The 72089-nt window shown below is 39.4% G+C and overlaps 3 protein-coding genes, 1 long non-coding RNA gene and 2 pseudogenes across 6 annotated transcripts; 3 read left to right on the top strand and 3 right to left on the bottom strand.

The window, feature by feature from the left end:
• Positions 1 to 19663: 19663 nt before the first annotated feature.
• On the bottom strand, positions 19664 to 21592 carry LOC126611835 (succinate dehydrogenase [ubiquinone] iron-sulfur subunit 2, mitochondrial-like; annotated as a pseudogene).
• A 1219-nt stretch (positions 21593 to 22811) lies between these two features.
• LOC126612166 (uncharacterized) lies at positions 22812 to 23589 on the bottom strand. Its single transcript, XR_007618977.1, has 2 exons — positions 23335 to 23589; positions 22812 to 23042 (listed from the first exon to the last, which is right to left on the bottom strand). It is a non-coding gene; the product is annotated as an uncharacterized LOC126612166 (long non-coding RNA).
• Positions 23590 to 25089: 1500 nt separating this feature from the next.
• Positions 25090 to 28351, top strand: LOC126612165 (uncharacterized). Of its 3 annotated transcripts, XM_050280501.1 has the most exons (3): positions 25090 to 25147; positions 25253 to 25410; positions 27739 to 28182. In XM_050280501.1, the coding sequence occupies exons 1-3, from the start codon at positions 25105 to 25107 to the stop codon at positions 27928 to 27930; spliced, it is 393 nt and encodes a 130-aa protein (XP_050136458.1). In that variant the 5' UTR covers positions 25090 to 25104; the 3' UTR covers positions 27931 to 28182. The 3 variants fall into 3 exon arrangements, 1 of the variants encoding a protein (XP_050136458.1); XR_007618975.1 differs by lacking the exons at positions 25090 to 25147; positions 25253 to 25410 and adding an exon at positions 26344 to 26730 and having other exon boundaries at positions 27739 to 28351; XR_007618976.1 differs by lacking the exons at positions 25090 to 25147; positions 25253 to 25410 and adding an exon at positions 26737 to 26976 and having other exon boundaries at positions 27739 to 27754.
• Positions 28352 to 29796: 1445 nt separating this feature from the next.
• LOC126611834 (probable envelope ADP,ATP carrier protein, chloroplastic) lies at positions 29797 to 30267 on the top strand. The gene is made up of 2 exons (XM_050280175.1): positions 29797 to 29967; positions 30016 to 30267. Exons 1-2 carry the CDS (start codon positions 29797 to 29799, stop codon positions 30265 to 30267), a joined length of 423 nt encoding a protein of 140 aa, XP_050136132.1.
• Positions 30268 to 42329: 12062 nt separating this feature from the next.
• Positions 42330 to 45499, bottom strand: LOC126611833 (uncharacterized). Its single transcript, XM_050280174.1, has 4 exons — positions 45390 to 45499; positions 42600 to 45162; positions 42439 to 42472; positions 42330 to 42341 (listed from the first exon to the last, which is right to left on the bottom strand). The coding sequence occupies exons 2-4, from the start codon at positions 45131 to 45133 to the stop codon at positions 42330 to 42332; spliced, it is 2580 nt and encodes an 859-aa protein (XP_050136131.1). The 5' UTR covers positions 45134 to 45162; positions 45390 to 45499.
• A 367-nt stretch (positions 45500 to 45866) lies between these two features.
• Positions 45867 to 64739, top strand: LOC126609774 (cycloartenol synthase-like; annotated as a pseudogene).
• The last annotated feature ends 7350 nt before the right edge of the window (positions 64740 to 72089 follow it).

Below are 72089 nucleotides of genomic sequence, written 5' to 3'. Positions count from 1 at the left end.
TCCAAATCCATATCTGATTACCCTAGGGTTTTAAGTGCCTATATATACTCATATTAACCCCTAAATCAGATGACCACTCACCACAATTCATAAATCACGCCAGAAATCTGCCCTAGCCTTTGCCGCACCCTTCCACCACCATTCTCCCAAATTTTTGCCTAAAAACAACCCTAGCCGCACCACCCATCAACCCTAAAGCCTTCCATACCATTCCCCATCCATTCTACACCACAAATAACCCCAAAAACCTGTCTAAAGTTCTCTGCCGCAGCAAGGAGGAAGGAGGATTCTTGGATGCACTTGCTGCCACGTTGGAGCATTCTAGGTGTTTTCTTTCCTTTGATTTTAATTTCTAAACTTATGTATCGTTGCTTTGCGAGTATGAGGAACTAAACCCCCCTTGGCTAGGGGGGATTCGAAATACATGTTTATGCTTGCGATATGATTTGATTACTTCTAATTGCGTTTCATAAGTTGTGAATTCAATTTACTTATCTATGTGAATTACATTGATTTGTGTGTGCTGGTTGAGAGTGCACGCTTAATTATCATGCATAAATTGAATGCTAGGATATAAGGAAATTTCACCTAATCGTTATGGACTTATATTCACAAGTAGTAAAGGTTGATGATCTCAATCGTGTTAAGTAAATTCTTGGCATAAGTTTCATGCAATCATAGTAACAAGTGCTTCGTCAATGCTTATGGTTTTCATAGAACTTAATGATTCTTGCTTGTATCTCTATTATGCAATCATGTAGGGGACTTGTGGTGAATGCTTTGGGTTGTCGTATGCAATCTTTACCTAGCCCAGTTTTAGGACCATCCATACCCTTATTCTTGAAGCATAGTAAAACATGAATTAAAATGAACTCTTTTTTATCAATGTATTGCAGAAAGCAAGTATGGGGGAAGTGATTCTTGTGTGTGTGTGTGTGTGTGCCAAAGTCCTTAATAAGGCACGGGTAGAAAAGAAAAAAAAAGAATTGAAAAAGTATGAAAAAGAGCTCTAAAGTGTTGTTTGTTAAAGAAAGGGTTCAAAACATTGAATTCGGCCCTAAGTATTGCATGAATCTTCCCTTTGCATTTAAAATTTGATTCTGCATTCTAAAGTGATTTCCAAGTTTTTATTTCATTGCTTTACTTGCTATCGCTTTAAGAACGTTTGTTATCCTTATCCTTTCTTTGTTAACCATTACCCCCAAGCCCTGTTACAACTCTTGACTTCAATCTTGAGTATTGTGTGTTTCAATTTGTGGAGTTCGAAATTGGTATGAGCATATGGTGTCACTGGTTCTCGCATCTAAGTAGTAGCATTCCATTCATGAGATCATATCTAAACATGCTTAATAACTCCAGAAAATTGCTTTCTTTGTTATAACATATGTGAGTCCTAGTCTTTCGTGTTTACATCAATCTTCTCACATATACTAGTGTAGGGTGTGTAGTCAGAAAATGTATGTGAAAATAGAGAGTATCTTGTACGGAATTGAGGAAATTCTCTAAGCCATGTTACTACATTCAAAACATTGTTTTAATTGGTTAATTGTGAACTAGTAAGTGGTGACTGTGATTAAGTATGTGCTCAAGTGTAAATATGACCAAAATATGTGGGAATGATGATTTTTAACATGTCATGTTTCATTAAAAATTCCTGAGGCAAATGTTGGAAGGTTTAGGTTGTGTTTTGTTTGTTTCGTTTGTTTTGTTTTGCTCGAGGACTAGCAAAAGCTAAGTGTGGGGGAATTTGATAGGAGCATATTTATGCGACTGAATTAGCTTGTTCTCATGCATTTATGTTGTTATTTCTTAGTTAATTATGTATTTTAAGCTATTTTCATGTGTTTGTAGGTCCATAGGCCTTATAAAGCAATAAGATGCATTTTGGTGCATTTTGGAGCAGTTTTGGGCTTCAAATGGATAGCATATGCATGGAGCAAGGTGGATGGACGAAATTGAAGACTAAAGAGGCTAGGAATGTGTTAAAGAGAAAGACTAATTAATGTAAAAAGGATAAAGAGCTCAGCCACAAAGGGGTGTCACTCCACCATTCACCTTTCCATCATTGTTGTGCACCACCATTGCACTCCCTTTGGATTCCTATGCCATGCATCATCATCCATGTTCCCTCCATTGACTCATTTGTTGCATCATTCTATTTCCTTTCCTTTGTCTACCATGTGCACAATATCCTTTCACCTCCTTGCACTCCTTGATTTACCACTTACTCACCTTCTCACCCATGCCATGCATAATCACCCTTGTCCCCTTCATGCACCATTACACTCATTATCCACCCATGTTGTGCATCATGAGTCTTGCTGTACCTTTGACTAATTTCTGCACCATTCCACCTCCCTTTCCTTTCTCTACCATGTGCACAATCATTCATGTTCCCTAGTTGCAACACCGCTCCATTTTACCCCCTATGCTTTACATTATTACTTCACTTTCACCTTTGAATCATTTCAAACACCACTCAATGCAATTATTGCTGTAACACCACTCCATTTTACCCCATGCTTTGCATTATTACTTCATTTTCACCCTTGAATCATTGCACACACCACCAATTTCCCTCCATTGCCGTGCACTTCCTCTATAAAAGGAAGTGTGTGTGGCAACCATATAGTTGAGTTTTTGCTTGATCATTCATCCCTATTTCAATACAACCTTCACCCAAACACATCCATTCATCTTTACATCCATTCCTCTATATAAACAAACCTTCAAACACTCACCAACACCTTGTGCCCTAGCAAAGGAAGGGAAAGAAAGTGCTCGGACGTGCTTGCTGTCCAACTTGGATTGTTAGAGCATTTAGGTGTTTTCTTTCTTTTGTTTCTAATGTTTAAATTCATTTCCTTTCGTTTTGTTGTAAATATGTGTGGCTAAACCCCTTTTGGCTAGGGGTGATTTCAAAGCCATGATTATGTGTGCATTATAATTTGATAAATTCCAGTTATGAACTCTTAAATCGTGAATGCAATTGGCTTAACTATTTGATTGATAACTTATTTGTATTTGTTAATTAAGGGTCGACACTTAATTGGCATGCATAAATCCGTTGCTAGAATATAAGGAAGTTTTACATAATCGTTACAAACTTATATTCACATGTAGTGAAGGTCGCTTATAAACGATCGCGTTAAGTTCAATTCCTAACATAAGCGACATGATGTCATTGTTGCAAGTGCTTTGTCAATGCTTATGATTTTCATTAAACGTAATGATCTTTGATTGTATCTCTATTATGATGTCATGTAGGGAACTTTTGAAGAATGTTTTGGGTTGTCGAATGATGTCATCCAATCCAATAAAACAAGGAAAATTTGAGAGTTAATTAGTGATGTCACGGTTAATTTGGAGCATTGTCGTTCATAATTCAATGAAGTAGTAACTAGAAATCAAGTTATTTGCATACATGTCATGTGTGGAGAAAAAGCCTCTAGCTATCCCATCCATCATCTTATTTCTCAAATTTGTTTTACAATCTGTCTAGTTTTTCATACTTGTTTGTTTGTTTCATCTTAATCCCAATCAAAACCCCCATTTTAGTTTCTTGTTTCAAAGTGTTTCAAATCTGTTTTAGTTTGTGTTTTTAAGTGTTTTGATTCAAGTAAAAGTCAATTTTAGTTCAAAGTCATTCCTAGTGTCTAGTTTAAGTTCATTTGGTGGTTTTAAGCTATTTTGAGTATTTTAAGTTTGCTTTGAGTCTTGTGAGTCTTGTTAAGTGTTTTTAAGTTTAGTTTTATGTTTTTGAGTCAATTTAGAGGTTATTAGCAAGCCATCCTAATCCTCGGTCTAGAATGATCCCTACTTATACTTGTACTACAATTGTCAAAATAAGGTTAAATTTGTGTGTTAAGTTAATTTTCGCATCATCCTCCACCACAAACCTAGAACCCCCCTTTATTAATCTCCCATCTCTCTTCTCTGGTGAGACCAACCCAATCCCTCACTTCCCCAGCGAGTCCACTCCCAACCCTTCTCTTCTTCGACAAGATCACCACCAATATCTTCTTTTTCCAGTGACTCCACTCCACCCATCTCCTCTCTGACAACCTCGACAACCCCAACGCCTCTATTCACAGGCGAGCCCACCTTGAATCCTCTCTTTTATGGTGACCCTACTCCAGGACACTTCGACATCAATCGCACTCTATTCCTCGTTGATAGCAATGAGTTGGCTACTAAAAAACCCCACTTCATTCCTCGTTGACGGCGACGAGTTGGTTATTCAGAAAGCCCACTCCATTCCTCTTAGCCGGTCAAATTCATCGGTTTAATATGGGTGTTACGAAGAAAGGTCAACAGAGGCGAGAAATAGGGGTGGGTTGGTTGGGTCGACGAGGAAATCATCAGATTAGAAGGGTGATGGCGTTGGATCGGTGTGTTCGACGTCAGTTTGGGTAAGTTAGTCATTTAATCTTTTGGTTCCATTCGCCATGCACGTCCGAACGCAAAATGAAATAACCATTCCGTTCCATCATGCGTGTACCAAACATAACATAGAATCTCTGTTCCATCCTATTTCATTCAATTCCATTTCATCTCGTTCTGTCCCGTTTATGTACCAAACGACACTGTAAGGAACCAACCCTTGTGAATTGAGATTGTGAAGAAAGTCATTAAGAACTTGGGCCTAGCCCAAATTCTCCACTTGAAACCAAGCAATCTTGCGTCTATAATGCCTTGGTGCCGTTTGATTAAAATCAAACTGGTGATAATTAAGCAAAGGAAACTATACAAGAAAGTTGAAAATGTTGCAGTCCTATTAGATTAGGAATGTGATTGTGTAAATCCTAGTATATCTTGGAATATCTCTTGTATTCCTATTAGGAGTATATTACCTATTAAATGTTGTAATTCTAAAGGGTAAGGAATTAACCTTCCCTACTACTATAAATAAAGGCACAATGGGGTGGAATAGAATACGCCCACAATTACACATCTCTCTCTTTCTCTATCTATGCCGCACCCCTTTCTCTCTTTGGCCTCCATAATTGTTCATTAAATTATGCCTACAACATGTTATCAGCATGCTCTTAACGCTATGCTAAAGAGAGTTTATTCTTCAATCAGGGGAGTATTACGTTTTAATCATTCTTTTTATGATTAATTTATTGGATTGATATACATGTTATTGATTCAATTTAATTTTTCTATGTTGAACGTGATACAACGCATTGGAGATGCAATTCCGGCTTTCTGAGAAGAATCTTCTACAAATTTAAAGGCTTTTGTTGTTTTCTGCCAATCAGGTACGCTTAAAATAAAATAAGATATTTGAAACGACCTTGAAGCATGAAAACGTTCCCCATGATGCATGAACCCCCCTATGTTTATATTTTCCTTCCAATATATATATATATATTGTATATGTTTTATATATTGTCAATATATATATATATATATATTTGTTTCATGCATTACACAATTATAAAATTGCTATGTGGAATTTATGAGTCAAAGAATCGAAATAAAATAAAAGCATGATTTTTTTTGGGTTCTAAAACCCTAGAAATCAAAAAGAAAGAAAGAAAAGAAAAAAAAACCCAAAATCGCAACCAGGCCACGACTGGAAGTCTTGACTCGGCCAAACCAGTTGAGACTACAACTCTTGAAACTTGGGCTCTCGGCTAACTTTTTTTTGGCCCACAAAATAGGCCTAAGTCCTTGGTATTGGGCTTCACACCCACAACCTTTGACCAAAAAGGTAGCGCATGCTGGGCTTTTCATAACACACAGCCCGCGTCACAATTGCAAGCCAACAGCTTGCTTCACACGTTGGGCTGCAATCAACTTTCCCAAACCACTAGCAGCCATCTGGGCTGCCGTGCAGCCCTGGCTTACCCTTTATAGCATGTTGTAGGCTGTGCATCTCACAACCATCCAATAAGTGTTGGGTTGTGGTTTTCTTGGCCCAAAAATCATTTTCGGCTTGTTTTTTCTTTTTAGCCTATATTTTTGGTGCCCTACTCACGGCACCTAAGCCTAATGTTATTGGGCTATGGATTTTTGAATCCAATGCTAATTTTTGGCATTTTAAATAATTTTAACCCGAATGTTATAATTATTTTTGCTTCTACGATCGACCCTGTTTGGTCCTGATCTATTGAATTAATTAAAAGTGACATGCAGTCCATTAATCTGATAATGAATCCAAAATTATTGACCTGAAGATCACTTTTGGACATTAACGATTCAATATTTTATTTCTTTTCTTTGAACCGTACCGAAATCCACTACATTTAGTTGTATATTGCATTCTGTGTTCTTACAAGAACCTCTCTTTTATGAACTAAATGTTCATAAACTAAATTGAACTTGTAGTTTCAAATTTAGTGCCTTTGAAACCCGAAGTTTTCATAAAACAATACACCCATGAAAACCATGTCTTAGAACTTGAATATTCTAACTTTGATGCTTATGGATGATTCATTTCCATAGCAACAATCACAATCTTGTTCCCTCCAATTTAATGGATTATCGAACCGTCACAAGTTTGGTTTTCCTAATTTGGACGTTTTCTAAGAGAAACCACTTTATGTGGGGTACAAGACGTGAATCTCCACTTGACTATTAAGAAGCTGAGAAACCATTGAAGCCAACAATGGCATGGAAGAGCTGAATAAGCCTTCGCCATGATCTTCATTCAAAGACTTATGCTCAAAGCATTACAAATGGAAATACCTCCCGATCGAGGATTCCATGGCTCTTTGGCTTGCTCATATGGACTGTCTAATCATGAAAGACATTGCTTGAAACACACCATGATTACGTCCATGAATGAGTACAATTCTGAAGTTTATAAATTCGATCGAATTTTGACTAGAGAATACTTTTCTCGTCGTTCCTTGTTTCTAACTCAACCCTGAAACAGCAGTGTAGAAAGCTAAAGTTTACCAAATTCTTGGATCTGATTACTACCACAAACGTGAAAGAAAAGTATGGACCTAGTCCGGCTGGAGTCTACCTAATAGCTTGACCCAGTTCAGTCAAAGCCTACCGAATGGTGATGCACTGCTTCGGTAGGGATACATCGAATGACATATTCTCTCATAATCCAATTTCGAGTTTATTTTTACAACATATGGTAGAATCAGGGCCTGCCAAAGTGTGGCATCATGCCCGAAGCATGATCCTTGGTACCTAAGACCTAAAACTTTATGAATAAGGGAAAATATTCCCAAACCTCAACCCTGCATAATCTATTTTCGTCTCGATAGAATAGATCATTGATTATGCACCTGTTCATGCCCCTACCAATGTTGTTGATGAGTACCATTCTAGTAGTCAATGTGAGACTAATTTTGCTTCACCAAACATTGTTGGAAGAGCAGAATTTTGACATGGATTGGCCGAATGCCCTTAGTAAACCATGTACTTTGTGAACATTTTTTTCATGTTCTTGGATTCACATTTGGTGATTGTTTTACTTATGGATAAACTTATTGATATTGTCCTTGAATATGAGTTATTTGAATCATTTTTCTTAATACATGTGACCGATTCAATTAAACATGTGATTAGGTAGAAATGTGGGAAAGTTAGTTGTTTAGATAAATGCATACTACGCAGACTAACTTTACACCTAAATCACATCTCTAACAACGACTTCAGGTCTATCCAACCTGATTAAGAGCATTGGCACGCTCCTCGTTGTATGAATGGTACTGCATCACCATTTAAGGGACTTTAAATTCTCCCTGACGTTGAGTTTTTAAGGATATTCGAGATGACAATGATCATAAATGAAACCATTGAAGAAAACAGAGTGAAATATCTTTGCACCACCTCCAAAAATAAGCTTGAAGCTTTGATTTGGGGCCAATGGATTGTCTCCCAACTGGAAACATGCCATATGTGGCTGGCCTGGAGCTTGGTGATTGAGCAGTTTACTTATTTTGGCATGACCTTTTGGGACATTTAGGTCGCACAATAATGCTACGACGCATCTCCTTACCTGAAATAAGGATCTTATGCCTACAAGCACACTTTGCCAAAACCCACTTATTTTGGGAAATTTGATTTCTAAATCATCCCTAGCAAAGATACGAAATCACCCTTTTTTCATAGTGGATTCAAGGGAATATATGTGGACTAATCCAACCAAAATGCGAAACATATAAATTCTTATGGTTTTGGTTGATGAATCGACAAACTGGTCACATGTTTGTCCACAAACATTACTGCTAAACTGATAGGAGCATATTTATATGACTTAGTTAGCTTGTTTCTTGGCATTTATGTTGTTAGTTCGTAGTTATTTTAGTATTTTAAGCTATTTTCGTGTGTTTGTAGGTCCAAAGGGTTAATGTGGCAAAGAAGTGCATTTTGGAGCATTTTTGGGCATGGAATGGATGGCATATGCTTGGAGCAAAAGGAATGGAAGAAATTTGAAGTTTGTGCATCATCCTCTCCCTATAAATAACCATTTTAGCACACTCATTTCACCCAACACATCCATTCACCTACCACTACATCCACTCATTTCACCCAACACATCCATTCTCCAAACATCCATCCACTACACCCATTACATCCACTCATTACCAAATACTTATCCACTACACCCATTACATCCACTCATTACCATAACCCACTACACCCATTACATCCACTCATTACCAAACATCCACCTACTACACCCATTACATCCACTCATTACCACAACACTCACCCACTACACCCATTACATCCACTCATTACAACTCCATACACTCCTCTCCCTAGCCTATAAATACATCCACCCTTCACCATAATTTGGGGGCCATCATCCAAAGACACCACATCATCTACACAACTCTCCACCCTTCACCATAACTCACCTATATCCATCCACCACCACAAGAGACCATCCATTCACCACTCACACCTTGGTGCCGCATATTTGCAAGGAAGGAGGATTGCTTGGAGTTGTGCTAGTCATTCAATTTGGATTGCTGGAGCATTATAGGTGTATTCTACTTTGGTTTTCAATGTTTAATTTCAATTGTTTCTGTTTAATTGCAAGTATGAGGAACTAAACCTCTTTTGGCTAGAGGAGAATTCGAAACCATGAATACATTTGCAATATGAATTGATTTCTTCCAATTGTGATTTGATAAGTTGTGATTGCAATTCAATTATCTATTTTATTCATAACTGATTTGTGTATGGTTATTAAGGATGCATACTTAGTTTTCATTCATGAATTTGATGCTAGGATATAAATAAGTTTCACCTAATCGTTACAAGTTTATATTCATGAGTAGTGAAGGTTGCTTGTCACAATCGCGTTAATTGAATTCTTGGCAAACGTATCATGCATTCATAGTTACAATTGCCTCGTCAACGCTTATGATTTTCATGGAACGTAATGATCTTTAATTGTATCTCTATTATGCATTCATATAGGGGACTTTTAGAGAATGATTTGGGTTGTCGCATGCATTCATCCAATTCAATGAGTAAAGGAAAATTTGAGGGTTAATTTGTGTATCACGGTTAATCTGGGGTGTTGAGCATCATAGTTTATTGAAAAGCAATTGGAGATTGATTTGTATGCAAGTGTGTCATGTGTGGAGAAAGACCTTCTAGCTAGCCCATCATCCATCCAAAACAACCAATTTCGTGCAAATCTATTTAGTTCTAGTTTCTGTTTTGTTTTACTTTATTTTCGTCCAAAACCCAATCCCCCTTTACTTTAGTGTGTCTAATTAGTTAGAATCTGTTTTAGTTTGTGTTTTTAAGTGTTTTGAGTCTATAGAGTCTAGTTAAGTGTTTTTAAGTTTCTTTTTGTAAGTCAGTTTAGTTTAGATTAGCAATCCCTCCTAATCTCCGATCCAGAACGATCCCTACTTATACATATACTACAATTGTCAAAAGAGGGTTTAATTTGAGTGCTTAACTTTCACAGCATCATAAACCTCATGACCCATTAAGGGTTCACCACCCTACTTATCCCTTAAGGTCCGGGAGACTGGATAATGCCGAAGAGTTTAAATCGACAGTTTTCGATAAAGTATTGCATGTATTTTGGGTTTATAATTGAACATTGAATTCCCATGTTCACCCCAAAGAGCCTCGCCTAGTGATCGTAAAGCGCAATTTAAACGATCGCCCAAATTTTGGTAAACGTACCAAGTTTTCGATTTTCACCTAGGGTTATGCAATCCTTGCACACAGTTATGTTGGTCTGCCTTAAGGCCCATTGCCACCAAACCTATATGACGTTACAGTTGGTTACTGGGTACGAACCTAACAATTTTCGTATTTACGCATTTGGGTGTGCATTCCATGTGCCAAGTTGCTCGCCGCAATGTACCACCATGAGTCCTCAAAGAAAGATTTCTATCTTTTATCGATCATGATTCTCCTTCACCTTCGCTCTCTTAGAGCCCTTGCATGCAATCTCTTTACTGCTCATTTACGAGTTGTCACTTTAATGAGACAGTTTTCCCAACGTTAGGGGAAGATAAGAATGTCAACGTTCCTGTAGAACGACGCGAATTTACGTGGATGTTGCCCACTATGTCTCAACTAGATCCCCATACCGCACAAGTGTGATAAGCAAGTGTGATGAATTCTAGATTTCAGAATGTTGCTCCAGACACATTCCTTTGATCTAGCTAAAGTGATGAGATCATATACCAGTTGCAGACATGCCTGCAAAGATAGACGTACTTAACGAACGTCGAGTCAACATCCTTTGAGGGTGTGCCGCCCCTGTTGGATGGTTTGGATGCCCTTGTTAGACGGTCTGGTACACTGACGGATAGCCAATCAATCTATCTTGGCCCGGAGCATGATAGATCATTCGGTTCGTAGGATTCACTTCCTTAGAAGAGCAAGATACGGCATAATAATAAATCTAAACTCAATCGTTGTCTCAAATCATTTTCATCTCATGAGATTTATCCGGATTTCTCCCGAGACTTAAAGTTCTTAGTCCAGTAAACTAGTTTGGATGAGCTAAATGGAATTGAAATGAGATTATCATCAATGATGTTTTCACTTATATGGTAGCTACCGACATAAATGAAAAGTGACGATATCGAACTGTGTTCCGTTGATTAAGTGACAACGTAGAACTGATTGGACAACTAAAGTTACAATCCAGGTCAAATTCATTACCAAAGTGTGTATTGGACCTGTCGTTCCTACCCTGTCCAAGGTAACCCTGTTGTGTTACAAGTGGGAAAGGAAGTGTTATGAGATGAATGAAATAGTGCAATATGATGCACGCCATACGGCGTAAGGTTTCTCTCAAACGTCATGTGATTAATAACAGCATTATGAAATGTGGTTAGTGTTTTCTCCATAGGGATATAGATACGGAGATTTACATGTAAGTTCTCGAAGAATTACATGGACTGTTTCAAATAGTTCCAAAACCACGAAACACCCTTTGAACTTGTTTTGAGGCGTTCACTTAGGTACCATTTGGTACGTGGGACGGGACGGGACGGGACGAGCCGTTCCGTCCCACGTTTGGTGCGCCTAAAAACTGTGGAACGGGTTGTCCCATGGGACGAAATTTGGTTGATTTTTCGTTCCACCTCTTCCCCCTGGAACGACCCGTTCCACCTCTTCCCCATGGAACGACCCGTTCCACATTCGTGGAACATAAATTTATAACATTTTATGACAAAATTTCTCCTTATCTTTTTCAATATTTACATCATCCGTTCCGTCCCGTCCCGTCTGTGTACCAAACGATACCTTATGGATTGAAAAATCCGACGGATGTGGTATACCCATCTAAGTGATTATTTGATCAGTCATGGATGAATTATGGCATGTTAAACTATGAAGTCTTATTCCAAATTGCTAGAGTTATAGTTTATGTCGTTGACACGAATCTCACTAAGACTCTGGAAAAGCTTGATAAAACTACCTCGCACCGGAAGATTGAATTTAAGATGAAGGATCTTAAGAAAACTTGTTTATTCCTTGACCTAAAGTTGAAGCATTGTTCTGACGATATTTTGGTCTACCAGTCAAACTACACCCTGAATGTGTTACCCTTGAGTATACCTATGATCGTCCACATGTTATATGCAAATGAGACCCTTGAAGAGTTATGGAATCTGAAATTCCATATCTAAGTTCAACTTTGTGCTTCGTTGTACTTAGCTTATTGTATTTAGATAGGACATCTCCTTCACTATTGATCTTGGTAAAGATGAAGCACCACACCTACACACAACCACTGAATTGGTATTAAAGATGTACCCTGAAGGTACTACATGGGCAAATCCCAAAGCATCTTAGCGGATCCAACCCTTCTGATCCTCGAAATGATGTTTGCCTTATTTGTTATGCTGACGCATGCTACTTATCAAACTCATACAAGGCAAAATCTCCAAATGGTTATGTCTTTACCGTTAAGGATATCGCAATATCTTGGAAGTCCATGATATGACCTTAGTTGTAAAATCTTCGAATCTTTCCAAGACTCACTATACTTCACTATGCCACAAGTGAGACATGGTTAGGAGTTCTTGTTGAGAATATTCGAAGTAATTGCTGTTTTTCATCCATCGTTGAGTCCCAATGACGATCTATGAAGATTATGCCGTATGTATAAACTCGATCAAGCCATGTTACATCAACGAAGTCAACACTAACACATATTGCGTCCACATCTACATCAGCAAAGCATCACGAGATTGAAGTCATGCAAGCCGATCCCAGACAACCTTGCCGACCTCTGCACGACGTCACTGCTGAAGTCAACCTTCCAGAAGCTTGTTCGAGGAATTGGTATGCCTAACTATTCATATGCAATGCTTGTAGTTCTCATTTGGAAGTTATGTCAAACTCAAGGGGAGTATCCAGAAGTATACTCACTTGATCTTAATATACTATTTTTCCCTACGATTAGGAGCATTTTTCCCACTAGGTTTTTGCTACCTAACTAGGTTTTAATGAGGCACCCATCCTGGGCTGATCATACCCTTGTGAGCTATTCTACTTGCATCCAAAAGGCGTATAATTTTGACTTAATGCAACTTCTCACTTTTCTCCTTAGTCTATGGGTTTTTCTCTTACCTTGGGTTTTACTATAACGAGGTTTTGTGAGTTTTACTTTTTATTCATTTTTCTGTTGATTTGAGACCCGCATTCACTCATTGTGCTAACGACTTCATCAACTGTACTTACTTCATCATTGAAGACCTGATGCGCTATTTACTTTAGTATTTACACACTTAAAGGGAAGTGTTGCAGTCCTATTAGATTAGGAATGTGATTGTGTAAATCCTAGTATATCTTGGAATATCTCTTATATTTCTATTAGGAGTCTACCTATTAAATGTTGTAATCCTAAGGGGTAAGGAATTAACCTTCCCTACTACTATAAATAGGGTGGAATAGAACACACCCACAATTACACATCTCTCTCTTTCTCTCTATATATGCCGCACTCCTCTCTCTTCGGCCTCCATAATTGTTCAGTAAATTATGCCTACAACAGAAAATACGGTACACAGAGCCTTAAAAACGATATTGGTGTATATATATACACACACACACACACACATTTCAACGCCATATTAACAAGTTATATTTACATATTGATACCAAATATTGATTTCTTATTAACATTTATCAAATATTGATGATATGAACGATATCCACTGAATTTGAGCACTTCCAGCGCCACCGATGTTGACGAACAAGATCGGAAGTAAATTTTTATTGCATCTCCTTCTACTTTCTAGCAGAAAAAGCATCAATCTTTGTTGAAACTTGTATCTCTCACGGTAGAACTTTTCTAGAGTAATGAATTTGTGACTTTATGAAGGTAGACGTATGGATGAGTCGGTCGTAGGAGATGCAGTACACAATTTCAGGTCGTGCAAAGGTAATTTTTTGGGTTATTAAATTTATTTGTAGAACCCCAAACAAAAAAAAATCTCAGTGTTTGATTTTGGTTTTAAACTTTTGAATAGTTTTCACTGAGTATTATAGTCTAAACGTATTCCTTTACTTATAAGTGAGAGCTCTGAGGTTCGAATCTTGTGAATAACCAGTTTAATACCAATTTATTCTCTCACTCGGTCTATCCTTTTAATGTAAATATAACGTTATGTCAAAGATTTTTTTGGATTCTCTCCTCTATGAGAGCTATTCCCTCCGTCTGTGGGGGTTTCTCTCTCCTTTTGTGAGAGAATTTTAACAACTTCAATTTCTCACTCCCCCTCCTGTTTCTTCCTTCCCTCTCTTCAACTTCTCCATCCGATTGCCATTTTGAGAGTCGGCAGCTTGGAATTTTCTTTTTACTTTATGCATTCTTTTCACACCTTAGTTCCTATCTTACAATCCTATCCCTCAACCCCACCCCCTGCATTTTTCCATCACCAACCTACGGATCAGTCAATTTCAACCACTTTCTTCCACACCATCTTCCTTCTTCCTCACCCAAAAAGTAGATATTAAGGTTTTGGACTCGATCTGGAATTTCGATTGTTATACTTTAAGATTTGATTCTTGCTGAGGGTGTGCTTGCCATTTTTGGGTTGATTTTGTTGTGCCTTGGTCTTTGTCGATCCACTATGGATTTGGTTTCTCCAAGGCAGCTATTCTGATGGGTGTTGGCCAGAGACATGCAGCGTCATGATGTTTCTACTTTATGGGGACTAAGGTTTTTTCAGATGTTTTTACTTTTGGGCTTACTCCTTTTGATGTCTTATTGTTTTCGTTTGCTACTAGTGCCCCTCTTAGTCCTTCTCATATTTGTGGATTTCACGTCTACAGTGGTGGGTTGGATTGTTCGAAAGTCATGTTTGACTCATCCTTTGATCACTTGAAGATGAAGCATATTGCTAGTTCCGGTTGGATGCTGCAATACCATCTTCTACAAATCTCCTGTCGAGGATTTAGTCTCCTATTTGGTTCATCGGTTTTCGGCGACGGCTGTTGCCGGAAGATTAAAGAAGTTGTTAGGATTTCTTTGTCTTTTTTTTTCTTCCTGTTATGGGCTTCATTTTCTTTTGTTAGACCTCATTTTCTATAAACTTACTTTGTCAAAAAAAACAAAAAACAAAAAGAATTTTTTGAATAGTTATGGTCAATTTGATATGTGAAATCGAATGGGTCCTTTGATTTATGCAGGATTAAAGGTTCCGCCCCGACTGTATAATAAAAGAAAGAGTTCAGTATAAGAATATGAGCATAAGTCTGAATCTATTAACTTAGTTATTTGTCTTGAGATTGAATGAGAAGCCTTATTGGGAATGGATTTTGTAATCCATATTACACTGGACTACTATTTAAGGGATTAGTTTCCTACAAGGATTCTAATAGGGGAATCCTTATGGGATTTGGCAAAGATTATGTTGTGTATATATAGTGGCCTCTGCTCTCACAGTTGATATGCTCGATTATGGACTAAGACCTATTATTAGTTAAGAGCAAAACCGATTACTGGAGAGAGGAGAAGGTGCACTAAAACCTTACAGCATAACTTGGACATGGTTGCTTCTTCAAGTTCATCTGCAAGTATGATCTTCTCCATATATTAGTTTAATGAACATCAGTTTGTGTTTTGATCACAGTAATTCATATTACTTGTTCTTGGTTTGTGTTTCATCTAACATTCAGCCCCTATAATGTGTGTATTCTTCCCCCTCGCACCCAACCCTCTCTAGTAAATGTAGGAAGTATCTCTCGTGCAATACGGATTCAGAATTTTGTTCATGTGAAGATAAAACAATAGAATCAACTTATATATAGTTTATGAAATGTTAATGTATGGTCACTTATCATTGAATTTAATATTAAATATGAAGATTAGATACATGTGCTTCAATTGTTTAAATCTCATCATTTAATATCAAATGTAAATGTGAGTGACAATTAATTCTCCATATCACCGATGATCACGAATAACATTTCTAATGGGTAGATTTGCAGTTATGGTCTCTTGGCTTTCAAGGGCCCCTTTGTTAGTATGCTCTTCGGATTTCGTCTCATTATTTTTACCAACAAATTGTTCTAACATTACCTTTTTTTTCAAATATTTTTCCTTACCATTTGGAAAACGAATTTATATAGTATGTTAATACCACTACAAGAAAATTGGGTTATACTACGAGTGGACTGGGGACATTTAATGTGCTTTTTCTTTTTCTTAGTACAACAATATATTTTACATTAAAGGAATGAGAAGTACGGTTAAATAACATAATGGGCAACCTAATTTAGTATCGAATTCGCCATTTACGAAATTCAAACCTAAGATTTCTTCTTTATAAGTGAAGAAGAAGATCATCAAATCGAGTACTGAGTGGTGGGACTTTTTTAAGTTAATAAGTCAATCAATTGATTAATTGGTGAGTTAAATGTGGGTCATCCTCTGCTCTTTGGATCCAATTCTTGCTACATTCAACTCGGTATTACAGTGCAACACGTTGTAATCTCGTTAATTAGTTCACATCCTCCTCTGCAAAGCAAAACAAAAAATTACCCAAGATATCCAGTTTGGTACTTCAACTTACACAAACGTGGCATGTGGGCCTTTGCTGATCCTTAGTTTCTAGAACCAAATAGTAAAACACTAGTCGTTCAAAAAAAAAAAAATAGTAAAACACTAATACTGTTAATGAAAACCGAACACATAATAAAACAAAAATCCCACCACTACCAGAAAATAGGACTTGTCCTACAAAAACTTGCTCGACCGAGAAGAATTTTGTCGGGTAAAAGCTCTTTACCGGATATATTTTTCTGTTGGTAGGGCAAAGTTAATCAACATTTCGAGTTTATGGAAATCTTTACGAGGCAAAACAAGTTCAAGGACAAGGTTACATCCGTCGAGCAAGTTCTTAGCGCTAAGAGAAATAAAATGGCGCGTAATACTTGAAGGTTTGTACGACGACAAATTGGAATGTCGACTAGGTCAGCTTTAATCGACTGATAGTTTTGTCAATTCATTGTTTCCCTCCGTTGTGCAAAGGCTTAATTAGGTCTAAGGTTTAGGGCGACCAACCTTTCCCAACGAACTTCCACCAAACTAGCCCTACTATTTGCTTCAATTATGAGAACTAGGGAGCAATATTCGTGATAGAAATCAGAGGAGTGGGTGCAAGAAGAGGGATGAGCATGGTAGCCAATTGTGGGGGTTCGCATTGGGCATCTCTAAGATTTCTAATGGAAATAGTAAAACTAGTAGTTGGAAGGGATATAAGCATGTTTGCATATACTTCGAGATCTCCTAGGCTAGGAATCATCCAAAAAAACATTCGGGGTTAGATAATGGGATGAAATCATTTGACCGTTAGAAAAGAAAAATCACAATTTGAAGGTCACTTTAACTCTGATTTTTTTACACAATCCTTAACCCCGATGAACGAACCCGTATCATCAAATTAAAATATTTAAACTAGTGGATACAAAAACAACCTACATTCTACTTAATGGAAGTATAGAATAAACTCTAAGTGTATTGGAATCCATTCTTTTGACGAGACACACATTCTACAAAACTACTTTCCACGATCCAATGGTCAAACATGTTTCCATATACTTCGTGATCTCCTACACCAAGAATCACCTAAAAAAAAGTTTGGAGATGAGGTAATGGGACAAAATCATTCAACAGTTTGAAAAGAAAAATCACGATTTAACGATCGTTTTAACTTCAATTTTGTTGATTTTTTACAAATGCAATCCTCTACCCTAGAAAAATACGATGAACGAACCTGATTATCAATTTAAAATCTTTAAACTAGTGGATATAAATCCAACCGTGAATCACACAAACATACAAGACACAAAGATATATCGTGGTTCACCTCAAGTTAAGGTTACGTCCACACTAGTGTTGATTCCGTTTCACTATGTAAATGAATGCTGAATATACATGGAGGCCATAGAGGTAGTGTTTGCTCTCTTTGCTATTCTGTTTGCTCTCCCATTTCCCCTATGTGTGTTTCCCCTCTGTATGTTTTCATCTCCCTTTAAGTGAGTGTGAGGGAGCCCTTTTATAGGATAAGGGTTTCCTCCCCTCTTACATAAATCATGGGCTAAGTAATGAAGACCAAATACTGAGGCCAAATATATAGTATAACAGGAGTCCCCAAGTCTTCAATCAAGAGAGTCTTTTGGCTGGAGACTTCAAATCTAATCCATGTACGGGCCGAAGTGACTAGATGTCGTCCAGAACTAGTACTCGACATGAGACAGTGCTTAATGTCAAGCAATACTCAACTAGAGGTAGCACACGTTGCGAGGTTGCTCAGCTAGAGGCAATGCTCTCGAAGAGGCGGTTGCTCGGCTGGAGGATGGTGCTCGTTGCGAGGCGGCTCGGCTTGTGGTGTTCTTCATCACGAGTATGCACTCAACATCAGCGTGAGCTCATTATGAGTTAATTCTCGACATGACTCGGATTCGCTTGTTGGGTTTGTATATGGGTCTATGCGTTGGTTAGAGACTTCAAATCCAATCCATGTACGGGCTGAAGTGACTAGATGTCTTCCAAAACTAGTACTCGACATGAGACGGTGCTTAACTTCAAGCAATACTCAGCTAGAGGTAGCATACATTGCGAGGCTGCTAGGCTAGAGGCAGTGCTCTCGGCGAGGCGGTTGCTCGACTGGAAGCAGTACTGTTGTAAGGTGGCTCGGCTTGTGGCTTTCTTCATTATGAGTATGCATTCGACGTCAGTGTGCGCTCATTATGAGTTAACTCTTGACATGACTCGGGTCTGTTTGTCGGGTCTTTGAATCGGGGCCATCCGTAAGGTCCGTGAGTTGGGTCCGTGAGTCGGGGTTCTAGCTCAATGGTGTCCAAGCACATAGATGTCCAAATGAGCGAGTGTCTGAGCAAGTGAGTGTCCGGTCAGATAAGAGATCACCGTTCGGACTAAATCTTTGTCACTATAAGCATGTGGCTCATTGATCTATAAGTTGATAAATAACAATGTTGATCAACGAAGTCATGTCAATAAATAATAGTATAAGCATGAATGCATAATTAATAAATCAATCACAAAGTTTGGCAAAAGTATAATGTCATACTATGCAAATTGTGTGGTAAATGACTTGTTTCATATGTGACACAGTTAAAGGCATCACAATATCACTAGGCAATGAATAAATATTGCATAAGTAATTGCCTAAATATGTAGGTCACTAGTGAAATATGATAGAAAGCGTTATGAGCATACATGACTATTGTATCATGTAATCTTAATATAATGACAATAGGGAGACACACAATGTATTATATAAATATATTTTCATTCAAATAATGAGGATACCTAATTTGGTCAGACCATGCCACGAGCTATGGGAAATAGTCATGTGATAAACCATTAATAATAATGTAAAACATATTATTCTAACATGTCATCCCGTTCATTTAGGCAATAATACTGGTGTTTCCACTGTTTTTGTCAAAAAACAACTCCTGCTTTTCCATTTGGTACTTTTCAAAAAGCAGTTTCCCTTTTCAAAATGATAATACTGATAAGGGTCTCGGGTTGCAAACATAATAGTAATAAAATAATGATAGTATTTGATGTGACTGGCATAATAAACACACAGCAGTAGTGGAAAAGCAGAAGTTGGTACTTTTCCAATGGGGACGCACTATATATGTATATATATATATATATATATATATATATATTGCTAACTGTAAAGGAAATGTTGTAAAGCAAACGCAGATGTAAAGCAAATGCATGATGTGGTTTCCTGTTAAAGAATATACATACAGATGTAAAGCAAACGCTACAGTAACAAGACCAACACAAAATAATAATAAATTATTAAATAATAAACTAGTTAATGAATTAGAATGAGACTCATCTTCTTTGTTGGTTTTCCACTGGTGGTCGTGGCGAGTTTACAGCGTCTTCGTCTGGGTTTCGTAGGCCGATCCACGGTGGTGCGGCACTTTCATAAAATACAGCCAATTCACTGCTGCACTCCAGACCACCAATCAACCAAATAACAACATGATCTTTCTTGTTGGTGTGAGATTCGAAGAAGAGGTAAAACATCTTAGCAGCATGAGAATGCTCGATCTTATATTAATCGGCATGTGGCCGAGGTATTCGATGGAGACACCGGAGTCTATGAGGTTGGGGAACCTATCAGCCTCGATGCATCTGCGATTGGCGTGGAGCAAGGCAGCGGGGCCTAAGTATGACTCAGGGTTCCACCAGTAGCTAAGGCAGGATATGCTACAGCAGGCGCACATAATGCACTTGTACATCCCATCTAGCTTCGCCCTATCCTTCTTGCTCTGCTTTATCTCCTTCCCATCCAACTCCGTCGCCGGGCTCTTCTGTTTCAGCCACGGCTCGATGCTCTTGTACTAGTTGTAGAAGTTCATCATATCCACCAGCAGGTCCTTGATCACAAACATGTGTGGCAACGACATGATCATTGAGGTGCCCGCCTCCGAGGACACTATCTTCGTCAGGCAGGCCAAGCCATTGCAACCGTCGATGTTCATGGCGCATAAGCCGTAAATCCTTTCCCGGCAAGATCGCCGGAAGGTGAAGGTGGGGTCCATCTCGTTCTTAATCTTGATAAGGGATTCGAGCACCATAGGCCCATACTCCTTGAGGTCAATCTTGTACTCCTTGAGCTTCAGCTTTTTCATGTTGTCCGGGTTCCACCGGTAGATTGAGAAGGTTTTAATGTCAGTTTTGCCTCAGGCTTTGAGGTCCACCTTTTGGGCCTGCGCCTCTGACGTTATAGCCCGGACTCAGACGTAATGAAACGACGCCGCCGTCATCGATCCCGACGACGCTGCAGAAGCTATGGCCTTCCGTATCAACCCCGTCGCAATTGTTGCGTCTCCGAGCTTGAACAACTGTAGGCAAAGAGAAAGAGAGAGGCGGAAGACATGGGTTTTGCAATGACTGTACAGGTGTTTGGTTCTTGGGTTTTTGCAAATTCACGGTGGAGGTTATGAGGTTTGATGAAAAAATGAAAGAGAATTGACATAACTTTTCGTGACAATTCCCACAGACGGGCCAAATGTTGATGCACAAAATCGATGAGGACTTTGGTACAACAGAAAGTGTCAAGTTTGTGACCTTCGTTAGATTGCTCCGGTCACTAGTGTGGATAAGTATGTAAATGGATAGAGACAGGGAAGCAAACACAAGATGTACGTGGTTCACCCAAATTAGCTACGTCCACGGAGTAAAGGAGTTCTCATTAATTATGAAGGGTTTACACAAGTACATAGGTTCAAGCTCTCCTTTAGTGAGTACTAGTGAATGATTTAGTACAAATGACATTAGGAAATATTGTGGGAGAATGATCTCCTTTTATAGAAGAGAGTTTCTAGCTTTGTTTTGACATTGACACATGTCGTGTTGGGATTGGCTTCTGATGTTGACACGTGTCATGCTATGATTGGCTTCTGATGTCAACATGTGTCACTCTTTGATTGGCTTTCTGGTTGGAGGGAAACTCTTTTGTGCCCTTGACGGTATAACGTTAACCGGTACTCGGTAGTTTCGGGATTAGTCAAGTATTGTACAAACAGAAGTATAAAATAAATTCCAAGTGCTTTGTAACCATTCTTTTGATGGGATGCATTCTACGATACTAGTTTCTACAATCCAACCGTCAAACATGTTTGCATATACTTCGAGATCTCCTACCATAAGAATCACCCAAAAAAAGTTTGAAGATTAGGTAATGGGACAAAATCATTCGACGGTTAGAAATGAAAAATCATGATTTAATGATTGTTTTAACTCCGATTTTGTTGCTTTTTAACAAATACAATCCTCAACCTAGATAATACGATAATGAACCCAATCATTAGTTTAAAATATTTAAACTAGTGGATATAACAAAAGCTTACATTCTACTTAAGAGAAGTATAGAATAAACTCGAAGTGTTTTTGCAATCCATTCTTTTGACGGGACATGTATTCTACGAAACTAGTTTCCACTATCCAATAGTCAAACATGTTTACATATACTTTGGGATCTCCTATGCCAAAAATACCAAAAAAAGCGTTCGAAGATAGGTAACGGGACGAAATCATTTGATGATTAGAAACAAAAAAATTACGATTTAACAGTCGTTTTAACTCTGAACTTGGCTAATTTTTACAAGGCCCTAAATTGAGAGTAAAAACACACACAAAATTGGCATGGCCATCAAATTCGATGATTTTTTTGACCCGTTTGAACTTAATGTTCAAAAGACGAAATACTTGTCTTTGTTGGGTCAACTTTCTAAATTCTATCGGCTAGCAGTAAACATTCGTCGGGCAAAGCGAAAGAAAACCCACACAAAAATTTTCCAAAAATTCAAATTCGCCTTACAACAAAGGTAAATCGACAAAACCAAAATTTTATCAGCCAAACTCTATGTCGCACCAACTTTTTGACTAAACTAAAGATTTTAGGTGACCTTGCTTGACAAACTCTTAGGTCATCTTCAACCGAATGAGGGTCAGAGGGCTCGTTTTAGCTCTATAACCCTCAAAGAAATTAATATTTTAATGAACAGTGCCAGGCCATATTTCTTACCGTGTCCAACTGAGGGGCCGAAGGGCCATAGGCCAAAAATAGCCCCATGACAAAAAAATTCTCCAACCAAGAGGGCCAAGGGACGGTAAGACCAAATATAATTTATTATTTTAATTTATGAAGATCCTCCCTGTTAACGGTGGGTCCGAAGTCCTAAAATGAGAGTCTATTGGTATCAAAGTTTACTGTCCGTATCGCCAAACGCGTCCCTCCAATAATCCCGTTTCTACCCTGTCAACCCTCGAATTTACAAATTCCAAATAAACACAAAAATAAAACAACAACAAACTAATCCCACACACAGAGACAAACAGAAAATTACAATATTTTTATATACCAATAATCTAAACAAAAATGCTTACATACAAAATACACAAAAAATTACAAAATTTTTATATACCAATAATCTACAACCTCAATTTTATTTTCCTTTTTCTTTTTCTTTTTTCTACTAAAAATCTAAAAATTAGAGATTAAGAAAATTAATGAGAAACAGAAAGAAAAAAAAATGAAATTTCAAAAGGGCACTCGCTCCAACACCTAAACAAAATTTCACAAGAAAAAAATCAGATCAAACGCATAAAAGTTCGAGATATACAATGCCAATAAACATGAAAATCTTAACCAATCAAACTCCAGGGAATCAAAACCCACCAATAACGAACAAATGTTGAATTTCAAAAACTAATAACACATTACTAAACCGATTTGTATCCAGAAATCGGATTAAACCCAGAAAATTATACTCATAATTAGATCGACCCAAATTCTAAAAACATGAAATTGCAGAATCAAAATCAAACCCAAAACTAAAAACAAAAAACAAACTAACCTCAGCGGCGAGGTATTCTAGCACAGCGATAGCGGCTCTCCCGCCGCGTACTCCGTCGCCCGATCCGCCAGGTAAAGATTTAAAATGTATAACCCTCAGACTCGTCTTCTTTCTTCCTCCTCGTGCCGTGCAACACTCAAAGCCTCTCTGCTATCACTCCCTCTCTGTCCTCTCTCTTTCTGAACTCCTCTGTCTGTCTGTCTCTCTCTCTCTCTCAAATCCTCCCCTCTCTGTCTCCCATTTCTCAACTATAAGTCTGTTTCTCTCTTCCTATTTTTATTTTATTTAGAGAGATTATATTCAAACACTCTAAATTACTTTTCCCACACTTTAAATTACTTTTCCCACACTTTTTTAAATTTTTAATATTTTTTTATCAAGTGTTAGTAGGGTTTAAAATATCAAAAAATATAAAAATAAAAAATAAGAAGGTGTGGGAAGTAATTTGGGATGTGAATATAATGTCTCTTCTATATTATTTTTAATTTGAAATTGTTAGGATTTGATTATTCTATGATTTGTGGATTGATTATATTAGGATTTGATTTCAAATTGTGATTGATTATGGTGTGATTTGACTTGGAAATACGTTGTGATATGTGGGTGGGGTGAGTACAGTGGTGGTAGCGGTGGTGGGGTGGGTATGGTGGTGATGGGGTGGGAGTAGGAGGTAGTGAGGTGTATGGTGGTGGTGGGGTGGGTGTGGTGGTGGTGGTAGGGTGGATACAATGGTGGTGGGAAATTGATTAAATTTGAGAAATTTGTAAGAGATTTATGAAAATTTGTGAAATTTGTGGGAAATGTTTACATTTTAGAAACATTTGAAATATTATAGGAAATTTTTGGAAATTTGTGAAATTTGTAGGAAATGTTTTAAGTTTAGTAAAATTTTAGAAATATGAGAAATAGTAGGAAATTTTAGAAATCATGATTTTTTTTCATATATGTCTTCATGCCTAATCATTATTGGCAGCTCTGCCTTCGCCTCTGCTTAGAGTGAGGGGTTGACCCCAAAGGCCACTTAGGAGACCAACAAGATCCAAACAGCCACTGCCAAGTCGGCCCCCGGTGCGAGTAGTTATGTGCCATTAACCTAGATGGCATGATTTGCCAAGCGGCCTCATAGTCGCAAACACCACAAGCATGTGGCAACCCCTGGCATAGCCTCATCCTACCCTTCTCAAGGCAGTCCTAGTGCACAGAACGATTCAGCGGCCGTGGAAGAGGTGGGAGATAGAGAGCTCCCCATCGGCCCGAGGACCAAAAAAATCGGGGGATTTGTAGGTTGTTGGCGATCAACTTGATCACTAAAGTTACACATAAGCGAATTCGAGTTGCATACCTCCCTAGTCACCATTGAACAAGTGACAAAGTCAAAAGTTTGTTGACTCACAACATGGGTGCCATCTTCCGTAACAAATGCCACATGGCTGTTGATTGCTGGAAGATGCATAGCCCTCAAGTTCGTGAAAGGTGAACCAACAGCTTTTGGTCAGTATACAATAACTTTTTTTTTAAAAAAAATCCTTTACTTATTTGATGTGGTAGAAAACTAAACTATTTGGTTATTTTTTATTTTTTATTTTATGGAATTCATGCCAACTCCGAGTGGGATGAGCATAACAAGGCTTGTCTCAAGTACATAAATCGGGTGTAGATGGAGCAGTGTAAGGAACGGAAGTATGAGTTACACAAGTACTACTAGATTTGTGTGTCACATGAGGCAGCTCCTACAAGTCCACCCTAGGAATTTGTGGAGAAGGTGGGCGAATGGCAGTGGTTGTGCACTCATTTTCAGAGTACAAAATTTCAGGTAATTAAATTTTATTTATATTTCAATATTAGTTCAATTTTATATTTTTTTAGTTAAGTTTAATTAATATTTTTAATTGACATAAAAAATCGGCGACAAATAAAGGTAACCTGGAGAAGAAGTCATACCTTCATCACTTTGATTCTCGACCCCTATCTTACTGGGTCGAGAACCAGTGGGCGACTGGTTCACATTTCCCAAAGGTCGAGGTTTGGGGGGAGACGCATGCCAATTATGGCAACGAGGTTGCAGACAACATTTTTGTAAGTATTTCTTTCTATATTTTAATTGTAAGTTTCATGACAATAAATAATGTTTAAATTATGATCAATAATCTTAATTGGTTTCCCTTGCTCAGAAATTGAAATTCAATATATACTAAAACCCAAAATCAACTAAATTATTGTTCATAAGCACAGTCTTCTCCTGATTTTACCCTTGCATTTTTGCTCTAATTCTGATTATGTCTTCAGCCTTATCATATACATACTGTATTTCTTTCTAATTTTTTTTCCTTCTCCTTTTTCTCTTCCTTCTTGCTTTTCTCCTCGTGACTCAACTAGCGACGACTGACCACAAAAAAACCAGAAACAAACTATCCTCACACTCAATTTAACCTTCAAATCGATTTCTAGAAATTCTTAGCTGTTTTCGATTAAGCAGTTAGGGTTCTGGTGCCCTAAGACCGACGAGCTGTTTTTGGCCAAATACTGGCGAATCGAACTTCCACGTTACCACCAATCATCTCTTATTCACTTTAGGGACTAAAAACACCCATTGCATGCCTCGATTTGTGACGGTTCCAGCGTGATATTTTAGAACCATCGAGCTTCATGGTTACAACATATGATAGCCCAATCAATTGCCTAGAACGGGGATTTAATGGTTACAGTCTCACTAATTCAAATCTTACAGGTATGCCTAACCATGTTATGTCTTGTTTTAAATGTCGGATAAAATTTTGAATAAGCTAAATAAGGAGTGCTGGGGTTTCTTTTGAGATACAGATAGGAGGATTTTTCCCATTGCTTGGGATAGTGTGTGCACTCCCAAGAAATTTAGTGGCCTTGGAGTTAGGTATCTAGATCAATTTAATAATGCTTGTCCAGTTAAGTTGGGTTGGAATAGGGGTGGGCAAACGGGTATAGGAACCGCGGGTCGGGGTGGGTAATCACGGTTTGGGGCGGGTACGGGCCGGTTCCTAATATTTTAGAGAGCAAACGGGGCGGGGCGGGGCGGGCCCTTTTCATTTACGGGGCGGGCCGAGTCTAGATGCTTAGAAAAACGGGTACCCGAACCGGCCCGTTTCTAATTATAATGAACGGCCGAGATTGAATGATAACCTATCATCCAATCTCAACCGTTGGTTTCTGCCCTAGTTTCTACCAAGTCCAACTTTCCAGAATTCACTTTGTCTCAGCCGCTCTATCTCCCACAATCTCTCTCTCTCCCCGAACTTTCTTCTTCTTCTGCTTCTTTTGCTTCTTTAAGTTCTTAATCCCAGCTGGGTTTTGCTAATTTTCTTTGCATTTTCGCTCTGAGAACTGGACATGTGAAAGCGTCATCTTCTCAACACCGAGGAGGTAAGGCTTTCATCGAGGATCAATTGAGAGAGCTCCTAAGAGATTGATTGAGTTTGCTTGATGGGATTTAATTTTTCAGTTTTTTTTGTTAATCACCCGAAGTTAGAGAGATTGGTTTTTGGGAATTTGGCTGTTTTTTTGTGAGTTATTTCCTGTGTGTGTTAATATTTGTGGAAAAGGGATAGTGAAATCTGGGAAAGGTGGCAAATTTGGAGATGATGAGATTGGAATCTGATTGTGGTGAAGGTAGAGAAAAATGGGGTTTTTATAATTTGAAAAGAACAATACAATTAATGTCTAGAAAACTATGAATTTGGTTATTTCTAATTTAGTGTTGGCCTCGCGATTCAATAGATAATTTGCTAATGAATGATTGAGATGTAGCTAAAAAGCTTCTAATTTGGTTCTAGATATTCTTCTAATTAATGACATTTTCATGAGAGTTATTTTGACAAAGCTAGAAAGCCATACACAGAGACCACAGAAAGTCCGCAATTTCGGGTAATGAGGTTATCTAATTTTGATTGAATTTGTGGAGCTTATCCACAGAAGAATGCATTAGTTTGAGTTTGTTTAAGTCATTCACAAACTTGTGCTACTGAACTTATGCAAATTATGTTGCCGCTATAAGTTATCGTGAATGCTGCACAAGAGGGTAGCAATCTTACTTTGTGGGAAAACACCTGTAAACTAGTGATGGAAAGCTGCTAACTTTTTTTTATGGCTCTTCACATTTTCAGTAACAGAAAGAGCAGAACAAGAAAGAGGAACAAACTATGGCTGCAACCGTGTTGTTTGCATGCCATTCCAATGTAATTGTAAGCCACTGCTGTAGAAATGATTATCCGTCGTTACCCAAATTGTTCTTGGGTGTTGGACACAGAATCGTGGATCAAACCATTGCCAACAGAAATCAAAACCATCAAAGCTTTGAAAATCTGTTTGCCATTTGAAAAATTGGGTATTGAATATTAAAATGGTGTGTTTTGTTTTGTTCTCTTCCATTAGGTAGTCCGAGAGCAGAGAGGGATGCAATCCGAGACGGAGCAGGTGCCACCAGAGTCGGAAAGCATGGAGGTGTTGCTTGTGAGGATGTTGGCCATGGTGAGAAACGTGGCGGTGCCGGCGCGGGGCTCGGTGGAGAAGCTGTGGTGCGACGACGAAGGCAGCATGGCGGTGGTTCTGGAGTCCTTTCCGTAGCGGTTTCGCAAAAAAAAAAATAAAATAAAATAACCAAGGACCGGTGGACCCGGCCCGGACCGGCCCGTTTGAAACGGGCCGGGTTCGGTCCGATTCCTGTAATTAAATATGATGTACCCGACTCGGCCCGGCCCGTTTCTTTTAACCTCCGGTTCCTTGAAAATTAGGTTCGGCCCGGCTCGGCCCGGCCCGTGCCCAGCCCTAGGTTGGAAGGTTCTAACGGATGAGAATAATTTGTGGGTGAGGTTGGTTAAAAGTAAGTACCTTCGAGAGAAGGGTTTTTTGGGAAATAAAGTTAGACAAAATTATTCTTTGGCTTGGAAGAGCATTTTGAAGAGCAGTGATGTCATTTTTAAAGGGATTAGGTGGAGAGTGGGTAATGGCCATGACATATTGTTCTAGACCCACAATTGGGTTTTTCTTTATCCTCTCTTCCATATCTTACCTGATATTGATTCTCAAAATATTGATTGGAACTTGAGAGTGAGTGATTTCATTATTAATAATTGTTGGGACATGGAGAAACTGGTCCAAATAGTATGTAATGACGTGATGAAAAAAATAGGCAATATTCTAATTCTTATTCTTGACACCAAATATAAGATCATTTGAGGTCCTACCACTAACGGTAAATTTTCCATTAAATTGGAAACTTGGATCCAAAATGGCTCTCTGGTGCAGTCAATTAGACATAAGGTGATCAATAAAATGTGGAAGCTCAATATTCCTCCTAAAGTTAAAATGTTTGCTTGGTTGTTTATTAGAAAAAGATTACAAACGAAGAAAAAACTAAGTCTTTTTTTGTCTAATAATGATAGTCTGTGCCCTTTTTGCAATATGGATGAAAAGAACCAAATGCATTTATTTTGTTTAGTGCAGTGTTTCTCGTCTCTTTGGAACTTGGTTTCTAACGCTCCTGATGTTGTTTATACTAATAACTTTGTTTCTGTTGTTGAGTGTATGAGTTCTCTAAATCATGTGGATAAGGAAGGTCTGAGTGAGCTCAGTTTGTTTTTATTATTATGTTGGCAAATTAGGCATGATAGAAATAATAAGGTTATAAGAGGAGTTATGCCTACTCCATAGAGATCTAAATTCTTGGCTCTGCCTTTGGGTGAAAGATATTATAAGTACAACAATAAGTGTTGTTTGTACCATACTTAGGGCTTCCGTATTTAGACCTCATATAAATACTTGGGGGACTCAAGTGTAATTATGTAATAAATGAAGGGGTAATTATGTAATAAGTGAGGAGCCCTTAGTCTATAAAAGGGACTCCTCACCCTCACAATGAGAAGGCCTGAGATCCTCAAACAGAGGCTCTCATATTCAGAACTTTCATCCTCACACAGAAGCTCTCTCAAACCCTCTCTTTCTCTGGGGGACTCCCCCTTTACCCTTGTAAACCCTTCACAATTAATGAGAACTCTTCTACTCCGTGGACATAGCCAATTGAACCACGTACATCTTGTGTTTGCTTCCCTGTCTCTATCATTTACATACTAGTGACCGGAGCAATCTAGCGAAGGTCACAAACTTAACACTTTCTGTTGTACCAAAGTCCTCACTGATTTTGTGCATCAACATTTGGCGCTGACTGTGGGAAACACTCCGAAAATCTATGTCAGTCCTCTTTCAATTTTTCACCTCCGCCGTGAATCTGCAGAAACCAAGAACCAAATCGACCAACCCATCTTTCCAAGAAACCAGAAATTCCCTCTTTACCAAATCACAACATGGAAAGGAGCTGAAAGGAGCTTACTTTTTCTTATCTGCAACTACATATTCAGGAGAACTCTCTCTATAACCACCTCCCTCGCCTTTTCCCTTCACTCTTCCACCTCCCTTCTTCAAAATTCCCCAGCCATGGCCGAAGATCCCAGAGCCATTGTATCATGGCGGAGCATCCTGAGCCTCAATGCCTCCTGCTGCGCCCTCATCGACGCCACGGACGACCACGAATCATTGTGGACGACTGCGCAGCTCAACTTCAGCAGCAGCCATGGAATTCGGTGCAATTTCGCCTACGTTCCGATGGTAGAAAGGGGAGAAAAAAGGAACTAGTTTTTGTTAACCTCGGCTCAGCTGTTGAAGCATCATTTGGCTATTCTCGCATGTGTGCCCAAAGACGTTGCGTTATTTGCTGCCAGAGCCATTGCTGGAGCCGCCGCTGAGAGCGTCACGGCTTCGCTTGACCGCATCAAGATTCTTATGCAGACTCATAGGGTGCGAGTTGGGCAACAAAGCGCTAACCAGGCGATCAGTTTTCTCGAGGCCATAACAATGATAGGGAAGGAAGAACGGATTAAAGGGTACTGGAAAGGCAACCTTCCTTAGGTTTTTTGCTAGTTAAATTTCTCATTTAGTTACAAATTAATTTTGAAAATTCGCCAGAGAAGTCGAGAAAATCTTTCATAATAGGAAGCAGATTGGGAAGGAGGGTAGTCCACTTCGCAAACCTATCCATCAAGCTTCTGATGCCCAACAACTTCACCAGCATCATAGAAATTGCTTTCAAAACTATCTCATCGGAATCGTCCAGCAGGACCACAATCTTTCATATAACTGGTACACCAACTTGGGCCAGCTCTTTAGGTTCCCGAACCTTACATTTCTCGACCTTTCCTACAACGATTTCAGCACTCTGCATCCGTTTGCTTTCTCTAACCTCAGCAATTTGTAGCACCTCGATATCTCCAGCTGCAGAATTTCTAGAAGTCTAAAGCCCATCTCTTTTTTACACCGAGACCGAGTCACCTTCTTTCAAGACCGAGTCACCTTCTTTCGAGACCGAGTCGGGCACGTCGTGGGTCACCGACATCAAGATGCAAGGGCCCGTCTACACCGTCGTGCTACCCGGCGACCTCCACGTGGCTATAAAGGTGTTGGAGAACGCCAGGGACGTTGATTACGATGACGCGGTGCAAGTGTTTGAAAATCTTTCGAGATTGAAACATCCCAACCTATTGCCTCTCTTCGGTTACTGCATCGCAAGAGTAGAGAAAAGAAAAAAAAAAGATGTGAGAATAATGGAGAAAAGCCGAGACAGGAAATAAAAAGCAAGCATGGCTGCCCAACCATTCCATTGTCTAAAAAGAGGGTGCGCTGTCGACCACCCACATGCAAAAGCAAAGAATAAAGGGAAGCTTTGCTCTGCGAGAGCACATGGGAAAGCAAAAGCAAAGCAGAAAAACTAAAGCAAAAGCAGAAAGCAAAAGAATATAAAAAAGCAGACATAATTGCGGTGGTGATGGCATGCAGAAAAGAGAATTATGGGCGTGACCCATTGAGCAGAGGGTCAGATTTATTTTTGAATGATGTGATTTATTTTTCTTATCTTTCGGAGACATCTGTATAACCCCATTAGAGGGTAATCGAAAAAAAAAAAAAAACAAAAAAAACAAAAACGACAAGCCCAAAATAATGGGCTGGAATGTTATGTGGAGGGTGAAGGTCCATATGCCCAAAAGAGCCAGGCCCTCTATTATCACCAACCAGGCGATCAAAAGTACGTCCAGTACTACAAAAAAATTATTCGGCAGCCTGACGCTATTATCACCAACCAGGTGATCAAAAGTACATCCAATACTCTAAAATTATTCAGCAGTCTGTCACTATTATCACCAACCAGGTGATCAAAAGTACGTCCAGTACTACAAAAAATTATTCGGCAGCCTGCCGTTATTATCACCAACCAGGTGATCAAAAGTACGTCCAGTACTCTAAAATTATACATGAGCATTACTCATGTCAACCATAAATAAACATTCATGAGCATCACTCATGTCAATCATACATAAACATTCATAAGCATCACTCATGTCAACATTCATAAGCATCACTCATGTCAACACCCATGAGCATTACTCATGTCAAATCTACATAAACATTCATGAGCATCACTCATGTCAATCAGCTTCGAAAGCTTCATTTACAAAGCTCCGACTTCAAAAGCTTCATTTACAAAAGCTCCAAAGCTTCACCTACAAAGCTTCAGTGCATGGTATACAAAGACCGTCTCCGAACAACCGCCACTTCGGCCCATACATGGATTGAATTTGAAGTCTCCAACCAACAGGCTCTATTAACTGCAAACTTGGGGGACTACACTATGTACCATATATTGGGCCTCATAAAAAATATTTGGGGGACTTAGCCCATTATTTATGTACTGAGGAGCGTACCCTTATTCTATAAAAGAGACTCCCTCACTTTCATTAGAGAGCACTCATTATTCATGTATTGAGGAGCGAGCCCTTATTCTATAAAAGGGACTCCCTCACCATCATTAGAAAACATCGCTGCCAGCTGTACAACCGCCTCACCGTGAGCATCACTCTTAACCCATCATTTATATATTGAGGAGCAAGCCCTTATTCTATAAAAGGGACTCATTAGAGAGCATCGCCACCTGCTGAGCAACCGCCTCGCTGCGAGTATCAATTCTAGCCCATCACTTATGTATTAAAGAGCGTGCCTTTATTCTATAAAAGGGACTCCCTCACCATCACTAGAGAGCATCCCCGCCTGCTAAGCAACCGCCTCGCCGCGAGCATCAACTCTAGTCTATCACTTATGTATTGAGGAGCGATCCCTTATTATATAAAAGGGACTCCCTCACCATCATTAGAAAGCATTGCCGTCTGCTGAGTAACCGCATCGCCGCGAGCATAAACTTTAGCCCATCATTTATGTATTAAGGAGCAAACTCTTATTCTATAAAAGGGACTCCCTCACTTTCAACACCACAAAGCCGAGCCAACCAAGGCAACATAAGTCACAAGCAGAGCAGCCTCGTAACATGTGCTACTTCTAGTTGAGCATCATTTCAGATTGGGCACCGCCTCATATCGAGTATCAATTCTAGACGACATTTAGTTACTTCGGCCCACACATGGACTGAATTTCAAATCTCCAGCCAAAAGACTTTCTTGACTGAAGACTTAGGGGACTACTGTTTGTACCATACTTAGGGCCTCCGTATTTAGACCTCGTATAAATACTTAGGGGACTCAAGTGTAATTATGTAATAAATGAAAGGGCAAATATTTAATAAGTGAGGAGCCCTTAGTCTATAAAAGGGACTCCTCACCCTCACAATGAGAAGGCCTGAGATCCCCAAACAGAGGCTCTCATATTCATAGCTCTCATCTTCACAGAGAAGCTCTCTCAAACCCTTTCTTTCTTTGGGGGACTCCCCCTCACCCGTGTAATCCATACATACAGTTAGACAGAAATACAATCAACATCAGTGTGGACGTAGCCCAAACATTAGGGTGAACCACGATACATCTTGTGTTCTTTACTTTCATGCAGATTCACGGTCGGATTTACGTTGTTCCAAGACCCCTTCGGTTTTGTGCATCAACAAGTGTACTAAGAAGATTTCAAATGATGAATTGACAATTATTAAATGGCATCCACCGGATAAGGATTTTGTTAAATTAAATTTTGATGGTTCTGTAGTCGGGGTCAAGGTAGCGGATAGCTTCGCCATTAGGGAACATAATGAAATTCTTACTGCTGATGGGGCTTTAAATCTTAACTGAGCCATTATTTTCGAAGTTGAAGCTAAAGGTCTAAGAGAGGGTCTAATGTTTGCCCTTAGAAAAGGTGTGTCAAAGATCATGGTGGAAGGCGATTCTAAGCTGGTCATCCAGGCTGTGCAGGGAGTGTGCTCGATGCTGTGGAATCTGGAGCATACCATTGAAGATATTAAATGGACATCGACCAAATTTAGTATTATCTATTGGAACCATATCTTTAGAGAGGCAAACTTTGTTGCGAATACCTTTGCTCATTAGGGTCTTCTAATAACTGGTTGTCATTTGTGGGAGCATTATGTTCCTCATTTTGCTTTAAATGCTCTTCGTTTTGATTATGGTAGGAATGGTTGTATCAAAGGGTTTTCTATGTATGGTTCTTTTGGCTAAAAAAAATAATAGCATTCTGTCATTTGGCTAGCTAAAATAGAAAAAAAATTTAGCTATTATTATTGAAGATCTTCTAATGATTCTTACCATTCTATTTGAAAGATTTTAATATTTTGAAGTAATTTGTCGTACTAATTAGTATTTGGAATAGATTTAAATTAAGATAAAATATTTCACAGCAAAGTACAATGGCGGAGCTAGGAATTTTTCACCGGGTGGGCTAGCTTAAAGATTTTAAATCTTTATAAACAAAGAAACTTGATACTGTATTTTTCACAATATCAGCTAGCTTAAGAAAATTTTCAAAAGGTGAGCCAAGAATTTTTGTTATTAAATAAATACGTGTTAAAATTCAAACAAATTCAAACATATACATTTACAAGAAGTGATGAGAAAAAGGATGTAAGAAGAAGAGATGATTTGTAAACTGTATTATATAATTTTATATAATTAAACTGTGAGAATTCGGATTAATGACTAAATATATGGTGGGCTACATTCAAAAATCAATTAAATTTACATGTAAAATTTTATTTCTCACCAGCTACCTGGGGCTATAGCCCAGGGTAGCCCTTACCGTGGCTCTGCTAGTGGCAAAGTATATTTAAAAATTGATCTTTGTTTGTCAAACATTTAATATAATAGCACATATAGTATTATGCTCTTTTTGGTTATTTTACACAATTACAGTTGTTTTATAAAAAGATTTACCAAACACTGTAATACTTCTTTTTTTGCCAAAAGTACCTTTACAACTATAGTTTACCAAACACATTACTGCTTTATTTCACATCTGTTTATTTTCACAACACAACAAAAGCATTTTTTTTAAAGCACAACATTACTAAACTAGTCCTAAGCTCAATAAGTTATTGAAAAAATATATAAAAAGTTTAGTCTCATCAAATATGGCAAAGTCACAAATAGATCTGTAGAAAAGTTTTCTTCTTTGAATACAATCAAGCTCAACAACATCTTCTTTCTCTTTTGAATATTGTATAGTTGTTTTTCGAGACCTTTTGTTTTGTCACAAATTACAATAATATATTTACATCATGAGAGTAAAGAAATGCATGGTTGCGAACTCTTCTTTCCTAAGAGCAAGTCCACCCATGGTGGTTGCTCGGGGGACAGGCTCCAGGAAAGGGCCCGAGGGCCGGTCGGTAGGCCTCCAGCCTTGGAGAGCCCAAGTGAGGGTGGGAGCCCGAGGGCCGAGGGGGGGTGGGGAATCGACAGGCCTGTGGCCCGAAGCTCGTGAAGTCAGGCCTGGGTCCGGCCCTTTTTTTTTTTTTGTGTGTCAAGCGCGTGCCCCTCACTCACGAGTGGGGTCGTGTCGCCCGACAGGAATTCAGGGCACGGGCCCGTGGGCCCAGAAAACCCAGTTACCGTTGGGAAGCCACGTGGCTTCCCACGGTCCGTTCGATCCCAACGGCTCTTTAATACAAGTCGTCCGATTTGCAACGATAATAAAAAAAAACCTGATTTTATATCAACCGTTCGATCTGATATCAACGGTTGATATTAATCTGTTTATAAATTTAAAAAAAATAGTTTTAAAATTAAGAAAAGTTTCCATTGTGACACATGGCACAATTTGGAGTGTTGGAATTCAAATTTTTTAAAATCCAACGGCAGAGATTAATTATTTAAATAAAAATTTTAAAAAAATGTAAAAATCCGAAAAAAGTGTAAAAAATTTGTAAAATTGTTTTTACTTTTCTATAAATACCACTTCTTCTCCATCTACCTTACACCACAATTTCATATTTTCTCAACTACTTTCAATCAAATTCCTATCTTTCTCTCAAAGTTTCAATCCAATTTTTTTCCACAAAATGACTACTGATGCAGGTACGAATTGGTCGCTTCTTGAAGATGTTGCGTTGTGCACTAGCTGGGTTGAAGTTAGTCATAATTCCCTTACGGGTAATGAGATGCAGTTGCGAGAAATGTGGAGTTTAATTCAGACCAAATTTCTTGAGCAAATGAGTGGGAAAAGAACCAAAGAATCGATGTCCAGTCATTGGAAAATACTTAGCCATTCCTTTAGTACGTGGAGAGATGCCTTGACACAAGCTAGTAGTAATGTTTGAAGTGGGGCAAATTATGCGGATGAGGTAAGAATATATTATAATTATTTGTTTGTATTATTATTTTGTTACCTAATTTGATTATAATTATTTGTTTGTATTATTTATTTGTTACCTAATTTCATTATTATTATTTGTTTGCATTATTTATTTGTGACCTAATTTCATTATTATTATTTGTTTGTATTATTTATTTGTTACCTAATAATTTCATTATTATTATTTGTTTGTATTATTTATTTGTGACCTAATTTCATTATTATTATTTGTTTGTATTATTTATTTGTTACCTAATAATTTCATTATTATTCATTTGTAGCAACTTCAAGCACAAGCATGGTATGCTGCCAAAATCAAATCAAGAAACAAATCATTCCACCAGTGGGAATGTTGGAATATTGTTAAAGATTGTCCTAAATTCAAAGTTGTGCCTATTGGTCCAGAAGTATGCATGAACAACACCCCTTTACACAACACCTTTGTACACAGCACCCCTCCACACTCTACACCCGATCATGGCTCCCATGTTGATGAAAAAGATGGAGAAGAAGTGCCGAAACGCCCATTCCTGAACAAGCATCGGGGTCGACCCGTTATCCAATTAGGCCTCAAGGTAAGAAGGCTTCAAAGAGGAAAGGGAGTGCTTCCAAGAATGATTATGGAAAGTACATGCAAGAACTTGCTCGTCAAGGTGAATTGACGATGGCGCAGGAATTGGCGAAATATGAGGCTGAAAAGGCTAGAGATGAGGCAAAAGTTGCAGCTATTTAACAAGCATTTCAAGCTGAACAGAGGGAAAAAGAGCTACTTAGGCAAGAAAGGGAGTTGCTTAGAGAAGAAAGAATAGCACAACGAGATCGTGACATTATGAACACGCGTTTAGAAGGGATGTCTTCAAATTCTAAATATTTTTGGCAGTCAGAAAGCGGATGTGGTGCAAAGGAGGCGTGCAAGAGAAGCGAGATCAAGACAAGATGATCCTAGCACAACAAGACAAGATGATCCTAGCACCACAGATTGGTTAAGTGATGATGAATAAGGTACTTTTTGTAATCGGAGCCCATAGTTTTCCAATCACTTTGGGTTGTAATTTATTATTTATGTTGTTTCCAATTTATTGAAGTTAGTACTTTATTTAAAGTGAGAGTACATTTATTTAATTTCGTAATATATTTATCCTAATAATAGAATCTTTATTCATCAAATTGTTCACATATAATGAAATTATAAAACACACCAAATAAAACTAAAAAACTCACCAATTGGAATTACATTAACACACCAAATAAAATTACATAAACATACCAAATAATAAAAAACTCACTACAAAAAACACACCAAATAAAATTACATAAACACACCAAATACAAACAAAACATACTAAATAAACTTAAGTATCTTTAGCTTGTTTCAATGCCCACCAGTGCTCTATCAAGTCAATTTGCCGATCATGGTGCATAGATGACCTTTGAAGTGCAGTATATCGTTGAATGACCATTTTCATTGTAACGTCCATCCCTTTCTAATGGCTCGTGTTGCACGGGTTCTTTGGTGGCATCATGCGCACAATATATCCGTGTTCTTGAATTATTCATCGTGTCTGGCTCTAGCTCATATTCATCAACCGCATCATAATCGAACTCATTTTCCATAATCATGTTATGAAGAATGACGCACGTCATCATGATGGATCGAAGTGACTCTACATCGAACATTCTGGCAACACCCGTGACGATCGCCCAACGAGCTTGAAGGATACCAAAACAACGCTCCACATCCTTCCTGCACCTCTCTTGACAGCTTGCAAAGTATTTTTCTTTTGCACTTTGCGGACGTGACACTGTTTTGACAAATGTTTCCCATCGTGGGTAAATACCGTCAGCTAGGTAGTATGGCCCGTCGTACCTACGTTTGTTGACGACGTACGTGACTTTTGGTGCCTTTCCTTGCAGGACGTCTTTGAACACTGGGATTGGGCAAGGACGTTGAGATCATTTTAAGCCCCCGGAACCACGATAAAGGCGTGCCATATCTATGTATCAAAAGATGTCATTGCCTCCAAAATGATAGATTTTGCTCCTTTTTTGTCCCTATATGCGCCTTACCATGCACTTGGACAGTTTTTCCACATCCAGTGCATACAATCAATGCTTCCTATCATCCCAGGAAAACCTCACATCTCGCCCTTCTTCAGAAGCCTTTGCAAGTCCATGTGAGTAGGTTTTCGGAGGTACTCTGCGGTGTACAAAGATTCGACCGCTCCGCAACATCTCATCAAGGCCTCAAGAATGGTTGATTTCCCCATCCTCGTTATCTCATCCACTTGGTCTGCAGATGCTCTATACGTAAGCATCCGCAAAGCAACAGTGATTTTTTGTTGAGGCAGGAGACCCATAACACCACAAGCATTCTTCTTTTGCACAAAGTAAGAATCATGGTTGCAAACATCAGTCATAATTTTGTTGAACAAATGTCGTTCCATTCTAAAACGGCATCTAAATTACGTATCAGGAAATGCACTGTTATGGACAAAGTAATCGTCCAACAGCTCTTCACCCCGTCGTTGCCTACTTCTATCAAGGTTTCTTGAACTGCTGGGCCTGCATATCTGAGCAACAGTCTGGATGACTTGACGGGAATGTGAGGCTCTGGCCATTCTTGTTTCGTCATCTCTCCTTCTACGCTCCTCATCCTCTTCCATCTCATTTTCGGTTATCTGAAGGTTGAACATTCCTTCAGATTGGTTAAACAATTTTTCCTCTTGCTGATCGATTTCCCACATCATCCTTGATGAAGAAGAAGACATTGTAAGGATGGATGGTGAAGAAAAAGCAGAAACTATGAATAATCAGATAGAGATGTTGAGAAAATTGGTGTGAGATTGGTGAGGATGGATGGTGGATTATATGGACGATTTAGAAATGATTAGATTGTAGATAAGGCCACATGGCATGCCGTCATTCGTTAAAAATCTGATCGAAATCTATCCTCAAAGATTCTGAAAAGATAATGACACGTGGCATGATCGTATTGGATAAAAATCTTATCGAAATCGATCTCCAATAATTATATTTTCGGATAATGACACGTGGCGCAATTTTGAACGAGTTAAAATCTGATCGAAATCTTTAGACAAGATTCTCAAAAGATAACGACATGTGGCATGATGACATTGGATAAAAATCTTATCGAAATCCATCGCTAAATAATTGTTTTTTTTTTATAAAATGACACGTGGTGCAACGAGAACGATTTAAAAAATCTTATCCGAAATTACAAATAATTTTATTTTGTATTATTTAAACAAACAAAAAAAAACTAATATTTTATTGCCTATTGCCAGGGGGAGGGCTCCACGGGTGGAGATGCAAATAACAATTACTGTTCATTAAGGGCATTTACTATTCATTAAAGGCAGTTACTGTTCAATAGGGTGGATTCAATAATGGATTGATAGAGGAGAGGGCTCCATGGGTAGAGTTGCTCTAATACTTGGTCTTCCTACAAAGTTTAACATAACATGCCGCTTCCTACAAAGGCTAAGCAAAAGTCGCCCAACTACTTTGATTAGAAAAAGTTTGACGGCTGTCTAACTTTCCAGCATGGATTTAAATATCGAAAATATCGGCGAAATATCGCCGATATTTTCGTTTTTTTGACTTACCGATATTTTAAGGAGTATCCAATGAGTTTTCGTCAAAATATCGCGATATTATCGATACTTTCGATAATATCGCGATATTTATCGATATTTCTTATAATATCGCGATATTAGCTAAAATATCGCGATATTAGTCCAAAAATTCCTTAAAATTTGGAAAAGACTCGGTTTTGAGCATAAAGGGGTTCGAACCCCTCCCACTTAACTTCTTAATGCCTTAACCACTGTACCACTTATGTTGTTATGATAATAAGCTACAATATTTATATATATGGTTTATTTTTACAAGAAACAAATTTGCACATATTCCAAATTTTTTGTGGTATTATATTTTAAATTGTGTCAATTAATTACTTAGTCAATGGCAAGTGGTTTTTAATTTTTCTATTTTTTATTTGGTCAAGGGCTGGAAAAAATTCCGGAAAATCCCAAACCAAACCGAAAAAGTCCCAAACCCAAACCGAAAAATCCCAAACCAAAACCATCCTGAAGTTCGGGAATCCCATCCCGAAAAATACCGAAATTTTCGATATGGGATTGGTTTCCAAATCCCATTTGTTTGGTAATCCCGAAAAATACCGAAGTATTCGGTTTCCTATTGACTTTTGGGTTTTGGTTCTTGAAAACCATTGCCATAGTTGGTAACTACTCTTCAAAATACACTCACTCTACACATAGAGATGATGAAGATAGTGCAAATTTTGAACCTCATAGGAACTCTATGTGGTACTAAGCCACTCATGTATCTTACCATGCAATGTATAAAGTGTAAAATATTGTACTAATTCATTATATATAAATGATTATGGTGTGTTTAGACTTCTTTCATTAATTTCTACATATTTTCTACAGTCACAATGTTTGTCAGCTCGCTATATAATCAACTTGATAATGTTAAATCCATCATGCAATGCATTTCCTTTCAATTTTTTGTGATAAACTAATAGATAATTGACTAAATAAACATCCTGCAAAGTTTCAATAAAAATTTCCAAGTTTTTCTTACAATTTCCGTGGTTTCCATGTAATTTTTATCGATATCGATATTATCCCGATATTTCCATCGATATTTCCGTGTTTTCGGACTACCGATATTTCCGATATTACCGATATTTTCTTCCTTGCTTTCCAGGGGGCTCTCTGACCATGACTACTTTCCTACATGATTATTGCCATTATTTTACTTGTTGGTCCGATTAACACTCTTTGTTTTGGTTGACAACGGGTATACAACGTGATAGAAAACAAAAATTATATAATAATATCACGAGGTCGAGCGACTTAACTATACTAGCAGTCAGTAACAGACAATAAAGAGAAGCTTTCTCAAAAAGGATGAAATCCAAATTGCAGTATAAACACAATGGGCAAAGAGCTCATCTACAAAACTCGTTTTGCGACGAATATAGATGCCAAACTTCACAAGACTAACTTCAATAAATAAGATCACGACAAATAATACTCCAATAACTTATTAAAACATACATTAATTACGTGCAATGGTCCATGGTAAAATGAACAATACGTTACTAATTTTGTAAAATATTAATTTACGACGGTCCATGTCTTTTATGGTTGACAAAATCTCTTGGTGCACATGAATGGATGGAGATCAAGCTGTCCATTATTTTCCCTTCATGCATGCTCCTAAGATCCCATTGCCAGCATGCGGGTGCCTTTTGGAGATCATATTTTTGCTTTTAAATTAATTATTATTTCCCTAGAGTTTGTTTAGCTCTTGATATAAATGTATGAAAAAAAAAAATCAGAGAACTGATTGTATCAAAATAAATGCATTTATAAATTTTGTGTTCTCCTGGCGTATATATCATTTGCTTAAACTAAAAAAAAAAAAAAAAAAAAAAAAAGAAGCCAAATCTCGAGAAAAAATAATCCAATCTTTATCTTTGGATTGTGTTCCTTGAGGTGCAAGGAAGCTCATATCTAAAATAATGTCTTGATAATATAGAGTTGTGATTGGTGGTGGCCCTAGGATAGAAATAAAATGGTTATGTGGTGAGCAAGAACAATACTGGCAGTGATGTAGTGAATAGTGGTTAAGATTTGTGTATATATCATTATCCAGTTATACTGGTAGCTGTTTGAAATTAAATATGAATATTTTAATGCAAATTATGCATAAAGAATCAATTTTCAATTCAACTCATCGAACACTAGTCTAAAATAGTATTTGTTTGTTTATACAACAATGGGGAGACGTATTCTTTTGAGGATGTGAAGAAATATCTCATGTAAAAAATTTAGCACGTTTTGCCAGTGTTTATATAAAGAGTTAAATCACTTCTGATATTCTATTTAGTTTATTTTTATGATGAAAATCAACTTCATTCAATTCTCACATCAAAAGTTTATTAGGTTTTGCCAAGATTCATAAGATTTGAACAACTTCTCCTATTTCTGCTTAGTTTATTGTGAAAACTTAACCTCATTCAATTTTCAACTTAAGTATAATGAAACTTGTACACTGTTATATCAAACAAGTATTTAACTATTTATTAGAAGAATTGTTGCGTTCACAACTTCACGTGGATTTAGCGACGCATTCAAAGTATATACAATCTCATTGGTAGAGAGAGAGAACAAAGTAAAAAATGTGGAAGCTGAAGGTAGGGGCAGAGACAGTGGGAGGAGAAGGTGGCGGTCAACGGCTGAAGCAGGGCCGGTCCTGAGTTTTTGGGTGCCCAGTGCGAAAGTTCAAAATGTGCCCTTTTAGTACAAAAACATATGTTAAAAAAAATATTTAACGAGGGCTGGAACCCAGTCGAAGCTGGGGGGCTAGGCCCTCACGCCCAAATTATATTACCTGAGAAAATATACAACGGGGGGGGACATAGTACCTAAACCCCGACAATCAAAAGTACAATCATATACAATCACTCCTAGCAAATCTCCTTCAAATTTCAACCTTTAAGAAATTGTCTTCTAGTATTTTTTGAAGCAAAATCATCAATTATATCATCATACTCCAAGTCTTCAATCTCATCCTTTTCAATGCATAAGATTGCTAATCCATTTAGCCTATCTTGAGTCATAGTGGTTCGCAAGTAAGATTTTAATAATTTCAATTTTGAAAAACTTCTTTCTGCAGATGCCATGGTCACAGGTACAGTCAACATTACACGATAAGCAATCAAGACATTAGGACACATGTCAATTTCTTTGACAAAGTTTGCTATTTCCATGGATGTCCAAGGGTTATTAGAGAGAAATGATTTTTCAGGTAACATCATTTGCAAAACCTGTAATTCGGAACATAAATCGGCTCCATCTACATCCATGGTATTTCCATGTTTCAAATGTGCTTCAAGATTCATACAATTTTGTTTTAGCTCTTGATCATCCAATGAAATTAACTTCGATGCATCAAACAAGAAGCCAAAAATATATTCAAAAGCCTTTAACTGTTCAAACCTGTGTTTCAGTTGAGAAAGAACAATATCCACTATAACAAGAAAATAATCTGTTCTAAATGATTCTTCAGCAGACTGTTGTTCCCTCTCATTACCATCAACTTCATCATGATGTCTTTTTCTAGGTCTATGACGTTTAGTTTGAAAAACAGGGTCAATTTCTGAATCAAGTGCAATTTCTTTAGCATCACTCATGGCAGAAGCAAAACCAGTTTCTTTATAGTTTTCGAAAAACGTAACAAGTGCTTCCAATGCCTTTACAGCAACATCAAGACGCATGTCTTCAGATTGTAATTTTGTACTCACCATGTTAATTTTCAACAAAATGTCATACCAAATAACCAAACTTAATACAAAATCAAAACTTGAAAGTTCTCCTGATGCTAAACATTTTGCATCCCTACTCAATTGGGGATTTTCAGTAATTTCCACCAATTGAAACAAAGCATTTCTAACCTGGGCTACTTGGGACTTAATCGCTTTAACACTTTCAATATGACTTTCCCATCGAGTAGTTGACAATGACTTCAAAGTTAAACCATCAATATGTTCAAGCAAAATATTCCAACGCTTTGTAGAGTTGGAAAACACTGTATATATGCATTGACACGCTCCAAAAAAAGATTTTGCTTTAAGACATGAACTTGCCATATCACAAACTATTAAATTAAGACAATGAGAACCACATGGCATGTAAAAAGCTCTGGGATTTATGTCTAGCAATCTTTTCTGGACACCTTGGTGTTTCCCTCTCATGTTAGATCCATTATCATAACCTTGTCCTCTCACATTATCAATATCAAGATCAAGAGACTTTAGGACATCTTGCAACTCATTAAAAAGTCCTAATCCTGATGTATCTTCTACACTTAAAAACTCCATGAAATACTCCCTTATATTTATTGACCTACTTGACAAGTCAACACATCTCAAAATTAAAGTCATCTGTTCCACATGACTTGCATCAGGAGTACAATCAAGAATGACAGAAAAAAATTTGGCTTCTTTGACTTTTTTAATGATTGCGGTTTTGACTTTTGAAGCTAAAGTAGCTATCAACTCATTTTGAATTTTATGGCTCAAATAGTGATGATGAATCTCTTTATTCTCAATGAGTCGAAAATGCTCTTGCATTATTGGATCAAACTCTGCAATCATTTCAAGTAAACCTAAGAAGTTGCCATTAGAGTCTTCATAAGGTCTTTCATTTGTTCCACGAAATGCTAAATTATGTATGGCAAGACATTTCACAACAGCAATAATTCTAAGCATCACTTGTTTCCAATGATTTGTCTGTTTCTTGATTCGCATTTGAAATTCTTTGTCAATTGTCTGATTTTTTGTCAATCTACTTTTCAACTCAACCCAAGTTCTCGAATTAACGAGATGCTCTTTACTCTTTTCATGTTGGTCAATCTTCTCACCAAGATGTCTCCAATCACTAATTCCATCTTTTGCTAACTCACTTTTTGAGGCAATTGTTTTAAACAATTTACAACAAAAGCAAAATACTTTATCCAACTCTTTTGAGTACACAAGCCATTTCCTATCATAAATTTCACCCGTTCGTAATTTTCGACCATAGTAGTGTGATGAAAATTTTCTAGAGAGTTTGTCCTTAGGATACGTGAAATTAGTTTCTCGAATTGGTCCCTTTTCTATAAGTAAGTCTTTCATTTCTGCATTAAGGCTATCCCAAACTTTTGGATCATAAATGTTTAAATGGAAAATAGGTTCAGGAGATTCAATATTTTCCTCTACACCAATATGATCATCATCAACATTTAAATCCACATCACCATCATTTTCATGATCTTGAGACTCATCACCAACATTTTCCTCTAAATCACCACTATTTTCTTGGTCATTAACATCTTCCTCCACATAACCACCAATTTCATGATCATGAGACTCCCCAACAACATTTTGTGACTCTTCACCAACATCATTTTCTCTCAAAATTTCAACCAACTCATTCTTTGTAGAAAAAAATTTATTAAGAGATCCTCTTAAACTTTCGGCAATTTCGTTATCCTTTGCCTTTTTTTTCCTTTTCATATTACCAGAGAGTTGTTTCCTAAAAGACATGGCTTTGATAATTTGTTTGCAAAAATTACCTACACATGATATAACAAAAATTTCCTATTAAAATTATCATTCCAAGTCCAACACATATTATATATTATAAAAACACTAACATCTATACATCAATTAATCAAGAATTCAATCCATCAACAACAACAATTCTATACATCAATTATCATATAATTCTATGTCACTTGCAAAATTTAATTTAAATTATGAATTAATAATTCAAATTTTAAAAATTAGTTTATCAAATTACCTTAAAAGTTATTCGGATTGGTGAATGCACAGCAACCAGCAGCAGGGATTGTTGTGGCTGAGAAAGATGACAGTGCAGATGACTAGAATAAGCATGTGTCTGTGTGTCGGGGTTGGAAGGCTGGAATAAGCAAGCAGTGCAGATGACAGTGGGGGAAAATAAACAGCACAGGGGAAACAAACAAAGGGGCGGGTGGGGGGATTTGGGAAAAAGGGAAAGGGAATTAGGGTTAGGTGGTGGGGGGGGGGGACCGGGGAGGTGCCTTTACATTATTATTAATTTTTTTTTTTTTTTTTTAAGGCTAAGCCGGTTCAATTATATATATATATATATATATATATTTTTTTTTTTGGTTTTTTTAATCCTGAAACTTGGGCCTATTTCTTTATTGTCAAATTTGGGCCTCTTGCCCTCCATTTCTTATTTTTGGGCTCTGAACAAATTTTTTTTTATACCTAATTATTTGGACTTTTTTTTTTTTTTTGGTGCCCCTTAAAATTTTGGGCCCTGGACAATGGCCCTGGTTGCACTGGGCCTGGGCCGGCCCTGGGCTGAAGAGTGCGAACAACCACTTGGGCCGCCAGGTGTGGGAGTTCCATCCAGAGACTGGAACCCCAGGAGAGCTTCAGCAAATTGAAGATGCCCGCAACGCTTTCTGGAACCACCGTTTCGAAAGGCGGCACAGCTCGGACCTCCTCATGAGAATTCAGGTTCTTTCATCTGGGTTTTTCTTCATTTTTCAATTCATTGACACTTTTTCTGAAGAAATTGAATATACTGGACACGGGTGAAAAAAGGTTAATTATTTACTGAAATTTGAATGCAAACTGTTCAAATTATGGTTGCGGTGCTCTGGATCATTGAATTATGTATAAAATCAGTTAGAACTGTGCTCTATTTGACAGTGCTGTTGAACAATGCGGTCGGGTTTTTCACACAGTATTGTTGGAACTAGGATTTCATTTGTAGTATTAGGCATTGTAAGTCTGAATGATGTTTTTCTTTCGGGTGATCTGTGTTTGAGGTACCGTGTTCTCCAATTGAGCTCTTTGAGGTGTTTTTGTATAAAACTTAAAGTTTTCGGTGTGTTTTATCCATTCTTAGAGTTATTGTCCTCAGTTATGACTAATTTGTTAAACCCTTTCCAATATGAGCGAAGAATTTTAGTGGTTTTGGGCCAAATCGTATGAGTTTTGAAGTTAAAATGTTTTGTAACACTACTTTCCATTTTTTATATATGTGTTTTGTTCTTATTTCTGAAATGTAGTTTTCAAAGGAGAATCCATGTGCCACTAATCTACCACAACTCAAAGTTAAAGATCAAGAAGAGGTGATGGAAGAGGCAGTGACAACCACATTACGAAGGGCTGTCAGTTTCTATTCAACAATCCAGGCGCATGACGGTCATTGGGCTGGGGATTATGGGGGTCCCATGTTTCTGCTTCCTGGTTTGGTAAGGGAGAAAATAGTAATGACTGTGTAATCCAGAAGATGAAAATAGGAAAATCTGTATGTCATGATTAAACATGAGAAATAAGTTTGACATTCCTAAAGATGGCTGCATATTCATTTCGGAACTTAACAGCCTTTCTTCTTAGTGAAAAATGAATTAACCAAGATTATTATTTTTTTCTTTATTATTTGGTCCATTCGGTAGTTGTTGGGTGACCAAGTATTACTTACCAATTGCAACAGATCATTACACTTTCAATTACTGGAGCTCTAAATGCTGTGTTATTGAAAGAGCATCAACGTGAGATGTGCAGATATCTCTATAATCATCAGGTAAGAACAGTTTTCATGAAATTAATGCCTTTTAAGAAAGCTTCAATTTCCGCATAGAAAAATGAAGAAATTCACTGATGAATTGTTTTTGCAGAATGAAGATGGGGGATGGGGTCTGCATATTGAGGGGCCAAGGGGCAATCGAACTAGCACGCAAGTGGATATTAGACCATGGTGGCATGACTGCAATTACTTCATAGGGGAAAATGTGGCTTTCAGTATGAACTCAGTGTTTTTCTTGTTGGATTCTACCAAGGGTGTAGTCTTTTGAAAATATTAGCTGACTCTTTGGTGGGTATAGGTACTTGGGGCATATGATGGTCTGGGAATAATCCACTTCTGCCTGAAGTATGGCTATGTCCTTACGCTCTTCCATTTCATCCAGGTCTCTGCATCTGTTTTACTGGAGTTTAGTTGTACAGGTAATTATTGATGACGGTTCATTTTGCACATGTTTTTAATTCTTACCTGGATGTTTTATACAAGTTCTAGGAAGATCTATACTATCCGCACCCAATGGTACAAGATATCTTGTGGGGGTCTCTTCACTATGTTTATGAACCTATTTTCACACGTTGGCCAGCAAAAGAATTGAGGAAGAGTTCTTTGAAGACTGTAATGCAGCATATACATTAAAAAGGTCGTACCCAGTGCACAAGGCTTCCGCTTTACGCAGGGTCTGGGAGAGGTGAATGTCGGCTAGCCTTACCCCCATTTATGGAGAGGCTGCTCCCAAGTCTCGAACCCGAGACCTACCGCTCATGGACGAAGGCACTTGCCATCGCACCAAGTGCGACCTCTAATGCAGCATATACATTATGAAGATGAAAATACTCGGTACTTATGCATAGGGCCTGTTAACAAGGTATGCATTCAGAATAAATTTTATGCATATGATCATCTGTCAATAAGGGCGTCAGGTAGTCGACAGCCGGCACTCCATGATCACGTCGAATCCTTATGAAAATGAATTCAGAACAAAATTGCGCTAAAGCTAAGGCGTCACCCGTAAGTGGCGCGCTGTGTGGCCCGAGCACAGTGATAAGTGAGCAAGGGTCGCTGTATCTCCATCGGCACCCGGATGCAGTGTTAAATGAGCAAGGGGGCCATAGAAACTTCTTTTCGAACGACTCCACTCAAAGTTGTTTGGGAGCATATGCTCCTATCAACTTTACACGAGACACACAAAAGAAGTACTTTGATCCTATTAGACGGGGGAGGGTGAAGAAGCTAGGACAGAAGGGTAGAGTTCAAGAGAGCAAAATGCGTTTAGGAACGTGGAATATAGGAACCTTAACGGGAAAATCTATGGAAGTAGTGGAAGTTATGGTGAGGAGAAGGATAAATATTATGTGCCTACAAGAAACTAAGTGGGTTGGTAGTAAGGCAAAAGATCTAGAAACTCAGGGTTTAAACTTTGGTATTCGGGCACAAATAGAACGAGAAACAGTGTTGGCATCATCGTGGACAAGACCTTGACACAAGATGTTGTAGATGTCAAGAGGGTAGGAGATAGAATCATGGCAATCAAAATTGTAATAGGACAAGAACTTATCAATGTGATTAGTGCGTACGCACCTCAAGTAGGGTTGGATACGAGTTCGAAGGAGAAATTTTGGGAAGACCTTGGAGACTTGGTGCAAGGAATTGCTCAGACGGATAAGTTATTTATAGGAGGAGATTTAAATGGACACGTGGGTAGGGAGACAGGCAACTATGGAGGTTTTCATGGTGGCCATGGTTTTGGGGAGAGAAACGAGGATGGGGAAGCTATCTTGGATTTTGCAATGGCATATGATCTCTTCTTAGCCAACACCTTCTTTCAGAAGAGAGAAGAACATGTGATCACCTACAAGAGTGGGTCGTCAAAAACACAAATAGATTTTCTTCTAATGAGGAAAGAGGATCGTATAACTTGTAAGGATTGCAAAGTTATACCAGGAGAGAGCGTGGCTAATCAACATCGCTTGTTGGTGATGGATGTACATATCAAAAGAGTGAGACAAAGGAACAAGGCTTGGAAGTGCCCAAGGACTAGATGGTGGAATCTAAAAGAAGAAAAACAAGCCATTTTCAAAGAGAAAGTAATCACCCAATGTGTGTGGGATAGAGATGGGGAAGCTAGCCAAATGTGGGATTCCATGGCTAGTTGTATCCGAAAAGTAGCAAAAGAGGTATTAGGAGAGTCCAAGGGCTTTGCCCCACATCAAAAGGAATCTTGGTGGTGGAATGAGGAGGTACAAACAAAGGTGAAGGCTAAGAAGGAATGTTGTAAAGCCTTATACAAGGATAGGACTGATGAAAATGGTGAAAGGTATAGAAAAGCGAAGCAAGAGGCGAAGAAAGCTGTGAGAGAAGCTAAGTTAGCGGCTTACGACGATATGTATAAACGACTAGATACCAAAGAAGGAGAGTTGGATATCTATAAACTAGCTAGAGCAAGGGAAAAGAAGACAAGGGACCTAAACCAAGTGAGGTGCATCAAGGATGAGGATGGAAAGGTTCTGGCTACAGAGAACGCGGTTAAAGACAGATGGAGAGGTTATTTTCATAATCTTTTCAATGAAGGACATGAAAGGAGTGCTTCTTTAGGGGAGTTGAGTAACTCAGAAGAGTGTAGAAACTACTCTTTTTATCGTCGAATCCGGAAGGAAGAAGTGGTTGTAGCTTTGAAGAAGATGAAGCATAGAAAAGCAATAGGCCCAGACGATATACCAATCGAAGTGTGGAAAGTTTTGGGAGAGACAGGTATAACATGGCTCACTGACCTTTTCAATAGGATTTTGAAAACGAAGAAGATGCCAAATGAGTGGCGAACGAGCACTTTGGTGCCTATCTACAAGAATAAGGGCGACGTACAAAATTGCATGAACTATAGGGGTATTAAGCTAATGAGTCATACAATGAAGCTCTGGGAGAGAGTCATTGAGCATAGATTGAGGCAAGAGACACGGGTTTCGGACAACCAATTCGGGTTCATGCCAGGGCGCTCAACCATGGAGGCAATCTATCTCTTACGAAGATTGATGGAAAGATATAGAGATGGGAAAAAGGATTTACACATGGTCTTTATAGATTTGGAGAAAGCGTATGATAGGGTCCCAAGAGACATTCTTTGGAGGATTTTAGAGAAGAAAGGAGTACGAGTAGCATATATCCAAGCTATAAAGGATATGTATGAAGGAGCAAAGACTGCCGTAAGAACTCATGAAGGACAAACTGAAAGCTTTCCCATAACTGTAGGATTACATCAAGGCTCATCCTTAAGTCCTTACCTTTTTGCGTTGGTAATGAATGAGTTAACAGGACATATTCAAGATGATATTCCTTGGTGTATGCTTTTCGCAGACGATATAGTGTTGATAGATGAAACTCAGGAAGGGGTAAATGCAAAGCTTAACCTTTGGAGAGAAGAGTTGGAATCTAAAGGTCTTCGCCTAAGCCGATCAAAGACAGAATATATGGAGTGCAAGTTCAGTGCAAATGGAGGCCAAAACGAGTTAGGGGTGAGGATCGGAGATCAAGAAATACCAAAGAGTGACCGTTTTCGTTACCTAGGATCTATCTTGCAAAAGAACGGAGAATTAGATGGAGATCTCAACCATAGAATACAAGCTGGATGGATGAAGTGGAAGAGTGCATCCGGCGTGTTGTGTGACCGCCGTATGCCACTGAAGCTCAAGGGAAAATTTTATAGGACGGCAATAAGGCCGGCAATGCTGTATGGCACAGAATGTTGGGCGGTGAAGCATCAACACGTACACAAAATGGGTGTAGCGGAGATGAGGATGCTTCGTTGGATGTGTGGGCACACGAGAAAGGATAAGATTAGGAATGAGGATATCCGGGGTAAAGTAGGAGTAGCCGAAATTGAAGGAAAGATGAGAGAAAATCGGTTACGGTGGTTTGGACATGTGCAAAGAAGGCCTACTGACGCTCCGATTAGAAGATGCGACTATGGGACAGAGGTTTAGGGCCGAAGGGGTAGAGGAAGACCTATGAAAACTTTGGAAGAGACTCTAAGAAAAGACTTAGAGTACTTGGATCTAACGAAGGACATGACACAGGACCGAGCACAATGGCGTTCTATGATTCATATAGCCGATCCCACTCAGTGACTTGGATTTTTCAAGTCTCCAACCGAGAAGTTTTCCTCACTCAGGAAATTAAAGGAACACTACCTCAACCTACATGCTCCACTCACAAAGCTTTAACAAAAGAAAATTCAAAGAACTTAGCGAAGAAGGCTTTGGTGTATTTAACACAATACGTTGAAATGAAGGAAAGCTTATTTATTGATATCCCCGATAAGCTACAAATATGTACATATACATAAGTCAAAATAAACAAACAAGAGGGAGCCTTCACAAAGGTTGCTTAGGAGAAGTCTCAGCAGTCGGTAGAGCCCCAGAAAGAGAAGGCACCGGAGGGGGATCATTCGGAGCCTCAGTACTAGACAGAACCCTAGAAGGAGGAGGCATCAGAGGTTGATCATTTGGAGCTTCATTACGCGGTACAGCCCCAGAAGACGAAGGCAATAAATGCCTTTGGAATAAACCCACAAATCTCTGATGATCAAGTAAAACCTGACCATCAGATTCCTTCATCTGGTCAAGCTTCCTCTTCATGTTTGTAGCATAGTCATGTGCGAGCCGGTGCAACTGTTTATTCTCATGCTTGAGTCCTCTAATCTCCTGTTTGAGACTCATCACTTCAGCCGCCAATGATTCAACTTGGCGGGTTCGAGCAAATAGGCGTTGGGCCATATTAGACACAGAACCTGCACACTGAACACTGAGAGCCAGAGAATCCTTAACAGCTAACTCATCAGACCGTTTGGAAAATAGTCTGTTATCTTTGGGAGTGAGAAGGTTCCGGGCCACCACCGCAGCGGTCATATCATTCTTCATCACGGAATCCCCAACGGTAAGAGGACCAGTAGGGGAGACGAAGGATGGACGCCATATGTTGTCAGGAGAAGGCGGGGCTGCCTCTTCAACAAGGTTCAAGTCAAAACGACGGTCAGAGGGGCCAGACATTTTCAAAGGTGTTGAAGAGAGAAGAGGTCAGACAAATCAAGATCTTAGAAGTGCAAGAATGAAGCTTCTACTGGTGGAGATTCAAGTGTGCTTTGGAACTTAATGCCAGCCTCTATAAAAATCTGCACTCGACGGAGCTTCAGAAATCGAAGAGGCGCCTGCTCAGAAATCGAAGAGGCGTTTGCTTTCTCAAAAGCAAGGCTGCTCAGATACCACGAGGGTCGATCTCAGAAATCGAAGAGGCGTTTGCTTTCTCAAAAGCTGGGCTGCGCAAAGACCACGAAGGCCGATCTCAGAAATCGAAGAGGCGCTTGCTTTCTTAAAGGCTGGGCTGCTCAGAGACCACGAGGGCCGATCTCAGAAATCGAAGAGGCACCTACTTTTCCAGCCTTGTCAGCACCTGTCACACGCACACTCAGCTTTGCGGAAATTATGGGCATTCGGTCGAAGACTTCTGGTGAAGTAGAAAGCACATGAGTCGTACTGTTCAATCACCCACTTCTCACACGCAACAGTAGCTCATGGGTACCACAGATAACTTTGCCAAAGTTCTCTACCAAAGTTGAACACGTGAAGCTTGCAGCTCCCACTACATCGCTCTGACCAAGAAGGGTAAAAGAATAGTAAAGAAACAACACTAACAAAGTTTAGACACATAAATTTTGAAGGTCTAGCTACCATATTATTACCCACAAGGGTAAAGGAACAGTACCACTGCTGGATAATCGGAAAGTCCCTGTGTGTCAACCTCTGTGCTTCGTGGCAAGGTAGACTAGCAAACATGCCCAACCTTTAATCACATTCGAGAAAACACTCCCAACAAGATTGCTTGCTCCAAAATCGAAGAGGCACCGTCCTCCGAATCTCGAGAGCCAGACTCCCAACATGACTACTTTCTCAAAAATCGAAGAGGGTAAAGGAACAGTACCATTGCTGGATAATTGGAAAGTCCCTGTGTGTCAACCTCTGTGCTTCGTGGCAAGGTAGACTAGCAAACATGCCCAACCTTTACTCACATTCGAGAAAACACTCCCAACAAGATTGCTCGCTCCAAAATCGAAGAGGCACCGCCCTCCGAATCTCGAGAGCCAGACTCCCAACATGATTACTTTCTCAAAAATCGAAAAGACACCGCTCTCCGAATCTCGAGAGCCAGACCCCCAGCATGATTGCTTTCTCAAAAATCGAAGAGGCATCGTTCTCCGAATCTCGAGAGCCAGATCCCCGATAGGATTGCTTGTTCGAAAACCGAAGAGGCAACACTTTCCCAACTTCAAGAACCGGATCTCCTTGGATAAAGCTGTCTGTAATCTTCACACGCAACATCATCTTTCCAGATACCACAAACCACTTTTTCAAAGTGCTCTGACAACGTTAAAACATGTGAAGCTGGCAGCTCCCACTACCGTGCTATGACCAAGTAGGGTAAAAGAATAGCATTACTACTTGTTGTTAAGGAGACTCCTATATATGTCGACCTCCATCCCCAACGGACAGGCAGACCTGCAAAAATGCTCAACCCTTCCTCATATCTGAGAGGGCACTCCCAACGAAGCCTTTCGAAATATTCAGCTTTCTTTCCCCCCGATAATACCTCTGCAAACAAGCTATACTAGAGCAAGAATATCTCATATCATCAGGGTTAAAAGCAAGAGTATCCCATATCATGCTTTTTCCCTGTCTTTTTCTTTGACCTTGTTCTTACCTGCAAGACAAGGAGAAAGAGAGCAATCAGTCAGTACTTGGAATCAAGCTTCTAGCCAGGAACTGACTGCCTGAAACCCCTTACCTGATTACTTACCTGACATTGCTCTCGAGTACTCATCTTCAACATCTTATGCTTCCAGGGAAGATACCGCATCTGCCTGAGGAACAGATAGGGCAAGGGAGAAGGATACAAGGAAGCATGTGGAGACAAGCGTAACAGCACAAGTGCCGATACATCCATTACTCTGTCAAAGCAAAAGTATCCCATATCAGCAGGGTCGAACGTACTCTAGATTTGATGGACTTGTTTTGACCCTCAAATTCTTCAGTCGGCCTTATACTCTGGAGGAAACCAGAAAACCCTCCAGCTCAGTTCAAGAATAAGCCTGTGGAAAGTTACTTCTTCAAAAGCAAAAGTATCCCATATCATCTCTTCTCATTTTCTTCTCTTTATCCTTCATGCTGCCTGCAAGATAGGGAGACTGTGAACAATCAGCCGGAGCTATGATTGCTTACCTTGTCTGTCACCTCTTTCAGCAGATCCCCTAGCTCGGCGACTTGGGGGACTCCTACTACATGGTTTGTATCGCGCTTGACCAAGCCTGAAACTACAAGTAAGCTTCAAGTGAAATTGATACATTACCTTGTGCATCTCCACCAGTTAAAGATACCACCCCTGGATGGAGGAAGAGTACTTCCAGAGAAGATGCCTCATCTACCTATGAGACAGATAAGGCATGTCAAGACGATACCACACTCCGATACTTAGAAGTTTCGTGATTACGAGATCATTCTCCCACAATATTTCCTAATGTCATTTGTACTAAATCATTCACTTGTACTCACTAAAGGAGAGCTTGAACCTATGTACTTGTGTAAACCCTTCACAATTAATGAGAACTCCTCTATTCCGTGGACGTAGCCAATCTGGGTGAACCACGTACATCTTGTGTTCGCTTTCCTATCTCTATCCATTTATATACTTATCCATACTAATGACCGGAGCAATCTAGCGAAGATCACAAAAAGCGACCGTTTTCGCTACCTAAGATTTATCGTGCAAGAGAACGGAGAATTAGATGGAGATCTCAACCATAGAATACAAGCTGGATGGTTGAAGTGTAAGAGTGCATCCGGCGTGTTGTGTGACCGTCATAGGTCACTGAAGCTCAAGGGAAAATTTTATAGGACGGCAATAAGGCCAACGATGTTGTATGGCACAGAATGTTGGGCGGTGAAGCATCAACACGTACAAAAAATGGGTGTGGCGGAGATGAGGATGCTTCGTGGGATGTGTGGGCACACGAGAAAGGATAAGATTGGGAATGAGGATATCTGAGGTAAAGTAGGAGTAGCCGAAATTGAAGGAAAGATGAGAGAAAATCGGTTCCGGTGATTTGGACATGTGCAAAGAAGGCCTACTGACGCTCCGGTTCGAAGATGTCACTACTGGACAGAGGTTCAGGGCCGAAGGGGTAGAGGAAGACCTAGGAAAACTTTGGAAGAGACTCTAAGAAAAGACTTAGAGTACTTGGATCTAACGGAGGACATGACACAAAACCGAGCGCAATGACGTTCTAGGATTCATATAGCCGACCCCACTTAGTGGGAAAAGGCTTTGTTGTTGTTGTTGTTGATCATCTGTCAATAGATCCATACATATATCGACAAGGTTGCCATTGGAATTGCTGAATTGACATGTTTCTTTGGTTTACAGATTCATTCAGTATGTAGTTGTGTGCTTCTTGATTGCCTATTTCTTAAATGATGTAGGTGTTAAATATGCTTTGCTGTTGGGCAGAAGATCCAATCTCAGAGGCATTCAAGTTGCATCTCCCGAGAATCCCTGATTACTTATGAATCGCTGAAGATGGCATGAAGATGCAGGTCAGTTATAGCATTAAATTGTCTCGAACTGATTTTAAGAATTTTCCCATCTCTTCCCGACTCCCTCTTTCTTACCTGAAGCGATCTCAATTTGGTCTGGCATCGCTAGAGTTTGTTACAAACTTACGACTTTGCTGACATGCTGCTGCTTGTTTTTTTTATCTAATGTTTTTTTTCCTTTTACTGCAGGGCTACAATGGAAGTCAAGCATGGGATACTTCTTTTGCCATTCAAGCGATCATATCAACTGACCTTGTTGAAGAGTATGGACCAATTTTAAGAAAAGAGCATCAGTATATCAAAGATTCCCAGGTTTTCGTGAGCAGAAAATTTTACTGTATCATTTAACAATTATGCTCATTATCCTTGCTTGACTAGTACTTTTGCTTTGAAGGTTTTAGAAGATTTTCCCGGAGATCTGAACTTTTGGTATCGTCACATTTCAAAAGGTAATCTCAACAGCTGATCATGGATGGCCTATCTCTGACTGCACAGCAGAAGGGCTGAAGGTAGCTTGAACACTCAGCATGTCACATACAGACATTCCTTTTATTACAAATTTAATATTTACTTCTTTGTCCAGGCTGCTTTATTACTATATAAACTTCCAGCAGAAACAGTTGGGGACTCATTAGATATAAAGCGCTTTTATGATGCTGTAAATGTTACCCCTTCCTTACAGTTAAATCACTGGCTATACGGGAGTTGAATCTTACCAGACATAATGTGTCAACCTGTATTCTCTTTATAATTTATATTTTCAAAAGAACCCTCTTGTCGATATGTCACAATTCTTATCAGCAGCTCGAGTCTTAATTTGTTGACAGAATATTTACATATTCCTGCATATTGGTTTTATGAGTATTTAACTATTCCCCTAATCTTTGGATTCTTGAAGTACTGCAGAATGACAATGGTGGTTTTGCGACTTATGAACTAACTAGATCATACCAGTGGTTGGAGGTAAGTATCATTTATATGCTGCCTAGCCTGCTCATGTTTTTTACCATCATCTAATATGAATCCATAATGCATATGCTTAACTCTATCCTATTTTTAGCTAATCAACCCTGCCAAAACTTTTGGTGACATTGTTATTGATTATCCATAAGATTTCTGTACACTTTATTTTGAATTTATCCTATATCATGGAAAATGCCTTAAGTCATCTTGACTGGAACGGGGATGAAGATATGTTGAATGCACCTCAGCGGCAATTCAAGCATTTGCATTGTTCAAAAAATTATGTCCAGGGCATAGGAGTGAAGAAATAGAAAACTGTATTGCTCGTGCTGCAAAGTTCATTGAAACGGTACAAGCAACAGATGGATCTTGGTTTGTTTCTGAATTCAATTAAAAATACGTTTATACATATATACAGGGCATTTCATTCGTGTTTGGATGTATGTTGGCTGAATGGTTTTGGTTGTATTGACTTCGATGTGTAGTCCAAGTGATCCACGAAGTCAATGCAATCCCTGTTGAATTATAAGTATTTGAGCTGAAAAGTTTTTTTAGAATAAGTTTCTGTTTTGAATTGGTGTATTCACTTGTGCAAATGAGGCAAAGTGTAAATGTCTAGTTTTGTAAAAAGGCCATGAGTGCCATGTGTTGAGTGATCCATGAGATTAGAAAGATGTGTGTCTAGGATGAAATGTAGTGTATGTGTGGTCCCAAGTGCTAGGCCATCAGTTATGTAAAAGCATGTGCTTCGTGTTTTTTCATTAACACAGAGAAATATTCCTCTGCAATTTGACAGAGAGAAGAAGAAAACTATTCATCTTCCATTGTGTTCTTCGGTTTGTTTTTGCTCTTAGTTAAGCTTTCTTTCTTAAGTTTAAATCTCTTGAATTCAGAAACACTAACATGGCCTCAGAGCCTGGTTGGATTTAACAATCTGGGCGTAAATCTGTGAAGTTGTCGAGCTCAATCGAAGCTCTCTTGAAACTCTGTGAAGGTTGTCGATTCAGATCAAAACCATGTCTGGATCTGGAGGCTCGGAAGTGAGGACTCCAATCTTCTCCGGTGAGAACTACGAGTTCTGGAGAATCAAAATGGTGACAATTTTCAAATCGCATGGGTTGTGGAATTTGGTGGAGAAAGGAGTTAAAACGTCGGATCCGAAGAAGAAGAAGTCTGAAGGATCGTCGGAGGATGATGGAGATGAAGAAATGTCAGCTGTGTTGATGCAAGACGCAAAGGCTTTGGGAATCATTCAGAATGCAGTCTCGGATCAAATCTTCCCTCGAATCGCCAATGCCGAGTCAGCGAAGATGGCATGGGATTTGTTGTATGGAGAGTATCATGGTGGTGATCAGGTACGATCTGTGAAATTGCAGAATCTTAGAAGAGAATTTGAATATGCTAGGATGCGGGATGATGAGTCTTTGTCTAGCTATCTTACACGGTTGAATGATCTAATAAATCAGATGAGAACATTTGGTGAATCGTTGTCGAATGAGAGACTAGTGCAGAAGGTCCTGATAAGTCTTAGCAAACCTTATGATTCTATCTGTTTGGTTATAGAAAATACAAAGTGCTTAGAGACTGTAGAATTGCAGGAAGTAGTTGCAATCTTAAAGAGTCAAGAACAACGGTTCGATTTGCATATGGTTAATGCAAATGAGAGAGCATTCTCTTCACTCTCAGTGAATCCAAAGGAGCAGAACAAGAGTGGTGGTCATTCGAGTTCATCTAGAACTCAGAGAAATTGGAATTCTAAAGGCAAGAAATGGGAATCAAAACCCAAATTTCAGCAGAAATCTCCTCTGCACAATTATCAGAGTGCAAATGCACCTCAGTCTGTGGGTCAGGAGGTTGCAAAGCCTCAGTGCAAAGTGTGTTCTAAGTATCACTTTGGTGAGTGTAGATACAAAGGGAAACCAAAGTGTTTCAACTGTGATAAATTTGGGCATTGGGCTAGGGAGTGTAATGTAGGCAGGTCAGTGCAAAAGGCAAATAATGCAAGTCAACTGGAGATGACAGGAAATCTGTTTTATGCAAACAACACTGTCACAGAACCAAAGGTGAATGGAGAGTGGTATGTAGACAGTGGTTGTAGCAATCACATGACAGGAAATGTCGATTTGCTTGTTGAGGTTAGAACCAATGTAGCTGGTAAAGTCCAAATGCCAACTGGAGATCTTGTGAATGTTGCAGGAATGGGATCTTTAGTTATTGATACAAATAAAGGGAGAAAATATGTTAGAGAAGTAATGTATCTTCCCGGGTTAAAGGAGAACTTACTCAGTGTTGGTCAGATGGATGAACATGGATACTTCTTGGTGTTTGGAGGTGGAATGTGCAATGTGTATGATGGTCCATCACTAGAATGCTTGGTTATGAGAGTGAAAAAGAAAGTAAATAGGTGTTATCCACTGACTTTGTTCTCTGAAAATCAAATGGTGCTGAAAGCAAGTGTTACTCACTCCACTGAGATTTGGCACAGGAGATTTGGACATCTACATTTTGGTGGTCTCAAACAATTGAGAGACAAGGAAATGGTACATGGTTTACCACAGCTTGCAGAGTACAATGGAGTCTGTGAAGGATGCCAATTTGGTAAACAGCACAGAGAAGAATTCCCTAGAAATCAGGTGTATAGAGCAACTGCTCCACTTGAATTGATTCATGTCGATTTGTGTGGACCTATGAAGACTGAGTCACTTGCTGGAAATAAGTATTTCATGCTGCTGATAGATGATTTTACCAGAATGATTTGGGTCTATTTCTTGAGATATAAGTCAGATGCGTTCAACTGTTTTAAGAAATTCAAAGCTATGGCAGAATTACAAAGTGGTTTCAAGATTAAAACATTGAGAAGTGACAGAGGAGGGGAGTTCAAGTCTGCAGAATTTGATCAGTTCTGTGAGAAAGAAGGTTTACAAAGACAGCTTACTCTTGCATATACTTCACAACAAAATGGAGTAGTGGAAAGAAAGAACAGAACAGTGATTGAAATGGCGAAATCTATGTTGCATGAGAAGAGGATGCCATATTTTCTCTGGGCAGAAGCTGTGCATACATCTGTGTATATTCTGAATAGATGCCCCACAAAGGCCTTAAACAACATTACACCTTTTGAAGCTTATTCTGGTAGAAAGCCAGGAATAGCTCATCTGAGAGTATTTGGATCTCTGTGTTATGTTCATGTTCCAAGTGAACAGAGACATAAACTGGAACCAAAAAGTCTAAAAGGAGTATTTGTGGGGTATGCAACTTGTGAGAAGGGGTATAGGGTGTTTGATCCATTATCTAAGAAGTTGTTCTTGTCAAGAGACATTGTGTTTGATGAAGAAGCTGTATGGAATTGGGAAGAGAACTCAGGGTCAACATTTCTTAATACTGGAAGTTTCATGCACAGTGATATAAGCACAGAGAGTAATGACAGAATGGTGTTGTCCCCTACATCACCTATTCTATCTCAGTCTAGAAGAACTCTTAATAGTGAAGACTATGAATCTGAATCAAGGTCACCTATCTTAGGTGAATCTTCAAGCATGTCAAATGCAATTGAAGGACAAAATCAAGCATTTGATAATACACCTTTGAAATGGAGAAATCTGAATGATGTATTGGCTCAATGTAATCTGTGTATCATGGATCCAGAGAAGTATGAGGATGCCAAACAAGATGAGTCTTGGTTAAAAGCTATGAAGGATGAGCTGTTTATGATTGAAAAGAATAGCACCTGGAAGCTTGTTGACAGACCAACTGAAAAGCCTGTTATAGGGGTTAAATGGGTTTACAAAACCAAATTAAACCTTGATGGTTCAGTGTTGAAGAATAAAGCCAGGCTGGTGGCAAAAGGCTATGCACAAAAGCCTGGTTTGGACTACAATGAGACTTATGCACCGGTTGCTAGGTTGGACACCATTAGAACCTTAATAGCTTTGGCTGCACAAAAGAGCTGGAAACTGTATCAACTAGATGTGAAATCGGCTTTTTTGAATGGAGTTCTACAAGAAGATGTCTATGTTGAGCAGCCTGAAGGTTTTGTAGTAAAAGGCAAGGAAGAAATGGTGTACAAACTTCATAAGGCCCTCTATGGTCTAAAACAAGCTCCGAGAGCTTGGTATGGAGAGATAGACAGTTATTTCTCACAGTGTGGTTTCAAGAAAAGCTTGAGTGAACCAACACTGTATATAAAAGCAAGGGGAGAGGATATTCTAATTGTCTCTATCTATGTAGACGATATTGTCTACACTGGCAATTGCAAACCAATGTTAGAAGAGTTCAAAGAAGATATGAAAATGAAGTATGAGATGACAGATTTAGGTCTCCTTCACCACTTCCTTGGGATAGGAGTGATACAAACTGATTCCTGCATCTTCATTAATCAGAAGAAGTATGCTAGTTCTTTACTGAGCAAATTTGGTTTAAATGAAGCAAAGACTGTCTCAACTCCTTTGGTAGCTACGGAAAAATTGTCTAAAGATGATGGAAGTGGATCTGCAAGTGATGAATTGTATAGGAGCATTGTGGGAAGTCTTCTATATCTCACTGCTACAAGGCCGGATATAATGTATGCAGCTAGTTTATTGGCAAGGTACATGCACTGTCCTACCAATAGACACTATGGGACTGCAAAGAGAGTACTCAGATACATCAAGGGAACTCTGGATTATGGCTTGGAGTATGTGAAAGGAAGAAAATCATGTTTAATCGGCTTCTGTGATAGTGATTGGGGAGGTTCATTGGAAGACAGCAAAAGCACATCAGGATATGCATTCTCCTTTGGCAGTGGTGTGTTCTCTTGGGCTTCTGTCAAACAAAACTGTGTGGCATTGTCCACAGCAGAAGCAGAGTACATAAGTGCATCCGAAGCCACAACACAAGCAATATGGCTGAGATTTGTCTTGGAAGATTTTGGAGAATTACAAACTGTAGCCACTCCTCTTCACTGTGATAACACATTTGCCATTGCTATCACAAAGAATTCTGTGTTCCATCAAAAGACAAAACACATTGATAGGAGGTATCACTTCATTAAGGATGCACTGCAAGAAGGAATCATTGATTTGATATACTGTCCCACTGAAGAACAGATTGCAGATATCTTCACAAAACCTTTGGCTAAGGATCGGTTCAACTTTCTCAGGGATATGCTTGGTGTGAAATCAGCTCAAAACTTAAAGGGGAGTGTTGAATTATAAGTATTTGAGCTGAAAAGTTTTTTTAGAATAAGTTTCTGTTTTGAATTGGTGTATTCACTTGTGCAAATGAGGCAAAGTGTAAATGTCTAGTTTTGTAAAAAGGCCATGAGTGCCATGTGTTGAGTGATCCATGAGATTAGAAAGATGTGTGTCTAGGATGAAATGTAGTGTATGTGTGGTCCCAAGTGCTAGGCCATCAGTTATGTAAAAGCATGTGCTTCGTGTTTTTTCATTAACACAGAGAAATATTCCTCTGCAATTTGACAGAGAGAAGAAGAAAACTATTCATCTTCCATTGTGTTCTTCGGTTTGTTTTTGCTCTTAGTTAAGCTTTCTTTCTTAAGTTTAAATCTCTTGAATTCAGAAACACTAACAATCCCGCTAGCAGTGGTCTTTGGCATCCACGACTTGCACAATTGAGAACTCATGCATGCATACACATTTATTGCGTGATGCTCTCTTGTTAGACAGTCAGACATGTAAATTACGGTCAAGTTTAAAACACTGCATATTCGAACATCATTCCATCTTGCCAACAATCTTTATCAACAGTCGAACGACATAACATGTTAGACTGTTTGGTAGGACAGAATCTCACCTCTTTCTCCCTCTCTAGTGTTTGACAATTTAGAAACTTAGTGATCTTGAAAGTAGTCGCACCAATTTACACGGAGATTTATGATAGGTATGGTTCCTGGGGAGTATGCTTCACCTATGCTGGGTGGTTTGGAATGAAGGGTTTGGTTGCTGCGGGAAGGACATACGAAGACTGCTCTAGCATTTGTAAAGCATGCGACTTTTTGTTATCCAAAGAGCTTCCTTCAGGTGGATGGGGAGAAAGCTATCTATCATGTCAGAACAAGGTTTAATGATTCCTCAAATTTGAAATATACTTTCTTTGTCTTTCATACCCACGGAGCTTGCTACATTCCTTCAGTCAGTTGCTGGTTTTCACTCGCATACTTATTTGGCAAAATGTATGATCTACATTACACTTGCATCACTCTAATGCCGACTGTTTATATGTCAGGTGTACACAAATCTCAAGGACAATAGGCCATAAATAGTTCATACTGCATAGGCTATGTTGGCCCTCATTGGTGCCGGGCAGGTACATTTGGATATCAAATTCATTTCTCCTACTTCCCATGTGATTTATTGAATTTATCCTTCCTAGTTCTTCATCCACTTATCAAACTGGCTGCTGGCTGCTGCATAACGAATCAATGCTTCTGGCTGCTGCATTTTGAATATGCTTCTGGCAGCTGCATAATGAATCAATGATTTGCAGCTAAACATAGTTTTTGGAACCTTTTACGAATAACTGTATGAACTTCCACATGTTGCTGACTTTAATACCTGTATTTTCTTCTCATGTTCGCCTCTTTGAAAGGCTAAGAGAGACCCAACTCCGTTGCATCGGGCAGCTAGGGTACTAATCAATTCTCAAATGGAAAATGGAGATTTCCCTCAAAAGGTAATCTAGCAACTAGAAATAGAAATCCATTATGTTTGGTTTGATTATAGACATGTTAACTGCAATTTTCAACACATCTAGCCAATGTAGAAGAAAACTGTACAGAGAGAAATGCAGGTGTAAAGACCTTTAAAAAAGAAAAAGATATATCGTGAATCCTTGATTACCCCCTGTGAATTCGAAACCGCATAGCTAATATTCAACCTATTTGTAACTAGCACTACCCGTAATGTTTTCATTCCCCATACAGGAGATCACTGGTGTCTTCAGCAAGAACCGTATGATCAGCTATTCAGCCTACCGAAACATTTTTCCCGTCTGGGCCCTCGGAGAATATCGTTGCAAGGTATTGGACGCCCCCTGAATGATGTCTATTTATTGTTTTATTGTTCAACGCTTAGTCCTCCGGATAATGAACTGATGTTTATAAACCTGTATGAGAGCTACTTCAACTCAGCTCAAAACCATGTAATTCTATTGCCAACATACTTCAAATAATCTTATGTTTATTAATTTCAAAATTGTCTTTGATCTATTCAGAGATAAAAGAACACTTTGAATTTCGTTATCCATTAGTTGTAATCCTGACTAGTTCGATCATGATTTTCTGTAATGAGAAAATGTAATACTACTTCAGGGTTGAATTTATGTGAACCTACTGTCGATGCAAATTTCCGCCGTCTTTAGTCTTGACGAAAATGTACATGCAAAACAATTAACACATTTGATCAAAACCTAAGCCTCATGTCCCACGAGGTTTTTTTGTTTTTGGGGGGGGGGGTTTGAGTCAACGGATTGACCTCTGATGCCTAAGTTTCTTTGAGAGAGTAAAGTATTTAGGGCTTTTTTAAGGTTGCAAAAACTCTCAAAATTTGGTAGAATATGGGGTATTTATGGGGATAGGGCCGGCCATAGTGTTTAATGGAGAAATATTCTCTAAATATTCTCAAGATAATAAATAGGAAATAATATCTTGAGATAATGGTGTAATTATCCCTAATTGATTTAAATTAGGATTACTTACTTGATTGGAGTCAATCTTCAATGGAAATGTATTAAATATAGGATTTGGGTAATTAATCCTTATCTTTAATTCTTTGCCAAGGGCAGGTGAGCTGTGGACAGTCGTATTTAGCTGCTGAGATCTCCAGGAATGTGAGCTGCGTGTTGGAGCATCTGAGAAGCATGCCCATTTATTGTGGGCGATCTTGTCTTTCTTGAATAAAAGTCAACGTGTCGCCTCTAGAATTTTTGGGTTTATTTTTGGCTCCATAAATGCCTCCACACCTACTGTGCTGCATGCAGGAAAATGATAGTAGGTGTAGGAATCCCAAGCTGCTTAGGCTTGTAGAATTGTTTCCCAATTTGAACTTGATCTTCCTTCTTGATTGGGAGATAGACTTCTTGTAGAAAATGAAAAATAATTGCCCCCAATACCTATTTAATTCTGCCTTAAGTAGAGGATTAAATAAATTTGGAGAACAATTGTCACATCCCGGCCCGGGCCAGGCACCACCACATCCCGGGCTCGACTCTACCGTAGCACGATATTGTCCGCTTTGGGCCCCAACCACGCCTTCATGGTTTTGTTTTTGAGAACTCACACGAGAACTTCCCAATGGGTCACCCATCATGGGATTGCTTTCGCGCGAACTCGCTTAACTTCGGAGTTCTTACAGAACCCCGAAGCTAGTGAGCTCCCAAAAGGCCTTATGCTAGGTAAAGATAGGAATATACATATAAGGCTTACAGGATCCTCACCGTAGCACGATATTGTCCACTTTAGGCCCTGACCACGCCCTCACGGTTTTATTTCTGAGAACTCACACGAGAACTTCCCAGTGGGTCACCCATCAGTGAGCTCCCAAAAAGCCTCGTGCTAGGTAGAGATGGGAATATACATATAAGGCTTATAAGATCCTCACCCCTGGGCAATGTGGGATCTTACAACAATCATTATTCCAACAAAGAAGAGAAGTCAGAGGAAATTTTTATTGCCCTTCCCCTAGTGTTCTTCTTTTCTTGCCTTTGTAAAGAGTTGTCTCTTGTTGTTGTTCTTCTCATCCGTGCAGCACCAAGTTAAGAAAAATTTGAATTTTCTTCTTCATGAATTTTTTTGGAAGTTTTGGGACTTGAAAAATTGGCTCAGTGGGTGCCAAAAAGGTTGGTGACACATGGCATGGAAGTCGGGGGCTACTGTGCACGAATGGCTAGCATAGTGGTGCAGTGCGGGGGTAGGCTGGTGCAACCCATGTGGATGGGCACTGGGGCTCATAAGGGCCGGCTCGGGATTGGCCCTTGGGGCTGCTGGGGATGGGCCCATGCAGCAGACCGGCGTGAGAGAATGAGAGTCCAGCTTGGGTCGGCTCTTGGGCTTAGGTGGCCTGTGTAACATCCCACATCGTCCATGGGAGTGGATCATGTAAGCCTTATATGTATATTCCCATCTCTTACTAGCATGAGGCCTTTTGGGAGCTCACTGGCTTCGGGTTCCGTCGGAACTCCAAAGTTAAGCAAGAAGGTGGCCAAAACACTCCCATGAAGGGTGACCCACTGGGAAGTTACTCATGAGTTCCCAGAAACAAAACCGTGAGGGCCTAAAGCGGACAATATCATGTTACGGTGGTAGAGCGAGCTCGGGAAGTGGTCCGCCCCGGGCCAGGATGTGACAAATGGTATCAAAGCCAATCTCTGGCTGGAAGTGTGCCGACGAGAACGTCATGCCTCTAAGGGGGGTGGATTGTAACATTCTACATCATCCAGGGTTATGGATTCTATAAGCCTTATATGTATATTCCCATCTTTAACTAGCACGAGGCCTTTTGGGAGCTCACTGGCTTCGGGTTTCGTCGAAACTTCGAAGTTAAGTGAGAAGGTGGCCAGAGCACTCCCATGATGGGTAACCTACTAGGAAGTTGGTTATGAGTTCCCAGAAACAAAACCGTGAGGGTGTGGTCAGGGCCCAAAGCGGACAATATCGTGCTACGGTGGTGGAGCGAGCCCGGGAAATGATCCACCTCAAGCCGGGATGTGATAGCCTGCCTCTGAAGGAAGAGATAAAGCGGATAAAGGATGAAGCGTTGGCTTGCCCGATCGCTGTTGTAGAGCCTGCCGCCAACGAGGGTGGAAAGAAAAGGCTTTCCTTACCTCCTTGTGAGCCTTCGGCTGAGAAGAAACCAAAGACTTTTTCTGCTGCTCGTGGAAACTCGTCTGCTGCTGAGAAGCTTGTCATTGATCTAACTTTCCCCCAGGGGCGAAGAAGGCCGTTGAGCATGAGCCTATGAAACCTGCTGTTTCAAAGGTGACCGTGTCCATTGCTGAGAAACTTGCCTAGCGGAAGAGTTCGGTGATGGCTCTAGTGTCCAGGTTTGTATCGAAGCGTTTGTCGAGAGCTAAGTCTGGTTCCGCTTCTGAGAGGCTCGTTGCTATGAAGAGTTGGAAGGTGGATTATGCTGCTCAGAACCGGCTCTGAGAGTGTGCAAATTGTGCCACCGCACAGGGCCCCCAATTCGGAAGGGCCCTCAATTACGATTTTATTTTACCTGTAGACGTAGTATAAGTTTTTAAATTTGCAAGGATGTACCAAAGTCTTCTCATAGCCCAATTGTCTTCCGCTTCTTATCAATAATCCATGTCCATGAAACAGGGTTTGACTGTAATTGGTTCTTTTTTTTTTGTGTTTTATTTTAATTTTTTGGGTATTTAAAAGCATGGTGTTTATTTAATGTTTTATTTTAATTTCTTTTGTGTTTTATTTTAATTGTTTTGGTATTTAAAAGAATGATTTCTGTTTTAATTTTGTTTAATTTAAGGCATGGTGTTTAAAACCCAAAAACATAGGGGATGTAAATAGGTCCCTAACCGCCACACTAAGATTTTTTTTTTCCTTACATCATCTCAATTATATGTGATCATAATTAAATGTAAAAGAAAACATAGCAAAAAAATGTTAGACCCTTTAAGGGCTTTTTATTGGGTATGTTAAAATAAAGAGTTTCGAACCCAAAAACATAGCACCAATTTTTTTTCTTTTACACAACAAATAGATATCTAACCACAGCACAACATTTTTTCTTTAACTCAATCTATAAATAATCAAAAAAAATTAAAATGTAAAACAAAACATATCAACCAAAATTCTATACTTATTAAGGGCCTCCCTTGGAGTCTCACACAAGACCCTCAAAATCTCAGAGCCGGCCCTGATGCTGCTAAAGTGGCACCTGGGCTTATTCATCATTCTGTCATGACAAGCTCGTCTATTGAGAAGGGGAAATTTGCTTGCACGGGCAGTTGTGAGAGATGCACTGAGTCTAAGGCTGGAGAGTTTCCCGAGGTTTGTGCGCTGCTGAAAGTGACCTGTTTGAGGACGTCGATGCATGCGCCAAGTTTGTTGACAGTGTTGGGAAAGTTGTCATTCGCTCAGACTCTTTTGCGAAGCGTCCTGCCTACTCGAGGAGGTCCTCCCTGATTGCTACAATGTACAAGACTTTGATCCTGGCAGCTGAGTCTATGCGTGTTGATCAGGATGCTGTCAAGTGTGCTAAGGAGGCCAAAGTGTCATTGGTGGCTCAGTTGTTGAAAAGATCGAGAAGCTAGAATTTGAGCTCGTCATTTTAAAGGGGTCTAATGTCTCTACCCCCACTTCTTTGCAGCTGGAGATCGCTCATCAGGAGGTCGCCCATTTGAATGCTAGGCTTAGTGCAACTCAAGCGATGTTGGAAGCTGAAGAGAAGGAAGTCAGTCGTGTTTCTATGGTCGTCGAGAACCTTGAGCATGTCAATTCAGAGCTACGATCTGCTTGCTTTGCTAAGGACGAGGAGCTTATCTTCATGCATGCTGAAGTGTCTCGTCTCAAGGACGTTGCCAGTAAGCTTGAGTCCAAGGAGATGGATCTACAAGGTGAATTGTCTGCTAGCAAAAACCTGAAAAAGGAATTGGATGAGCTGCAGGGTGCTCACATTGGGCTTGTTGAGGAGAATGTGCAGTTGAAGAATGAGAAAGCTGGTCATGAAGTGGCATTTACTTCTTGTCAGGCCGATTTCTACAAGCTTGGCTATGTAGACCATCTTCAAGGTAGGCCGTCAGATTATAAGTTTTCTTAGAATGACTTCGAGACTTTTTCCATTTCTCCGTTGATCTGCTTGATTTCTCATTTGAGGCTTCCTTTTGTGGAGCAGTTGAAGGCCAGGTAATCTAGGTAGGGGCAGCTGAGGATGAGCTGATGGAAGCGATGTAGCTGTTGAAGGCGTGGCAGTCAAGGAACCTGTGGTTGTGCAGGCTACCAAGGAGTAGCCTTTTTGCTTATACTTAGGAGTTTTCTTCTTTTCTTTTTTGTTTTGCTTTGCTTGAACTTTGTTATCCTTTGAGTCGATTTATCAATTTGCTAGAAATTTAATAAACAACTTTCCTTGTTTTTGCTTCATCCTTCTTTTCCGCCATGCTATTTGTGAAGCTTTTCACCATAGGACGGGTGGCCGGGTGGGCTGCTTTAGTGAAGCAGTCGATCCTCTTTCGCCACTTAGGTTTTAGCTTTGGCTTTTTGGGCTTCTGGAGCCTTGCCTGCTAGAAGCGACTTGCAAAACTTTGCCGTAGGACGGGCGGTTGAGTTGGCTATTTTAATGGAGCAGTTGATCCATATGGTCATTTTAGGCTTCAGTTTTGGCTTTGATGCTCATAAAGCTTTACCTCTAAGAGGAAAAATGTGAAATTTTTAACTTATAGAGTCGTTGGTCGAACTCGTTGCCTTTGTTGAAAGCAAGCGAGTTCGCGTAGCTACTATAGTTGTGAATCTCGGCTTTGGATAGCTTCGTGAGCTTTAGCCCTCCCGGGGCGTATTGTGAAAATTTTAACCTATAGGGCTAATGGTCGAACACGTACTTTGCATAGAAAGCAAAAGAGTTCACATGGCCACTATGGTTGTATTTTGGCTTTCGAGTGGCTTTTTAAGCTTTGGCCCTCTAGGGCATGTTGTGAGATTTTTTACTTATAGAGCTGTCGGTCAAACTTATGCTTTTCGTAGAAAGCAGAGGAGATCCGCATAGCTATTATAGTCGTGACACTCGACTTTAGAGGCTTCTTGAGCTTTTGGCCCTCTCGGGGCACGTTGTGAGATTTTTGACTTATAGAGTCGTCGGCCAGACTCATGCTTCTCATAGGAAGCAGAGGAGGTCCACATAGTTTCTATAGTCATGACACTCGACTTTATTCCAGCAAAACTTAAACCGTAGACTGTCGGTTGGAAGCGCTGTTTTTAAGTAAGTAGGCGAGTCTGCGTAGTCATAGCAGGCGTAAGTTTTAGCTTACGGATTGCCTTAGGCTGCCAGCTGTTGGGCCGTCGACCGAGCATCTTACTTACAGAAGTAGACGACCTGCGTAACCACTTCAAGCGCTATGGAGTTCGATGGTTGCTCGTTGTTCAGTGGTGTGATATGCTTATAGAACACTGGGGATCTTTTCTGGCTACTTGCTCTTCTTATTTAAGAAGGTCTTCTGAAGGCAGTCGAGGATGGTTTTGTTCGACACCTCGGCCTGCCCATTGCCCTGCGGATACTGGGGCGTGGACATGTGCTACTTGATGGCATATTTTTCGAAAAACCTCGCCAAGTTTTTGCCTATGAACTGTGGACCATTGTTGGTGATAATAGAGTGTGGGATGTTAAAGCGGCAGATGATGTTCTTCTATATGAAGTGCTCTATATCCGTTTGGGTAGTTGTTGTCATAGGTTCGGCTTCGACCAATTTTGTGAAGTAGTCGGTCGCTATGATCATCATGCCTCTGCCCATAGTAGCAAGCGACAAGGGTCCTACCAAGTCGATCGCTTACTACATGAATAGCCATGGGCTCATCTGTGGGTAGAGTTCGCTGACAGGTAGTGCGGGCATGGGCTTGAAACGTTGGCAGCTGTCGCATCTTTGTACATACTCCTTGGCATCTTGATGCATGGTTGGCTAATAATAGCCAGCGTTGAGAGCTTTTTGCTCCAAGGAGTAGCCTCTATAGTAGTTTCCACAAACACCTTTGTGGATTGAGCTAAGAATCTTTAGGTTGTCAGGAGGCGATATGCAGCGAAGATGTAGTCTTAAAAAAGATCTTCGAACGAACATGCCATTCCACATGTAGTAACGTGCTGCCTTCATCTGGAGCTTCTTGGACTCCAGTCTGTCTGCGAGGAGTGTTCCATTGACTATGTAGTCGATGATGGGATCTTGCCAACTCGGGGTTATGTTGATTTGCACCACCTCGACTGCTGGTTCTTTATCTATGCTTAGCTTTTCCAAATATTCGATTGGGATAGAGCGCCTGAGTTGATGGTCTAGTACGAAGCATAGTCTTGCTAGTGCATCCACGTGGGCATTTTCCGTTAAGGCTTCCTTGGATGCTTTGCTACATACTTCCTTGAAGTTTGGTTGGTGATCAGTTGGGAATTGGAATAGATTGCGAGTTTTTTCACCACTAGGTTTTTTGCCAATCGGAGACCTGCTAGTAAGGCTTTATACTCTGCTTCTTTGTTTGACACCTTGAAGCTTAAAGTGATTGCCTGCTCGAGCATTGAACCATCCAGAGTAGTGAGAATTAAGACTGCCCCCGATCCTTAATGGTTGGATGATCCATCGACTTACAAATGCCAAAAATGTCCATTAAGTGGGACTGGTACAGCTATGGCGTGCTCGGCTGCCTCCAGGGCATTTTCAGGCTGTGTTGTTACATCTTTCAGGCTTGGGGTGAATTCTGCTATGAAGTCCGCCAACGCCTGGCTTTTATCACAGTGTGGGGTTAGTATGCTAAGCCATATTGGCCAAGTTCCAACGCCAACTTCATCACTCGTTGAGAAGCCTCTGGATTGTGCAAAACTAATCGTAGTGGGTGATGAGTATATTTTATATTATATATTTTACCCTAATCTTAGTATATTTTGGTTAATATTTTGGAAGAATTTTGATACTTTGAATTGTATTTTCAATATAGGACTTTCGACTTCCTCTGGAGCAAAACAGGACCAAATGGACGAATTTTGGAGTAATTCCAGTTGGAGGACGTTCGTGAGTCACTTAGCTTGATCGTATCAAAATTTGGGATTTTTTCACCAAGCGGTTATTTTCTGGCGATGAAATAAAGAAGCAGTGCGCAGTGCTGGAAAATGACGTTTTTGGGCTTAAATGACGTTTTTGGAGCCCAAGATGACCTCGGATGGGTTCGTGGCCTTCTGGAAAAGTGTTCAGAATATTCCAAACATCAAATCCAGCTATATTGGGCCAGTTTTGGAGCAGCTTATGGGCCAAAACGTGGCTGTTCAGATTTTAGACGAATTTTACTATTTTTATTTAGGGTTTTTATTAATTTTAGTTGGCTAGGGTTTGTGTGGTGGCTTAGCAAATATATTGCTTGGCCGTCTACAATTTTAGATTACGCTTTATTTTATGCAATATTGGAGACAGAGAGAGGGGCTAGGGTTTTGAAGATTTTCTACTTGAAGGTGTTTTCAATCCTTTTCTTAAGAATATTTTCTATGATTTCAATTATGAATATGCGGAACTAATTTCTTTTGCTAGGGCGAAGCCTTGAGCCTTAGCATGAATATGTGATTTTTATTTAATTTCTTATGATCGATTGCATGCGTACTTTGAATTGTTAATCACCGGGATAAAA

The sequence above is a fragment of the Malus sylvestris genome, chromosome 17 (genome assembly GCF_916048215.2).
Source record: "Malus sylvestris chromosome 17, drMalSylv7.2, whole genome shotgun sequence".
Lineage (NCBI taxonomy): Eukaryota > Viridiplantae > Streptophyta > Magnoliopsida > Rosales > Rosaceae > Malus > Malus sylvestris.
Note: the sequence above shows the minus strand (reverse complement) of the source record. Positions and strands in the feature narration are given on the sequence as shown.

Excerpts from the sequence above, each read along its gene's own strand:
- LOC126612165 (XM_050280501.1), top strand. The coding sequence starts at position 25,105 with ATGGCAGTGGTTGTGCACTCATTTTCAGAGTACAAAATTTCAG. Across the intron at positions 25,148-25,252 it reads TTCAGAGTACAAAATTTCAG|GTAACCTGGAGAAGAAGTCA; the intron begins GTAATTAAATTT and ends CGACAAATAAAG. Across the intron at positions 25,411-27,738 it reads AGGTTGCAGACAACATTTTT|GTAGTCCGAGAGCAGAGAGG; the intron begins GTAAGTATTTCT and ends CTCTTCCATTAG.
- LOC126611834 (XM_050280175.1), top strand. The coding sequence starts at position 29,797 with ATGGCCGAAGATCCCAGAGCCATTGTATCATGGCGGAGCATCCTGAGC. Across the intron at positions 29,968-30,015 it reads ATTTCGCCTACGTTCCGATG|CTGTTGAAGCATCATTTGGC; the intron begins GTAGAAAGGGGA and ends ACCTCGGCTCAG.
- LOC126611833 (XM_050280174.1), bottom strand. The coding sequence starts at position 45,133 with ATGTCTTTTAGGAAACAACTCTCTGGTAATATGAAAAGGAAAAAAAAG. Across the intron at positions 42,473-42,599 it reads GATGAGATTGAAGACTTGGA|GTACTATGTCCCCCCCCGTT; the intron begins GTATGATGATAT and ends GTCGGGGTTTAG.